Source organism: Piliocolobus tephrosceles, chromosome 13, assembly GCF_002776525.5.
Source record: "Piliocolobus tephrosceles isolate RC106 chromosome 13, ASM277652v3, whole genome shotgun sequence".
Taxonomy (NCBI): Eukaryota; Metazoa; Chordata; class Mammalia; order Primates; family Cercopithecidae; genus Piliocolobus; species Piliocolobus tephrosceles.
The window spans coordinates 61,248,979-61,321,067 of record NC_045446.1 but is presented as its reverse complement, the minus strand read 5'-3'; the positions used below and the strand labels follow the sequence as shown (position 1 = coordinate 61,321,067).

The 72,089-nt window shown below is 41.0% G+C and overlaps 4 protein-coding genes across 4 annotated transcripts; 2 read left to right on the top strand and 2 right to left on the bottom strand.

Moving 5' to 3' along the window:
* Window positions 1–9,919: 9,919 nt before the first annotated feature.
* LOC111540728 (putative olfactory receptor 52P1) lies at window positions 9,920–11,061 on the bottom strand. The gene has a single exon (XM_023209163.1). The coding sequence runs from the start codon at window positions 11,059–11,061 to the stop codon at window positions 10,114–10,116; it is 948 nt and encodes a 315-aa protein (XP_023064931.1). The 3' UTR covers window positions 9,920–10,113.
* A 17,379-nt stretch (window positions 11,062–28,440) lies between these two features.
* Window positions 28,441–29,381, top strand: LOC111540916 (olfactory receptor 52K2-like). The gene is given in 3 exon segments (XM_023209599.1): window positions 28,441–28,901; window positions 28,903–29,349; window positions 29,351–29,381. Coding segments are annotated over 3 exon segments (939 nt in total).
* Window positions 29,382–39,563: 10,182 nt separating this feature from the next.
* On the top strand, window positions 39,564–40,552 carry LOC111545091 (olfactory receptor 52I2). Its single transcript, XM_026447483.2, is given in 4 exon segments — window positions 39,564–39,609; window positions 39,612–39,841; window positions 39,843–40,359; window positions 40,362–40,552. Coding segments are annotated over 4 exon segments (969 nt in total). The 5' UTR covers window positions 39,564–39,578.
* Window positions 40,553–43,782: 3,230 nt separating this feature from the next.
* TRIM68 (tripartite motif containing 68) lies at window positions 43,783–53,374 on the bottom strand. The gene is made up of 7 exons (XM_023209600.1): window positions 53,142–53,374; window positions 50,193–50,675; window positions 48,363–48,458; window positions 47,272–47,532; window positions 46,785–46,807; window positions 46,140–46,240; window positions 43,783–45,952 (listed from the first exon to the last, which is right to left on the bottom strand). Exons 2-7 carry the CDS (start codon window positions 50,616–50,618, stop codon window positions 45,402–45,404), a joined length of 1,458 nt encoding a protein of 485 aa, XP_023065368.1. The 5' UTR covers window positions 50,619–50,675; window positions 53,142–53,374; the 3' UTR covers window positions 43,783–45,401.
* Between the last annotated feature and the right edge of the window lie 18,715 nt (window positions 53,375–72,089).

Sequence of the window (72,089 nt, the reverse complement as noted above, 5' to 3'; positions counted from 1 at the left end):
TGCTTAACATGGCCCTGAGAATGGTAAGCCATTTATGTGTTAAATGAATGAATAAATGAAAGATTGAATTCCTCACAAATGGTAAATGCAATTGATTGTATAATTTTTTATTGAGCTCAATAGATGGGAGCACTTATTAACGTAATTATTATATGTAATTATATAATTTGTATAAGGTAACTGATTTTGGGAGGAAAAAGTCAATTGTTTGTTGGCTGCAAATGCAAACATTTTATTCATGGTTACACTGCTCTATAGAAGCCATGGGTTTATTAATTCATAACTGAACCTCTCAAGGACTTTAGGTTCCAAAGGGGAGATCCAAATCTGGTCTAAGAAGTTCTGTGTATATAATTCCAGCTGCCAAGGCTTGTCCTGGGTTAACTGTACAGTATACTCTGAGTCTGCGACACTCTAGAGCTGAGTGGGGTCCTTGGTGACTGGGAATGAGTGACTGACTCACCTTGTATATTTTTAGATCAAGGAAAAGTTTTGCGTACACTTATGCTAGGCCTGGCTACTAACAATGGATTGGAGGGGAGGATGGTCCTAGACAGGAGGAGGAAGAGGAGAAGGCCTATAAAAATCAGGATGCATGTCCCAAGTTCTTCAAAGCCAAGTCTTCCCAAGAATGGCTTATGGAGATTGGCCATGGAGAAAATGATTTCCTAATAGTCCTCTGTAAAACAGAGAGCTATTTTGCCCTTTACAGAGAAAAAAAGGGAAGCCTACAGTGACTGAACCAATGAGCAATTGTTGTGAATTCACTCAGAGTGATGTGAAGTTATGATGAATGCAAATTTATTTATATTGGAATGCTTTGTGGATTAGAAGAATATAAGGAAAAATGCCCCTTAGAGAAAAGGGGCACCACCTCCTCCCATGGACCAGTATAAGAGAATACTTTTGAGGGAGATAGGACAGAAATCAGTTGAAATTTTAAATTTTAATTTATTTATTTTTAATTTTTGTGGGTATATAGGTGTTTATTATTTATGGGAAATAAAATGTTTTGATACAAGTATGCAATGTGAAATAAGCACTTCATGAAGAATGGGGTATCCATCCCCTCAGGCATTTATCCACTGAGTGGATATACTCAGTTATTATACTCTTAGTTATTTTAAAATGTGCAGTTTTTATTGACTATAGTCACCCTGTTGTGCTATCAAATAGTAGGTCTTATTCATGCTTTTTAACTCACCTATGACAAAATTCAAAAGAATTTTACTTATAACTTGGAAAGAAATAATTTTCTATACTTGCACCAATTCTTTCCTTGACTGTCTCTTCTGTTCATACCAATCAGGTGTTAGGCCCCATAACTCCAATGAAATGGCTTTTGTCAATGCTCCAATGAACTATATATTGCCAGTTCCATTTGTTAATACCTGTATTACTCTGTTCTCATGCTGTTATGAAGAAATACCTGAGACTGGGTGATTTATAAAGAGGTTTGATTGTCTCACAGTTCCACATGTCTGGGGAGGCCTCAGGGAACTTACAATCATGGTGGAAGGAGAAATAAACATGTCCTTCTTCACCTGATGGCAGGAGAGAAAAATGCCAAGTGAAGGGGGGAAAACGCCTTATAAAACCGTTAGATCTCATGAGAACTTACTGTCATAAGAACAGCATGGGGGAACCACCCCCATGATCTAATCACCTCCCACAAGGTCCCTCCCCCAGCACACGGTGATTATAATTTGGATTACAATTCAAGGTGAGATTTGGGTGGGGTCACAGAGTCAGAACACATCAATACCCCATCCATTGCTGTAACTGTAGCATTTGACACTGTTGATCACTCCCAACACCGCTGCTTCTTCCAGATTTTGCACTCTTGCTTTCCCCTGTTACCTCGCTTTTTTTTCATTCTCAAGCTCTTTAGCTGTTTCCTCATGGTACCAAACTCAGTTTGTGTTAACTTGGATCCATATACTTGCCTTGATGGCTACCTGGGCAGCCAGAGGCCCCTAGGTGTTGCTTGTGCTGCTGTTGAGATTGCAGAGACAAATTGCTCTTGTTGCTGCTTCTGTATTTGCCCCAGGCTGCAGGTCCAGTTGCAGTGGCTGCTCTCAGTCTGTCATATGGTTTCTGACACATCCTAACATTGCTGTATGATATGGTTTGTCTTTGTCCCCACCCAAATCTCATCTTGAATTGTAATCTCCATATGTTGAGGGAGAGGCCTGGTGGAAGGTGATTAGATCATGGAGGAAGTTTCCTCCATGCTATTCTCGTGATAGTAAGGGGGTTCTCATGAAATCTGATGGTTTTAAAAGTGTTTGGAAGTTCCCTCCTGCTGCCTTTGAAGAAGATACCTGCTTCCCCTTTGCCTTCCACCATGATTGTAAGTTTCCTGAGGCCTCTCCAGCCATGCAGAACTGTGAGTCAATTAAACTTCTTTCCTTTATAAATTACCCAGTCACTGGTAGTATCTTTATAGCATTGTGAGAATGAGTGAATACACTGTACCTCAGGCCTTTGCTGTTATTTTTGCATGTCTGCATTAGTCAGCTCAGGCTGCTGTAACAAAATACCATAGACTTTCTGACTTAAACAGTAGAAATTTGTGTTCTCAGTTCTGGAGGCTGGAAGTCTGAGTCTGTGATTTGCAAGAATGATTGGGTTCTAACAAGGGTTCTCTTCCTGGCTTGCAGATGGTCACCTTCTCACCTTGTCCTCATGTGGTGGGGGAGAAGGCACCAGCAAGCTCTCTGCTGTCTCTTCTTATAAGGACAGTAATCCCATCATGAGGTCTCTACTATCATGACCTCATCTGACCCTAATTATTTTGCTAAAGGCCCTGTCTTCAAATACAGTCACATACATTGGGAGAAAGGGCTTTCACACATGAATTTTGTGTGAAACTTTCAGTTTATAACACCTTGTAGCTTTAACAGGTTCCCTGTTGCTTCTGAGGAATGAAATATCATGGCTTTGCTTGGTCACTGACACATTTGTAACTTGGAAGTGCAATGGAATTAATTCACCATAGGTGTGGACTTTAACTAATGGGAGATAAGGAATCATTGGATAAATTACCTTTCTTTTCCCCCCATATGGTCTGTGTTGAGAGAGCCCATTGGAAGACATCTGGGGCACTGAGCAGTCAGCTTGTGGCTAAGTTGGTGGCAGCTCAGTAATGCATTCCTTCCCTGCCTCACTCCATTATTCTCTCACTCCTGGAAAGATAATACACTCTCTAGTACAATGCTTGCACATGTGGTTTTGTCTCAGGCTGTTTTCTAGAGAATCCAAGCTAAGAAGATCAATATAAGGAATGGTCCTTGAAAGCAAACTCTCAGGGTAGGATTTGTCATTTGACTGTCTACCAGTCTGAAAGCAACAGGGATCACACTGCTGATGGTAAATAGAGTAGTGAAAACATCTGTCACACAGTGATGTACATTTACTAAAGATTTCCTACTGTTAATTGGGATGAGGTAAAGGTGGAAGGAGAGGCAAGAATGCTTGATCAGACTGGGAATATGGTAATATTATGGATTGTGGTGTGGGGTGGCTGATTTTGATGGCATTTGGAGCATTGCAAAAAGAAAATAAGCTCACGCCATTCAACTCCCGTAACTTAAAACATGATGCTAAATGCAGTCCTCCACAGTAGCTTAAAAAGAGAGTAATTTCCTGAAGCCAGAGGACTGATGAAAAATCAGGCCTAGAATATGTTATTAAGGGCAACAGAAATATAAGGAAGACTGAACGTGCAGTCTCCAGAGGTCACCTATGTCAAAGCAAATTCCATAGTAGAGAAAGTATGGGAGTTTAAGAGCTGGAAATGAGACATTTGCCTATATAAGCCTAACACAATTGATTTTATATTTTCTCTGAACTTTCTAGGCTTGCAGAAGCACCATCTTCCCAATGACAAAAGAGAATAATTTCTCTTTGCTTGAGAATCGTGAAATGACCTCATCGAAGCAGGTGTCTTGCAAGAAGTTTCCTGTTATAAGATCTACTTTATCACTCTTCATTGCTTCTAGACCAGTGAGCTAACTTACCACCTTAAGAAAGTAGAAATAGAAGAACAAATTAAACGTAAACAGATGAGAGGAGATTTAGAAAAGGTAACAGCAGAAAGCAAAGAAAAATGGACACAAAAATTTTAAAAGTCATAATTTGGTTCTAAAAATTAACAAAATGGATACACCTTCCTGCACAAACCAGCATTACAGAACAGGACAAAGCACACACAAATAACCAAGAATTAAAAGACATGACAAGTCCTATAGAAATGAAAGGATAATAAGGGGATGTCATGAACATTTATACTAACATTGGTATATTATTTTGACAGTTATACTTAGAGGAAATTTTGGGGGAAATAAAAAAATTTTGAAAATACAAATCTTAAGTCTATATCTGTTAAAAATTGAACATGAAATAGAAAGAAAACCCCCTTCACACCCAGGTTTCTTTCATGCAGAATTCTATCAAATATTTAAAAAAATAAATATTACATGAATATTATCAGAAAATAGAGTATAATGGATTAGTTTCCAGTATATTTTGTGAGACAAGCAAAACACTGATATAAAAACCTGACGTGGAATAAAAACCTGTCATGAACATAAACATAACTATTTCATGAAAATATTAATAAACTGAATCCAGCAATATATAAATATGATAATGCATCATGACCAAGTGGGGTTTATTCCAGGAATGCAAGGTAGTTTAACATTTAAAAATAAGCAGTATTTTGCGGCACTTTGGGAGGCCGAGGGGAACAGTTTACCTGAGGTCAGGAGTTTGAGACCAGCTTGGCCAATGTGGTGAAACTCTGTCTCTACTAAAAATATAAAAATTAGCCGGGTGTGGTGGTGTAAGCCTGTAGTCCTAGCTACTTGGGAGGCTGAGGCAGGAGAATTGCTTGAACCCAGGAGATGGAGGTTGCAGTGAGCTGAGATTGTGCCACTGCACTCCAGCCCGGGCAACAGAGTGAGGCTCTGTCTCAAAACAAAACAAAACAAAACGAAACAGTAAAATTAAAATAAAAACAAGCAAGTATAGTACACTGCATCAGCAGCATAAGGAAGAAAAACCAGATGATTACCTAAGTATGTGAAGAAAAATAATTCAGCAAATTCACACGATTCTTGATGAAAACTTGCAACAAATTTCAATAGATGTGTACTTTTTCAACATGGTATCTGTGAGAAGTGTATAGTTAACATATTTCATGATGAAAGACTGAATACTATCCTCCTGAATTCAGAAACAAGCCCATGAATTCATGCATATATCCAAACTCAAACTGTCTACACAAAATAGGTGTAGGTTTTTGCATATCAATTATACCTCAATAAAGCTGTTAATATAACGGTGAGAGACCATAGCAGGCGTTAGTTAGGATGTGAACATACTGAAACTCTCCTATACTTCTGGCATGAGAAATGTAAAATGGTGCAACTGCTCTAGAATAACTTTGGCAGTTCCTCAAATGGTTAAATAGAGTTACCACATGACCAGTAACTCTACTTCTAGGTATATTCCCAAGAGAAATGAAAACATATGTCCACACAAACAGTTGTACACAATGTTATAGTCACATTATCTGTAATTGCCAAAAGGTGGAAACAACCTAAATATCCGTCAACTCATTAATGGATAAACAAAATGTGGTGTATGTTCATACAATGGAATATTATTCAGCCAGAAAAAGGAATGACATACTGATATGCTTCAGCATGGATGAACCTACAAAGCATTATGCTAAGTGAAAGAAGTCAGTCCCAAAGTACCATATATTATGTGTTCATTCACATGAAAGTCTGGAGTAGGGAAATCTAGAGATTCAGGAAGAAGCTGAATAGTGGTTGCTTAGGGCTGGTGAGGACAGGAGAATATGAGGGTGATAACTATAGGGTATGAGGTTTGGTTTTGAGGTGAGGAAAGTGTTCTAAAATTGACTGTGGTGATGGTTGCCTGTATCTGTGGATATGCTAGAAACCATTGAACTGTACACTTTAAATGGGCAAATTGTATAGTATTTGAATCATCTCAATAAAGGTGTTAACAAAAGAAAAAGATCAGAAACAAGACAAGGATGTCGGCTTTACTAGTTTTATTCAACAGTGTATTGGAGGTCCTAGTCAGTACAATAAAATTTAAAAAACTCAATATCAAACAATCAAAACTCTAGCAATTTTTTGTAGAAATGAACAAATTGATTTTGAAATATATATGGGAAACAAAGAACCCAGAATAATAAGAACCACTGTGAAAGTATAGTGTTAGAAGACTTACGCTACTTCATTTGAGACTTACTATAATACTATTATTAAGAAAGTGTAGTGTTGACACTTTCTTGATCTATTTGTCAAGGCAAGTCAATTTGGAAAAGAAAATCTTTAACAAATAATGCTGAAACAATGGAATATTCACGTGAAAAATAAATCTTGAACTCTAGGTTACGACATACACAATTTTTATTCATGTTGGATCATAGGCCTAAATTTAAAAGCTAAATCTATAAAACAAAGCACTAACCATGAATAAAATTGATTATTTGGACTTCATCATAACTAAAAATTTCTTGTAATCAAAAGATACTAGTAAGAAAATGAAGTTCAGGAGCTGTGGCTCATGCCTGTAATCCCAGCCTTGGAAGGCTGAGGTGGGTGGATCACTTGAGCCCAGGAGTTTGAGACCAGCCTGGGGAACATGACAAAACCCTGTCTATGAAAAAAAAAAAAAAAAAAAAAAGAAGAAGAAAAACTAGCTGGGTGTGGTGGCTCATGCTACCTGGGAAGCTGAGGTGGGAGGACTACTTGGAGCCTGGGAAGTTGAGGTTGTAGTGAGCCAAGTTTGCACAACTGCACTCCCATCAGGGTAACAGAGCGAGACCCTGTATCAAAAGAATTAAAAAAAAAAATCAAAAGGCAAGTCACAAAATTGAATAAAATATTTTCACTATGTATATCTGGCAAATGGCTTGTATCCAGAATATATAAATAGCTAGTACAAATCAACAAAATAAAAAATTAGAAGTGGGAAAAGACTTCAACAAACATTCTACAGAAGGCATATGCATGAACAGAAAACATGTGAGAAGTTGTTCAACATCAGAGAAATGCAAACTAAAATCACAAGAAGTTACTAGCTTACTTTTAGTCAAAGGACTGGCTAAAATGAAAAAAAGAATGACAATATTAAGGAATGACCAGGATGTAGGACAGCTGGGAACTGTTATACATCACTGGTGATATTAAAAAATGGTGCAATTACTTTGGAAAAGCAGGTTCTATTAATCTCTGACCCAGCCATTTCACTGCTAGGTTAAGAAATACTCACAGCAGTTTTATTCATAATAGTAAAATATGGGAAACTCAGGTATCCAGAAGTAAACTTTGATATGTTCATACAATGGAAAATTACTTAGCAATAAGAAGAAATTAACAGTTGATGCACATAACATGAATCTCAAAAATATTATGTTGAGCCAAAGAAGTCAGACAAAGTATACATATTGTATAATTCCATTTATGTGATTTTCTGGAATGGTAAATTAAATTTAATCCAAGGTGATCAAAAATTAAACAGTGGGACAATGGTTATCTCCATGGAGGGTCAAGAGTATTGCTGGGAAGGAGTACAAGGGAACCTTTTGTGATTGTGAATTTTTTTTTTTTTTTGAGACAAGATCTCACTCTGTCACCCAGGCTATAGAGCAGTGGTGCAATCACAGCTCACTGCAGCCTCAACCCAGCCAGGCTCAAGCAATCCTCCCACCTCTCAGCCTCCTGAGTAGCTGGGACTACAGGCTAATTTTTGTATTTTTTTGTAGATGAAGTCTTGCTATATTGTCCAGGCTGATCTCGAACCGTGGGGCTCAAGCAATCTGTCTGCCTGAATCTCCCAAAGTGCTAGGATTACAGGCATGAACCACTGTGCCCAGCCGATGCTTTGTATCTTGATTAAGATGGTGTTTATACTATTGTGTATTTGTCAGAGATGTATTTTATGTAAATTATGCCTCATTAAAAAAGAACTTTGGGAAAAATAATCCAGCATAGCCAATATAGTCCCAAATACGATGTAGCAAGTTTTCTTGACTTCCCCTAGTTTGAGTTAAGGACCCTGGACAATAGAATTTACTGGCTAATCTATGGCCTCTGATTGTCTGACAACCTGGAGTGTCTGTGGGCAAATTAAGACTACCAGACTCTTTTGTGGTGAGACCTGGGGTGAAGGAAGAATTATTTGGATGGCTTCAGGTTGAGTAATATGAGAGTCACAGAGTACATGGGGGAGATTTGCTGGGGTCCCATATTCAAGTTGTCAAAAATTGATCTTCCTGAATCACCATTATATGTCCAACACCTAGAACAGCGTTTGGCATATTGCATGCTCTCAGAAATGTCAGTGATGTTAGGAAAAAAATTAGCCTCTCACCCTTGGATCAGACTTTTACTAGATTCTTGGTCTTAGGGTCTAGATTCATAGGAACTCACCTGGTAAAGAGTAAAAGGCACAGAATTTCATATTAGAAACGTACTTTTTTTTTGGGCAAGCAACTGTCTTCCTAATCTTCTGCCTCTGCCCTGTAAGTTGGGGATAATTATCTCATCAGATAATTATGAGACTACAGTAATTGTATATTCTCTTGGTACACTGCAGAGTGTTAAACTAATGCACTGTGGCTACTGACTGCAGTTCTGGGGACCCAGGGAATCCTGAGCCCATTAGAGGCCTTCTCCTGTTTAAGCTCTTTCTAAGCTTATTAAAATGTTTTATCCAGGAACCAAATAGCTCTCTAGTGGCTGCCATCATTTTATAATTTTCATTCTTATAAACCTGCCTCAGAAAGTCAAATTGGACAGAGTTCCCTATTTTCTTCCCAAAGAAGGACCTGGTTCCTTCCCTGGACCTTTGATGCTTAGGGGAAGCGCACAAGGCCACTTCCAGGGCATAGAAGGAAAGACTTAGGATGTCATCTCACCTTAGGCTTTGCTCCTGCACCTTACACCTAGGCATGGCCTTACCTGCATACAGAGATGGGGTGAGATGAGATGTGGCCTGGGGCCTCATTTCTTCTGAGCCAGTTGGTGTTCTTTACCCATGGTCTCTGTGCTTACCCTAATCATATTACAGTTTGACCTTTGAACAACATGGGTTTGAAATATGCAGGTCCACTTACAGGCAGATTATTTTTAACCAAACACAGATAAAAAATATTGGAATTGCAGGATATAAAACCTGCAAATAAGGAGAGCCAACTTTTTGTATATTTCTGTTCTTAGGGCTCACTTGGCATATGCACAGATTTTGGTTTATATAGGATTCCTGGAACCAGTCCTCCCACATATAAGGAGGGACAACTGAAATAGTATGATTCACTTTGGCCACTGTCTCCTTATGTGTGTTTCCTCTAACAGTGAGCAGTCATCATGAGAGGAAGCCCTTTGACCTAATTTGCCCTAGATTTTAGCAAAATATTTGGCCCATAGTGCATGCTCAGTGAAAAGATAAAAACTATTCCAGAGAACCTTCCTAGATTTACATCATACCTTGTTACTTATTCTTGTGTACACTGGACAGTTTGCCAAGGATTCTCCTTCTTTTGTTGTTATCATCCCTATGGCTAATTGCTAAGTGCCTTGTGTCTGCCTCTCTGCCTGATTCTATGTATGAGTGTGGGTGTGTTTCTCCCCAGTCAGATGTAGAACTTGATGAGGGAGGTATATATGTATTCCTATCAGAGTAGGAATACCTGTCTGTGGATGGAGGTTATTTCTCCTTGTCATACCGGTAGCTATATCTTTCCCATTTTAACAATACCTTCTGGAAGGTAGAAACAATGTCAGATAGCAGAAATGGATTCCCTGGGAGGCCATTATCAGTTTGGTAGCCATATTTCCCATTAGACAGGGGCTTCTAACCATAGAAGCCTGAGCTTTGTAACCATATCTACATCGTAAGTAAGAAACACCTGACAGATCTTCCACCATCTGACTTTACTGTTGCCCATTATCAAAGTACGGGTACCATTGAGCGTGGGTTTCTGTGTCCCTATCATGTTGGGAGCCACCAGTCTCCCCTGAGGGCTGAGGGGAGAAGAAGATAAAGGTTTCAGGGTGGGGTTGAAGACTATGACTGAGCAGGGCTCCACTTCAGAAGCCGGAGGGCCCCATCCCAGATCTGCTTGGTCTTCATACCATAGATGATGGGGTTGAGCATGGGTGGCACAACCAGGTAGAGGTCAGCTAGGAGGATGTGGATATGTCGGGCCACGTGCTGGCCAAACCGCTGTGTGTAGAAGGAGAAGAGTCCTGGTGTGTAGAAGAGAAGGATGACACCCAGGTGGGAGCCACAAGTGCCAAAGGTCTTAGCCCTTGCCTCCTTGGAGGAGAGGCCTAACACAGCCCGGAGGATGAGTGCATAGGAGACAGCAATACAGATGGAGTCAGTGCCCACCACCAGTGTGGCAGCGGTGATGCCATAGATGTTGTTTGGCTGCGTTCCTCTGCAAGCCAGCTTCACCACAGCCATGTGTTCACAGTAGGAGTGGGCCACGACTCGACTGCAGTACCTCAGTCTTGCCAGCAAGCAGGTGAGTGGGGTCATGAGTCCCAAGCTACGAAGCACAGCTGCAGCCCCCAGCTTGCCTACAGACTCTGGGGAGAGCAACAACCCATAGTGCAGAGGCCGGCAGATGGCTAAGTAGCGGTCAAAGGCCATTGCTAACAGTATACCAGATTCTACAGCTGAGAAGCCATGGATAAAGAACATCTGGGCAGCACAGGCCCCAAAGGTGATCTCAGCATCCTTTGCCCAAAAAAGTGCAAGGAGCTTGGGCACAGTGGAGGTGCAGAGGACCAGGTCAATGGTAGAGAGCATGCAGAGGAACAGGTACATGGGCTGGTGCAATACAGGCTCTGAATGTACCACTAGCAGCACCACCATGTTTCCCAGCACTGCCAGGGCATACATGGAGCAGAAGGGAAAAGCAATCCAAAAGTGGGATGCCTCCAGGCCTGGAATTCCCATGAGCAGAAAGGAGGTTGGGTTCTGATGGCTATGGTTTATGAGTTTCATGGCCAGGTAAGGTGGGTACAGAAGATCTCACTGCCTTGCTCTGAGTCCTAGGAATCCCTGAGAGATGAAGCAACTGGGATTCATCTTTATGCTGTGGCTGAACAGCAGCAGGAAATATTTGCATTAGACTTCGTGGAAAGCATCCAGAATGGGAAGATAGTAGGGCACTGGGAAATAATGCAAGGCAGGAGGTGGGTTACTAGCATCAGGGTTCAAAGGAGCCCTTCACACTTCTCTCTGATTCAATGATGTCTAGGCTGTGGGCGCTGGGCAGGTGGCATGGCTGTAGAAACTTCTCTATGGTGACAGGCTGTAGCAGAGAATTTTGCAGCTTTCTTCTACCTGTGAGCCCTCTTTTGCCTATACTCTGAATTTTTTTCTTTGGATTCATCTGCCTGTGTGACAATATAAGAGTAATATTAATGATAAAAAGTCAGGCAGATTGGATGGAAGATTCAAATGTGGTTACTTTTCAAGACTGAAAGATCAGGTCTGAAGGGAATTGATAGGAAGGAGAAGAGATCTTGGGCGGATTTTTCAAGCCATTGAGCATGTAATAACCCATAGATGAGGCTCAGAACCTAGGTTCTGACCAGGAACAGCAAAACAGAGGTGAGAGGCTGAGTCTCTGGTAGTCTGATACCAGGCGTAAGATTGTCTGGCTTATGTTTAGTACAAGGATCCTGAACTTGCCTCAAGTGTCCTGTACGGATGCTGGTAGAAACAGCTGTGATCATGCTGCACTGGTCAGTGGTAGGGATCAGGCTAATTTGGCTATAAAAATAATCTGTTAAGGTCATTGAGAAATGATTGAATACAAAGCATTTTCTCTCATAAAAATCAAAAGTACATAAAAGAAAGAGGTAAGAAGTAAATTTTAGTAGTTGGGAATATAGAATCATTCCTTGAAAGCAAAAATGGAGACCCAGGTTTGACCAAATGATAGTACTGTACCTCCATACATCTCCCCATATCTCCTATTACCCTCAAACACCCTTCTGATCTTCCCTCACCTACATTTTGAAATATATTTTTATCTCATTTTTTTCTTATCTAACGAGGTAGTAATTGGGAATTGAGAGAAAGGAAAGATTAAACAAAAAAAGGCAGGAAGGGGACAGTAGAGGGAGAGGTGGTGAGATAAAAAAAGATGAGAACAAGAACCAGAAATAGACATAGGAGAGAGTAGAAAGAAAAGTATCTCTATCAAAAGAAAAGAACTTCTAATATAAATGTATGTGACTGTGTTCCAATTGCTAATTGAAACAGATAGTGGAACCAATTTTACCGTATAGTGATGCTCACCTGTATTCCTAATCTTAAAATGCAATGCTCCTTGCAATCTTTAGCATCAGCTACCCATACCCAGAGATCATAGGAAACTGCTTTGGGGAAAGAGGTAGGAGCAGGAAAGAAGAGGGTAAGGTCTTCTAATGTGATCTGCAGGAAAGAACTGTGGTCCAGGATGCCTCCTTTCCATCCCAATGTCAACTGTGGCTGTCACTCTCATACTGAGCAAATCATCTTGTTCCTTTCTGTCTTGTCATCCCTTCATGTATTTCCCGTTTTTCTCTTCTATGATATCTCCCTGAATTTCCACCATCCAGCCTGGGCCCAAGCAAGCCTAGAAGAGATTTTAGCCTTCATGGTAGCTGAAAGGTCTGAGATAGAGAAATCAGAGTGTGAAGGACCTTGTGAAATGATGCATGTAAAACTGTTCCATTTGATGGGACCACAGTGTTTGGCTGGGCATGTGATTTTGTGTATCTATATATGTTATTGTGCAAGATGTATGAGTAAGGCTGTACTCAGAAGACACAGGGACATACATTTATGTGAGACATTGTTTTTGCAGTGTCCATGCTTCATTACCCTTTGTGGAGAAAATTGAGAGCTGAATAATCCAGTCATGAATGAGATGGTCCTACTTTCTTTCCCTCCCTTCTTTTCTTCTTCCATCTCAGTCTTTTAATGATTGAATCATATTTTCTCAGGCCTTAAACTGCTACTCAAAAAACTTTTGCTCCACCCTTGATCTGGAACTACACAGCGTAATGACCACAAGTTTCCATAGTCTCACCCCATTTGCACAGAGGGGGAATATGAAGTTGGAAGAGCATATGTTGAGTATAATATTCCTGGATTTTAGGAAAGAGGTCAAGGTTGAAGTGAGAGCCTTGGGTGGTCCTCACTTCTTTACTCTCCTACTAATATTTGAGTTAGACCTCATGAAAAACACTCAGGATGAGATTTTAGGGCACTGGGAAAGTATGCAAGGCAGAAGATGGGTTATCATCACTGTGTTCAAAGGAGCCTTTGCCACTTTAGTCTGATTCAGTGATGTCTAGGATGGGAGTGGGTGTCGTGGCTGCAGAGCCCTCTCCATGGTGAATGGCTAGAAACTCTTAAAGCTTTCTACTCTCTGCCCATGAACCCTTTTCTGCCTATACTCTAGTGTTACTTTCCTCTGTTTCATCTGCTTACTGAGATCAGGCAAGGAAGCCTCCCTGCCCCCTCCAGATAGCTCTCCAGAATAACTCTCCTTAATGCCCCTCATTCCCCTGCTTTGTTCTGAATTATTTTAGCACTTGATATAAGAAAGGCCTTACCTAAAATATGTAAGAATAGGAGTTCGAATGCCAGGAGCAAGGTTGTCTCGTGAGGAACGGAGCAAGTTCTTTATCTTGGAGGTGCTCATGAGCATCTGGAAGTTTCCAATCCAGAATTTAGCACTCATTCATGGGTGCCCAAGGGCAGCCAGATTCAAATCTCAGCTTTACAGCTCACCAACTGTGTGATCTCGGTCAAGCCACCTAAACACTCTTAAACTGTTTCCCTATCTGTGTAACCTGGAGAGGTTGATTCCTACTTCATAGGCTACTACGGCGATTACTAGGGGAGACAGTTACCTGAAGAGCCAATTAAACTACATGGCCACAATGGTTGAACTAGTTTACAATCCCACCAACAGTGTAAAAGTGTTCCTATTTCTCCACATCCTCTCCAACACCTGTTGTTTCCTGATTTTTTAATGATTGCCATTCTAACTGGTGTGAGATGGTATCTCATTGTGGTTTTGATTTGCATTTCTCTGATGGCCAGTGATGATGAGCATTTTTTCATGTGTCTGTTGGCTGTATGAATTTCTTCTTTTGAGAAATTTCTGTTCATATCCTTTCCCCACTTTTTGATGGGGTTGTTTGTTTTTTTCTTGTATATTTGTTTGAGTTCTTTGTAGATTCTGGAAATTAGCCCTTTGTCAGATGAGTAGATTTCAAAAATTTTCTCCCACACACCAACATGGCACATGTATACATATGTAACAAACCTGCACGTTATGCACATGTACCCTAGAACTTAAAGTATAATAAAAAAATAAAAATAAATAAAAATAAACTACACGGCCACAAAACAGTGGTCAAAAGTGTGATTCATTTGTAAGTCCTTTTAATCTGAAGTAGAGACAACCTTAGTGAAAAAATTACCTTAGTGGCAGTCATGTCTTTGTTCAACTGGATAGTAGGCACACTAAGAAGACCAGAGAGACAGAGAGACAAACTTACCAGGTCTGAGGCAGGATGTGATAGTGGGATCTGGTCCTACAGCGGTTAGAGTGTAGGAAGCAAAAGAACTGGGGTATTTATCCTATTATTAGCACCCTACATGAGAATAGCAATTCCCTGGGGGATAAAGACGCTAAAAAGACCCCTGGGATGCTGGAAAGAGACAACAAATTGAAAGCTGGAAAAATACAGGCCCTGATGGGAGAGGGAAGGATAGGATAGCAGAGAAGATCTATCCTGAGAGTTCAATGTGGGTAGGTGGGGAAAGTGGAAAGGTCCTTGAGCATAGTCTTAAGGGTTTTTTTGGCATAGAAACATATTTTAGAATGTTTTACTAATTTTGTTTTTTCTCCTGGTCCCCTCCCTCCATCTAAAACAAGCTTGTCCAACCTGTAGACCAACGCAAATTTGTAAACTTTCTTAAAACATTATGAATTATTCTGTGACTTTTTTTTTAGTTCATTAGCTATCATTAGTGTTAGTATATTTTATGTGTGGCCTAAGACAACTTCCAGTATGGCCCAGCCAAAATATTAGACATCCCTGATAAAATGTTTGCTTCCTGGTGTTTATTTAGGAAACACTATTTTTTTTTTTTGAACACTAGTTCTTCGTATGTAAAGTAGGGAGGCAGTGAAGATTAAATTAGATGATATATACAAAACATTTATCACTTTTCCTGGTCTCTGCTAAGCCCTCAATACAAAGTATTTATCTTATTTCATCAAATGTAACAATCACTGAGCATCTATTATATGTGAAGGATTATGTTAGATTTTAAGGCATAGGGTTGAAGGATCATGCCCCTGTTCTCAAGGAGGTCACAGTCTGGATTGAAGGATATACAGACATTAAAATCATTTAAAATTCAATGGAACATATACAGACTTTAAAAAACAGAGGCTTTTTTGGCAGGGGAGGGATCCACTATCAAGAACTAGTCAAGGATTTAGGGTTTAGAAGGGTAAAGTGGGCTTGAAGGGAGGAATACACCAGGAAGAGGAAACAGCATGTATAAAACCTAGAAGGCAAGGGACATTGGGCATTTTCTGAGGACCACTGAAGCCTAATTCAAAGCCAATGTGTTCATGATTATTTTCTGATGCCCTGTGTGTGTCCTTTCTCTCTATTGCCCACACAGCATCTTATCAAATGCCATTTGTGGGATAGAGTTCACTTTAAATACTGTTGACATGACCTTAGGTAAGTTAAGTAACAGCTCTTAGCCTCTTGTTCTCCATTTTAAAAAATGGGGAAGGTTGATATGAGATAGCACATATACAATTTTTAGTAAAGTGCCTAGAACCTGGTAAATCATCAGTAGATTCCTACATGATAGACTTTGTGAAGGCAGAGACCAGGATGAATTTCTGTCTCTCTGTTGGCATTTAAAAGAAGATTGTGATGATGTTAGGTACTGGCGGATGACTGTCAAAAGAACAGACTGGATTCTAATCAAATGTTGTCTGGGCAGACATGAAACTTGATTTTGGACAATAAGTCAACAAAGACACATTGATGGCTTATGTATCTGCTATTGTCCTGGAGGTATAAAAGTTTGGAAATACTCCTGCTTTTAAGGAGCTTTAAATGCAGATGGTGAAGGGAAGACCTAGTGGGGGAAGACTAGAAGACCCAGATGATGAAGTGGAAGGAGCAGGCTTTATTCTCCAAACATATAGGTTCCTTGGGAGCTCACAGAGAAATGACACTTCAAATATGAAAAGTTTTGGGGATCCTGAGTTTTGGTCATTCTCCTATTTGGTTCTTCAGGGACTCAACTGATTCTAAAGTGGCAAAACAGATACATGAAATGATTCCAATTTTCTGCCAGCTCCACGATGATCAGAGCCAAACCTCAGCTCTACATTATTTTTATGGGTCTCAGGGACAGTCATAGATGTTTAGCATTAACTTAGGATACTATGGGGGCACAATTTTATTCAGTCAACAACAACTATTCTATACAATATTATTGAGCACCCACTATGTGTCAGTATTTCTCTAAGTACTACTAGGAATGCCATATTGAACAAGGAAGACAAAGTTCTTGTTTCATGGAACATCTATGCTAATAGGAGAGATTTGCATTACAAAATCAATACATGACAAATAGATATTGAAAAGTTCCATGAAATTAGAATGGCTATTATCAACATGATGAAAGATAAGTGCTGGAGAGAATGTGAAGAAAAGAGAATCCTTGCACACGGTTGGTAGGAATGTAAAGTAGTACAGCCTTCATGGCAAATAGTATAAAGTTTCCTCAAAGAGTTAAAAATAGAACTACCTGTATGATCCAGCAACTCCAGAACTGGTTATATGTCTAAAACAATGTTAAAGAGATACCTAAACTGATGTTCATTGCAGCATTAAATTGCTATGAAGTTAGAATGGCTATTACTAAAATGATGTAAGATAACAAGCATTGGAGATGGTATGGAGAAATTGCACATGGTTAGCAGGAATGTAAATTAGTATAGCTATTATGGGAAACGGTATGAAGTTTCCTCAAAAAGTTAAAAATAGAACTACCAAAACTTAAAAATAGAACTACCATATGCTCTAGCAATCCCAGTACTGGATATATATCCGAAGGAATGTGTTGAGATACCTATACTCCAATGTTCACTGCAGCAGTACTCATAATAGCCAAGATATGGAATCAGTCTAAGTGTCCATCAATGGATGAATGGATAAAGAAAGTGTGACACACACACACACACACACAATGGAATACTATTCTGCATTAAAAAAGGAGGAAATTCTGTCATTTGAGGACATATATAAATGTGGAGTTCATTATGTGAAGTCAGATAAGCCAGGCACAAAAAGACAAATATTGCATGATCTTACTTAAATGTGAAATCTAAAAAAGTTGAACATAGAAGTAGAGAAAATAGAATGGTAGTTCCCAGGGTGTGGGGGTGTCAGGATTGATGAAATGTTGATTGGAGGAGACAAAATTTCAGTTAAAAGAAATAAATTTAAGAGACCTATTGTATAAGATGGGAACTACAGTTAATAACAACATAGTATATTCTTGAAACTTATGAAGAGAGTAGATTTTAACTGTTCTCACCAAAAAAAAAAAAAAAAAAAAGGAAAGTATATGAGGTAATATATGCTAATTAGCTTGATTTAGCCATTCCACAATGTATACACATTTAAAAACTCCATGTTGTACATGATAAATATATACAATTTGTTAATGAAAAATAAATTTTAAAAGTGCTGTGGGTAAGAACAGGATAATAAGACAGAAAATGACATGGGGCACAATTTTAGACAAGGCAGTCATGATAGGCCTTTCTGAGAAGGTGACATTTGGTAGAAATCTTGATGAAACAAGTGAACAAGGCATGCAGCTATGTGGAAGACAGTGCTCCAGGCAAAAGAACAGACATACAGGTCTTGATGTCTGGAATGTGTTTGGTGAATTTGAGGGACAGTATCAGGCTAGTTGCTGGATGGGAGTGACTAAGAGGAGATGGTAGGAGAGGTAGCAAAAGTCCAGAGACCAAAGGGTATTTGTTAAACATGGTGAAGACTGAATTTTGTTTGATCTGTGGTGGAAAGCTATTAAAAGCTTTTGAACAGGGTTCTGTTGTACTGTGACTTAAACTTTAAAATACCTACTCTGGGTTCGATGTAAGGGACAAGGATAAAAGAGTTGTTATTGTTACAAAAGTTATTATTATAGCCAATACAGGAAATGATTGTGCCTTAGACCAGAGTGGCAGCAGGGAGGCAATGAGAAGTGATTACACTTGGGATATACTTTGAAGGTCCAGTCAATAGGATTTGTTGGTAGATTGATTCAACGTGGGGTTATGAGAATATGATGGGCTTCAAGGAAGGCTCCAGTCTGAGAAGCTGAGTAAAGAGAAGGGCTTCAATGCAACGGGAAACACGAAGAGAAAAGCAGGTTTACAGGGTTGGAGAGAGAGAGGAATCAGAGTTCTGTTTTGGACATGTAGTTGGACATGTATATTAGATAAGAATAGATGTTAGAAAAGAAAATAATTGCCATTGCTTTTGGTGTTTTAGTCATGAAGTCCTTGCCCATGCCTATGTCCTGAATGGTATTGTCTAGGTTTTCTTCTAGGCTTTTAATGGTTTTAGGTCTAACATTTAAGTCTCTAATCCATCTTGAATTAATCTTTGTATAAGGTGTAAGGAAGGGATCCAGTTTCGGCTTTCTACATATGGCTAGCCAGTTTTCCCAGCATCATTTATGAAATAGGGAATCGTTTCCCCATTTCTTGTTTTTGTCAGGTTTGTCAAAGATCAGATGGTTGTAGATGTGTGGTATTATTTCTGAGGGTTCTGTTCTGTTCCATTGGTCTATATCTCTGTTGGTACCAGTACCATGCTGCTTGGGTTACTGTAGCCTTGTAGTATAGCTTGAAGTCAGGTAGCGTGATGTCTCCAGCTTTGTTCTTTTGGCTTAGGATTGTCTTGGCAATGTGGGCTCTTTTTTGGTTCCATATGAAGTTTAAAGAATTTTTTTTCCAATTGTCTGAAGAAGTCACTGGTAGCTTGATGGCAATGGCATTGAATCTATAAATTACCTTGGGCAGTATGGCCATTTTTATGATATTGATTCTTCCTATCCATGAGTATGGAATGTTCTTCCATTTGTTTGTGTCCTCTTTTATTTCACTGAGCAGTGGTTTGTAGTTCTCCTTGAAGAGGTCCTTCATATCACTAGTAAGTTGGATTCCTAGGTATTTTATTCCCTTTGAAGCAATTGTGAATGGGAACTCACTCATAATTTGGCTGTTTGTCTGTCATTGGTGTATAGGACTGCTTGTGATGTTTCATATTGATTTTGTATCCTGAGACCTTGCTGAAGTTGCTTATCAGCTTCATGAGATTTTGGGCTGAGATGATGGGGTTTTCTAAATGTACAATCATGTCATCTGCAAACAGGGGAATCTAATTAAACTAAAGAGCTTCTGCACAGCAAAAGAAACTACCATCAGAGTGAACAGGCAACCTACAGAATAGGAGAAAAGTTTTTACAATCCACCCATCTGACAAAGGGCTATTATCCATAAGCTACAAAGAACTTAAACAAATTTACAAGAAAAAATCAAACAACCCCATCAAAAAGTAGGCAAAGGATATGAACAGACACTTTTCAAAATAAGACATTTATGCAGCCAACAGACACATGAAAAAATGCTCATCATCACTGCCAGAGAAATGCAAATCAATACCACAATGAGACACCATCTCACACCAGTTAGAATGGCAATCATTAAAAGGCAGGAAACAACAGGTGCTGGAGAGTATGTGGACAAATAGGAATGCTTTTACACTGTTGGTGGAACTATAAACTAGTTCAACCATTGTGGAAGACAGTGTGGCGATTCCTCAAGGATCTAGTACTAGAAATACTATTTGACCCAGCTATCCCATTACCGGGTATATACCCAAAGGATCATAAATTATACTGCTAGAAAGACACATGCACACATATGTTAATTGTGGCACTATTCACAATAGCAAAGACTTGCAACCAACCCCAGTGTCCATCAATGATAGACTGGATTAAGAAAATGTGGCATATATGCACCATGGAATACTGTGCAGCCATAAAAAAGGATGACTTCACGTCTTTTGGAAGGACATGCATGAAGCTGGAAACCATTCTGAACAAACAATCACAAGGACAGAAAACCAAACACTGCATGTTCTCACTCACAGGTGGGAATTGAACCATGAGAACACTTGGACACAGAGTGGGGAACCTCACACACTGGGGCCTGTCGTGGGGTTGGAGGAGGAGGGAGGGGTAGGATTAGAAGATATGCCTAATGTAAATGATAAGTTAATGGGTGCAGCACACCAACATGGCACATGTATACATATGTAACAAACCTGCACGTTGTGTACATGTATCCTAGAACTTAAAGCATATTTAAGAAAAAAAGAAAGAAAGCCTGGAGTGGGCCTGAGAGCCTGTGAATTCCTCCCAGGTAATGCTGCTGATGCAGGACCACACTTTCAGTGTTTTAAAGAAAAAATTAAATGCCATTCAAAAAAAAAAAAAGAAAAAAAGAAAATAATTTACCAGTTTGAAGTTCAAGGGAGATATCTGAGTTGAAGATACAGAGTTGGGAGTTATCAAAGAGTAGATAGTTAAAACCATGAAAAATGAAAATGCCTACAAGTTGGTGTACAAAGAGAAGAGATTCCAAGGAGAGGAAAAAAAGAACTAGCCAGCAGAAGACAACACCAATGAAGGAGAAAGAAAACCTACAAGATAATGTTGTTCAGGAAACCAGGGACGGGGAAGTGCTCAACTGCTGAACACTCTTTTGTAAAATGGGGTTGGGTAAAACGAGGATGCAAAGCCATAAGGATGATACAATGGACTTTGGGGACTTGGGGAGAAGAGTGGGAGGAGGCGAGGGATAAAAGACAACTAATATAGTGCAATGTAGACTGCTCGGGTGATGGGTACACCAGGTTCTCACAAATCTCCACTAAAGAACTTACGTAGCCAAATACCACCTGTACCCCAATAACTTGTGGAAAAAAACCAAAAGAATTCATTATTTGTGTTTTCAAACAAATAGTGCTGGGAAAACTGGATATCCACATGCAAAAGACTGAAATTGGACTTTTACCATATACAAAAATTAAATCAAATGGATCAAAGATGGAACATAAGATCTAAAATCATAAAACTCATACAAGAAAACGTAAGTGAAAAGCTTCGGGACTTTGGATTTGGCAATGTTTTCTTGGTTATAGCACCAAAAGTATAGGTCTCAAAAGAAAAATTAATTGGACTTCATCAAAACTAAAAGCTTCTGTTCAAGAAGGCACTATCGAGAGAGTAGAGAGACAACCTACAACATAGGAGAATGTGTGCAAAGCATACGTCTAATAAGGTATTACTATCCAGAATATATAATAGATATCCAGAATATATAATACCCCCTCCCCTACTAAATAATCCAATTCAAAAATGGGCAAAGGACTTGAATAACATTTTTTCTGAAGATATACAAATGGCCAATAAGAAAAGAGGTCTAACATCAGTAATCATTAGGGAAATACAAATTGAAACACACTGAGATAGCCATCCTACTGGGTGTGAAATACTATGATCAAAATCCAGAAAATAGTGTTAATGAGGAAGTGGTAAGGTTGGAACCATGTGTACTGGTGTTGGGAATGCAAAATAGTGTAGCCACTATGGAAAATGGTATATGGTTGTTTCTCAAAATAATTAACTATATAATTACTTCAATCTTTCCCTAACACAGCCTGGTATCTTCCACAATGACCGTTCTTAATATGAGCTTGTGAACTTCAAGTCCGGATCACCATCTCTATGTAGTCTGTGCCTGCTAAACTTAATTCAGACTTTCACAATGCAAGCCCTGTGTAGAAGTCCACCTCAACCCAATATATTCTGGACACTCCAGGTGTGAGAGGCAAGTCCTTGTCTCGGAGGGACAAGAGTTAGGATAACTGATGGAAGACTGGTGTGTCTCTGTGGGAAGAAAGGGAATGTGACCAGAATACAGGCTCAGTAGGAGCTATTGGGCTCCCATCTAGAGTTATTTCAGGTTAAAGGACTTAGAGGCTACTGCAAAAACCAACTTCCTTTCTCAGGACCATGGCAGAAGAATAGCAAGCTCTAAGACCAGTGATTAGAGGACGTATTTATATGTTGGTATTATTCATGGTTAATAATTGAGCAATAATAACATTGAGAGTTATTCCTCAATGATCTCATTGGATCACCCCACCCAGTGAGGTGGGAAGGACTGGGATTACTGTCCCCACAACAAGAAACAATACAAAGAACAGAGAGGTTAAGTGCCTTGTCAAGTTCACAAGCTGAGACAAACCTAGATCTGTCACCTATTACCTTAACTCATAGCTCTGTCTGCAAACAAAAACATCCAAACTCCAAATAAAACAAAGAATAGATAACCTTGACTTGAACTCCACTTTAGTTATGCTTGAACTCCACTTTTCTGAGTCACAGCTGGAAAGCACACCCATAAGACAGCTGCTTGTGAACTGCAGGGAAGGAAGGGGAGAGTGGAGAAGGGCACACTGATTACTGAAGTCATACTCCATCCTGCCTCGAGGGAGAGGCATGATCGAATACCACAGAATGGTGAGGCAGTAGGGCCTGTAGGAAGACCAGAGCCTGAAGCAGAGAAGACTCCTAGAGTTGGCCCCAGAGAAGAGACTAGGCTCATCATGGGGCCCTTTCAGGGTATTCCTCAGAGACAAGGCCTGTTTCCTTTTTCTTTTGGGAAGAGAGTAGCTGATTATGAGGATAGAGCCATACCCTCCCTTTCCAACTCTCTTTCCCAACCCTTCACTCTCTAAGAGAGGAAACCTGCACCAGTTTTTCCTAAAGCACATGGAAAATGAATTGAGCTTCCTGCTGAGGGGTGAGCACAAATTGGGGCAATGGTGGAAGGGGAAGGCCGGGCAGATAGAGGGCACTGTAAGACAGCTGACACAGATGGGACCAGGGGCAAGACGACTAGGGAGGGGTGCCTGTGCTGGAATCAAGTGGCTCCCGGGGCTGGAGCTAGGTACTTATGTGCACAGGTCAAGTCAAGGGCATATGAGCTGGGGGAGCAGCGAAAACAGGGAACAACCAGGATAATGGCAGAAATCAGACTGAAAATAATAATCACTACAGGGAAAATCCAAAGGCAGAGCAGAGACCTGATGGGAGAAGAGTGTTGAATATTTGAGGGGAATAGGCTAGGTCAGGAAGCTGAGCCATGGAGTGCACAGAGCAGAATCCAGCTCTCGCAGACATTTTATGCTCAGACAACCTATCTTCATCTCAGGCATTAGCTTATCTCCCGATTCTCTTCTCTAATTCTCATCCCTGTATATGTCTAACAGGAGAGCTCTCAATCCTCCTCAAAATACTGCTTCTGCAAACTCCAGATCCTCCATGTCATCATTATCAGAGGAAATACTTTCCTGCCTCTCAGGCATGCACTCCTTTTTATGTTGTACATTAGGGACCTCCTCCAGAAAACCTTAGCATTCAGCTAAGGCCCAGACCATGTTAGTCACTTCCCTCCTACTGCACTTTCTGGTCCAAACTAAGTCATAGCTGCTATAATAGTCCAGGATAAAAATGAAGAGGCTGAAATAAGGAGATGGGAAGGACAGGTCAGGTAACTTTACTTAAAGTTTTCAGCAACAACCAGTTATATCTTTGCAGCATAGTCTTATAGTAGTCTTATAGACCATGGGTCCCCAACCCCTGTGCCACAGACTGGTACTAGTCCATGGCCTCTTAGGAACTGGGATGCACAGCAGGAGGTGAGCGGTAGGTAAGGAGAGCATTATTGCCTGAGCTCTGCCTTCTGTCAGATCAGCTGGGGCATTAGATTCTCATAGGAGCAAAAACCTGCTGTGAACTACACATGCAAGGGATGTAGGTTGTGCACTCCTTATGAGAATCTGATGCATGGAGTAGGGGTGAGGAGATGTGAAATTTAGTACTAGATATGCTGCTTATTTCCTCCATGACCATTTGGGGACTCAGTTTCCCAAAATCATCATTCTAAGGTCCTCTCAGGATACAGGTGTGGCCTGCCACATAGATAACAGCCCTGATTGAATACTGTGTAGGTATGGAGCCCCCATGCACTTTTGGGGGAGACAAAGTCTTCCTTTTGTTGTTTGCTGACATCTTGGCTATGAAGGCAGGAAACAAACATAAAACGACGTGTAAGGACTGGGCAAAGCACTCATGCCAAGCAGGTTCAAGGGTGTTGGGCAGAAGACCAGATAAGCAGAGTCAGATGGTGAATGGAATTAGAGGTACATTTGAATGGACACTGGAAAGAGGGAAGGTTGATGGATTCTCAGGCATTTTAATACAGAATAGGCAAACTGTGGGATTGAGGACAAATAAACAGGAGGGCCAGGTGTGGGCAGCAGGATAGGCCACTCAGGCAGCAGAGAGCCCTGTTTGGAATTGCAGCATATTTGCTTACGGTAAGGGTGGCAGCACGTATAAGAGGACATTCTTTTATTTATCCAAGAAATAGCAAGTGCCTATATGGGGTATAGTTGTGGTAAAGACATAAAAGAGTCGTTTCATCATGGGGCTTCCATGCGTCCATCCCAAAGCTAAGTCCTGCAGAAAATGCACAGCTATATGTTAGACTTTGAGGCAGAGTTTCTAATAAGCTTTTATTCTGACCTAGGTAACAAAAAGTGATGGGAAATTTCATAGAATTTCCATCTGTGGAGGTAAATCTCAGTTTGGATCATAGGGTGGTATATTATGCAGTGGGAAGGAAGGAGTAAGTTTCTCCAGGAAGGGAATCATTCATGCATTCATTTAAAATAGCACTTTTCTTTTCCTAGTGCTGTTCTTTATGGACACAAAAGCGGGAACAACAGACACTGGGGCCTATCTGGAGGTGGAGGGTGGGAGGAGGGAGAAGAGCAGAAAAAATAACTATTGGGTATTAGGTTTAGTACCTGAGTGATGGAATAACCTGTATAACAAACCCCCATGACACACATTTACCTATATAACAAACCTACACATGTACCCTTGAACCTAAAATAAAAGTTTAAAAAGGTTAAAAACAAAAAGGCACTTATTGAGTATCAACCATGTTTAGTAAAGTCTGAATATAGAAATGAATAAAGTCACAGCCTTTGTACTCAAATAATTCATGGCCTGATGAATTGATAGATACATGCAAAGGTAACATAGATGGTACCCTCATTGTGGAATTTGATTCAACGCATTAGTGAATCTTCATTGAAATGAGTGGGAACATCTTCCTGGAAGAATCTGAAAAGACTTCACCAAGAAGGTGGCAGGATCTTGATTAGATATGAAAGGAGGCAGAGGAAAGAATTCCAGATAAATAGTATGAGCTACAAACATTACCCTTTCAGGAAATGGTGGATAACCCAGTGTGGTTTAAACTAGGATGAATATTTCGGGGACTAAAAGGAGTAAGGCCAAAAATTTAGGCAGGAATAGGTTTTTCAGAAGTGTTTAGTGATTTTTATTTTTCTTGTAGCAATGAGATCCTATAAGTGGTTTTCAGCAGGGAAGTGTTAGGTTGGCACAAAAGCAATTGTGTTTTCTGCATAAAAAGTAATGGCAAAAACCGCAATTACTTTTGCACCAAACCAATAAACTATGTGGTCTGTCACACGGTAGTGGATGAGGTGAGCAGGGGTAGAAAACTAAGGAAGTTTTTATACTGACAGGAAAGAGATGATGATATGTCAATTATGGAAGGCACAGGACACGGAGAGAACAGTATGAGACAATTCAGGGGCAGCATCAAGGGCCACTATCACTGACTGAGAAAGAACTCTGTGAGCTCCAGCATTTGTGGAAGGCCATATGCCTGGAGAATAATGAAGGGAGAAGTGGAAGAGATGAGGCTGAAAAGTGAGTAGTGACCAGACCATGCAGGATCTTGTAAGCCAGAGTTAGAATGTGCATTCCATCCTAAGTACAATGGTAGCCCATGAAGGCTTTAGTGAAGACCTCACATGATAGAACTTGCTTTCTTAAATGGCCTTTTTGGTTGCAGTACAGAGAATGAATTATTTTAGAGGGTACAAAATTCCATACCACTGAGAAGAGTTAGGAGACTTTTGTAGTCCAGATGAAAGATGATGGTGACCTAAATAAGAGTGCTTGGCAAGGCACACAAAAAAGAGTAGGGACTGGGATATATTATAGGTTGATCACACTTGCCTTTTGAAATTGGATATAAAGAATGAGGAAGGGGACTGAATCAAGGATTACCCCCTGGGTTTCTGACCTAGCTGTGGGATGGATGGTCATAATACATACTAAGATGGGCAAGGCATGGAGAGGGAAGAGTTTGTGGAGAGAGATTTCTGTTTTGGCCCTATTTCATTTGAGATGCCTGTGAGACCTCGAAGTGGAGCTATCCAGTGGGAAGTAGGATATGCTAGTCGGGAACTCAGAGTAGAAGTTATACATTTGAGCATTCCCTGAATATTGGTTTCTCTTGGCATTTTTACCACCGAAGAGAGCACCGAGAGAAGTATGAGAATAAAAGGGGAACAAAAAGAGAAGAAAAAAGAAGGGGGGGAATAAATAAGCAATAAGCAATGATAAGATCATATAAGGGGAGTAGAGGAGATGGGAGCTAGATTGGAAGGAATTTAAAATTAAGAGATGAGGAAGTAGAGAATTAATTACTCAACTTTTTCAACAAATGTTGCTGTGAGGGAAAACAGTTGAGGGGTGTTAGATGAAGGGAGATGTAAGGCCAAGGAATACAGGACTGTGCTCATGTCAAGAAAAACATTTTTAAAAAAGGGGCAGATCTGAGTGGGAGGGGGAATATTGTAATGACAAATAACATTTTACAATGCTTTACAGTTTACAGATACTCTTCTCATGATTTTATCTTTCCTCACAATGAAGCAGTAAAATTGTCATGGAAGGTATGGTTATGCCTTCATCTATAGGTGAGGAACCTAAATCTTCAAAAATTTCAGTGATTAATACTAGTTTCTATTGGTAGGCTGATGGTTCAATCATTACTTAAACCCAAGTCTTCAGATTCTAATTTTTTTCCTATATCATGGTAATGAGTTTGAGTTCTATTTCTGTTAATTTGAATATGCTGGATTTATACTTCTTAGGAAGCAATGAGGTAGAAGCAGAAGAGTGTAGTGATTTAAGACATTGGATTGGGAGGCAGCAAACCAGAGTTCTCAAAGCCCAAGTTTCATCTTTGACGTTTTCCAATTGTTCTAATTGTTAGTGACTTAATCTTTTGTTTTCTCAATTCATAAGTATCCACATTTACTGAGCACTCTGTTTCAGATTTGTTCTAAGTGTTTTAAAAGATCTCAAAATCCTCAAAGGAAAGTTTTTAGGCGGGAACTGAAAAAAAATGTGGCACAGATCAAAAATATTGGAAGGAAATGTTTAAACATTTTCAAGGGAAATGACAACAAAAGGTGGAAAAAGAATATAAGGACCCCAGATGGAAAAATAGTGTGAAGGGAATAGGTCAGTCTTGCAAAAAGGTGAGTGTGGGGCATCTCTTCTTCTGAATGTCGTGAAGGCCAGGAAGGAAGAAGCATGTAGAGATGAAGGTTAAACTGCAGTTAGGTGAAAGAGAACAACAAAAGGGCTTCTCGTGTTCTCAAGTTACCTGGAGGTAGGGCTTAGTTGGAGGGATATCTGAGTATCAAATAAGGACCTACGAAACCCCCGCTAGAAAAAAAATCTAAAGAACTTGTAGGGAAGTAAATTATTAGAAAGTGCTAAATACATTTATTTTTCATATGACCAAGATTGACATTTCACCAAGATTGACATTTCAGGGCAGAAACTCTTTCATAATTGGGAGTGTAGTTTGAGTTGGAAGACAATAGGAAGACAGTGATGGTAAATGTTTATGGGTATGATTTGAATTAAGCAGCAATCTATATTCTTTACAAAGTTGCTTTTGGCCACATGCAGACCACAAAAGGCTCTTCCTCCACTTGATTTCTCAATAAGGCTGCTTTGTAATACTAGCTTTATTGGAATTAAATGTCCTGAGCACCCAGTGATTTTATAGGCCCTTAAGGGCAAGGATCATGCATAATATTTCATGATACATACGATTATTTTCTAATTTCTTTTAATGTCTAAAAATGGGGATAAGAGCTAATCTTCTCACAAGAATGATCAGAGCTTGAATGTGAGCATTGTAATTCTGCTGATATTGAATATTCTCTGGAAGGGCCCTGTGGAAGCAGATAAGGAGGAAGAGAATTCCCAGGAGCCATGTCAGCCTCCAATATCACCTCAACACATCCAGCTGCCTTCTTGTTGATGGGGATTCCAGGCCTGGAGCACCTGCACATCTGGATCTCCATCCCCTTCTGCTCAGTATATACACTGGCCCTGCTTGGAAACTCCACCCTTCTTCTCATCACTCAGGCTGATGCAGCCCTCCATGAGTCCATGTACCACTTTCTGGCCATGTTGGCAGCCATCGACCTGGTTCTTTCCTCCTCAACACTCCCCAAAATGCTTGCCATATTCTGGTTCAGGGATCGGGAGATCAACTTCTTTGCCTGTCTGGCCCAGATGTTCTTTCTACACTCCTTCTCCATCATGGAGTCAGCAGTGCTGCTGGCCATGGCCTTTGACCGCTATGTGGCTATCTGCAAGCCACTGCACTACACCACGGTCCTGACTGGGTCCCTCATCACCAAGATTGGCATGGCTGCTGTGGTCCAGGCTGACACTAATGACTCCACTCCCCTTCCTGCTGAGACGCTTCTACTACTGCCAAGGCCCAGTGATTGCCCACTGTTACTGTGAACACATGGCTGTAGTGAGGCTGGTGTGTGGGGACACCAGCTTCAACAATATCTATGGCATTGCTGTGGCCATGTTTATTGGAGTGTTAGATCTATTCTTTACCATCCTATCTTATATTTTTATCCTTCAGGCAGTTCTACAACTCTCCTCTCAGGAGGTCTGCTATAAAGCATTTGGGACATGTGTCTCTCACATAGGTGCCATCCTAGCCTTCTACACACCTGTGGTCATCGCTTCAGTCATGCACCATGTGGCCTGCTGTGCTGCCTCACACATCCACATTCTCTTCGCCAATTTCTCTCTGCTCTTCCCACCCGTGGTCAATCCCATCATCTATGGTGTTAAGACCAAGCAGATCTGTGACAGTCTTGGGAGTATTCCCAAGAAAGGATATGTGAATAGAGAGTGAGGGATAAGTGGAAAAAGAATGGGGCACAGTGAATGCTGTAGTGGGCCAGGGCTGTGATGAGAATAGAAGGCTGCTAGACTCCATGTTTAGTTCTTTTCTTGTATTATGAAAGGATAAATGATGTCCTGAAGCTCAGTGCCAACAGTCTGTTTAGAATTTGTGGATCTTTGCCCTCTGGTAGCCTCTGGATTGAACTTGGTGACTGTGCTGTCTCCTCACAGAACCCTGACTCCTGTCAGTAAACTTGATAGTCTTGACCCTCTGGCCTCATGGTGACTTTGCTGAAGGACACAAAGATGCTCCCAAGTTCATTTGCTTAAGAGAGGCTGTGAAAAATCTGAATTTCTATCTCTGACTCATTGGAAATTTGGTGAATTATCCACTCAGATTCCTGAGTTAGGACCCCTACTCCATCCAGTGCAGGAATTCTGCTTTAACAGTCGATCCCTAGACTCTACCTAAACACTGTCAGTCCTGGTACACGTGCATCCTTTAAGCCTATTTATTCCAAGTGAGACAGCTCTGCTTGTTAGAAGGTTATTCCTTCAACTAAACCAGTCTGTATTCTTTGACTTCTCTTTTTTTTTTTATTTTTTACTTTTTTTAAAAAATTATACTTTAAGTTCTAGGGTACATATGCATAATGTGCAGGTTTGTTACATATGTATACCTGTGCCATGTTGGTGTGCTGCACCCATCAACTCGTCAGCACCCATCAATTCATCATTTATATCAGGTATAACTCCCCAATGCAATCCCTCCCCCCTACCCCCTTCCCATGATAGGCCCCAGTGTGTGATGTTCCCCTTCCCGAGCCCAAGAGAACTCATTGTTCAGTTCCCACCTATGAGTGAGAACATGCGGTGTTTGGTTTTCTCTTCTTGTGATAGTTTGCTAAGAATGATGGTTTCCAGCTGCATCCATGTCCCTACAAAGGATGCAAACTCATCCTTTCTTATGGCTGCATAGTATTCCATGGTGTATATGTGCCACATTTTCTTAATCCAGTCTGTCACAGATGGACATTTGGGTTGATTCCAAGTCTTTGCTATTGTGAATAGTGCCGCAATAAACATACGTGTGCATGTGTCTTTGTAGTAGAATAATTTATAATCCTTTGGGTATATACCCAGTAGTGGGATGGCTGGGTCATATGGTACATCTAGTTCTAGATCCTTGAGGAATTGCCATACTGTTTTCCATAATGGTTGAACTAGTTTACAATCCCACCAACAGTGTAAAAGTGTTCCTATTTCTCCACATCCTCTCCAACACCTGTTGTTTCCTGATTTTTTAATGATTGCCATTCTAACTGGTGTGAGATGGTATCTCATTGTGGTTTTGATTTGCATTTCTCTGATGGCGAGTGATGATGAGCATTTTTTCATGTGTCTGTTGGCTGTATGAATGTCTTCTTTTGAGAAATGTCTGTTCATATCCTTTCCCCACTTTTTGATGGGGTTGTTTTTTTCTCGTATATTTGTTTGAGTTCTTTGACGATTCTGGAAATGAGCCCTTTGTCAGATGAGTAGATTGCAAAAATTTTCTCCCATTCTGTAGGTTGCCTGTTCACTCTGATGGTAGTTTCTTTTGCTGTGCAGAAGCTCTTTAGTTTAATGAGATCCCATTTGTCAATTTTGGCTTTTGTTGCCGTTGCTTTTGGTGTTTTAGACATGAAGTCCTTGCCCATGCCTATGTCCTGAATGGTACTACCTAGATTTTCTTCTAGGGTTTTTATGGTATTAGGTCTAACATTTAAGTCTCTAATCCATCTTGAATTAATCTTCGTATAAGGAGTAAGGAAAGGATCCAGTTTCAGCTTTCTACTTATGGCTAGCCAATTTTCCCAGCACCATTTATTAAATAGGGAATCCTTTCCCCATTTCTTGTTTCTCTCAGGTTTGTCAAAGATCAGATGGCTGTAGATGTGTGGTATTATTTCTGAGGACTCTGTTCTGTTCCATTGGTCTATATCTCTGTTTTGGTACCAGTACCATGCTGTTTTGGTTACTGTAGCCTTGTAGTATAGTTTGAAGTCAGGTAGCGTGACGCCTCCAGCTTTGTTCTTTTGACTTAGGATTGTCTTGGCAATGCAGGCTCTTTTTTGGTTCCATATGAACTTTAAAGCAGTTTTTTCCAATTCTGTGAAGAAACTCATTGGTAGCTTGATGGGGATGGCACTGAATCTATAAATAACCTTGGGCAGTATGGCCATTTTCACGATATTGATTCTTCCTATCCATGAGCATGGTATGTTCTTCCATTTGTTTGTGTCCTCTTTGATTTCACTGAGCAGTGGTTTGTAGTTCTCCTTGAGGAGGTCCTTTACATCCCTTGTAAGTTGGATTCCTAGGTATTTTATTCTCTTTGAAGCAATTGTGAATGGAAGTTCATTCCTGATTTGGCTCTCTGCTTGTCTGTTACTGGTGTATAAGAATGCTTGTGATTTTTGCACATTAATTTTGTATCCTGAGACTTTGCTGAAGTTGCTTATCAGCTTAAGAAGGTTTTGGGCTGAGACGATGGCGTTTTCTAAGTATACAATCATGTCATCTGCAAACAGGGACAATTTGACTTCTTCTTTTCCTAACTGAATACCCTTGATTTCTTTCTCTTGCCTGATTGCCCTAGCCAGAACTTCCAACACTATGATGAATAGGAGTGGTGAGAGAGGGCATCCCTGTCTTGTGCCAGTTTTCAAAGGGAATTTTTCCAGTTTTTGCCCATTCAGTATGATATTAGCTGTGGGTTTGTCATAAATAGATAGCTCTTATTATTTTGAGGTACATTCCATCAATACCGAATTTGCTGAGCGCTTCTAGCATGAAGGGCTGTTGAATTTTGTCAAAAGCCTTTTCTGCATCTATTGAGATAATCATGTGGTTCTTGTCTTTGGTTCTGTTGATATGCTGGATTACGTTGATTGATTTGCGAATGTTGAACCAGCCTTGCATCCCAGGGATGAAGCCCACTTGATCATGGTGGATAAGCTTTTTGATGTGCTGCTGAATCCGGTTTGCCAGTATTTTATTGAGGATTTTTGCATCGATGTTCATCAGGGAGATTGGTCTAAAATTCTCTTTTTTTGTTGTGTCTCTGCCAGGCTTTGGTATCAGGATGATGCTGGCCTCATAAAATGAGTTAGGGAGGATTCCCTCTTTTTCTATTGATTGGAATAGTTTCAGAAGGAATGGTACCAGCTCCTCCTTGTACCTCTGGTAGAATTCAGCTGTGAATCCATCTGGTCCTGGGCTTTTTTTGGTGGGCAGGCTATTAATTGTTGCCTCAATTTCAGAGGCTGCTATTGGTCTATTCAGGGATTCAACTTCTTCCTGGTTTAGTCTTGGAAGAGTGTACGTGTCCAGGAAATTATCCATTTCTTCTAGATTTTCTAGTTGATTTGCGTAGAGGTGTTTATAGTATTCTCTGATGGTAGTTTGTATTTCTGTGGGGTCGGTGGTGATATCCCCTTTATCATTTTTTATTGCGTCTATTTGATTCTTCTCTCTTTTATTCTTTATTAGTCTTGCTAGTGGTCTGTCAATTTTGTTGATCTTTTCAAAAAACCAACTCCTGGATTCATTGATTTTTTGGAGGGTTTGTTGTGTCTCTATCTCCTTCAGTTCTGCTCTGATCTTAGTTATTTCTTGCCTTCTGCTAGCTTTTGAATGTGTTTGCTCTTGCTGCTCTAGTTCTTTTAATTGTGATGTTAGTGTGTCAACTTTAGATGTTTCCAGCTTTCTCTTGTGGGCATTTAGTGCTATAAATTTCCCTCTACACACTACTTTAAATGTGTCCCAGAGATTCTGGTATGTTGTATCTTTGTTCTCATTGGTTTCAAAGAACATCTTTATTTCTGCTTTCATTTTGTTATGTACCCAGTAGTCATTCAGGAGCAGGTTGTTCAGTTTCCATGTAGTTGAGCGGTTTTGATTGAGTTTCTTAGTCCTGAGTTCTAGTTTGATTGCATTGTGGTCTGAGAGACAGTTTGTTATAATTTCTGTTCTTGTACATTTGCTGAGGAGTGCTTTACTTCCAATTATGTGGTCAATTTTGGAATAAGTGTGATGTGGTGCTGAGAAGAATGTATATTCTGTTGACTTGGGGTGGAGAGTTCTATAGATGTCTATTAGGCATGCTTGGTGCAGAGATGAGTTCAATTCCTGGATATCCTTGTTAACTTTCTGTCTCATTGATCTGTCTAATGTTGACAATGGAGTGTTGAAGTCTCCCATTATTATTGTATGGGAGTCTAAGTCTCTTTGTAAGTCTCTAAGGACTTGCTTTATGAATCTGGGTGCTCCTGTATTGGGTGCATATATATTTAGGATAGTTAGCTCTTCCTGTTGAATTGATCCCTTTACCATTATGTAATGACCTTCTTTGTCTCTTTTGATCTTTGATGGTTTAAAGTCTGTTTTATCAGAGACTAGGATTGCAACCCCTGCTTTTTTTTGTTCTCCATTTGCTTGGTAGATCTTCCTCCATCCCTTTATTTTGAGCCTATATATGTCTCTGCATGTGAGATGGGTCTCCTGAATACAGCAGACTGATGGGTCTTGACTCTTTATCCAGTTTGCCAGTCTGTGTCTTTTAATTGGAGCATTTAGTCCATTTACATTTAAGGTTAATATTGTTATATGTGAACTTGATCCTGCCATTATGATATTAACTGGTTATTTTGCTCATTAGTTGATGCAGTTTCTTCCTAGCCTTGATGGTATTTACATTTTGGCATGTTTTTGCAATGGCTGGTACCGGTTGTTCCTTTCCATGTTTAGGGCTTCCTTCAGGGTCTCTTGTAAGGCAGGCCTGGTGGTGACAAAATCTCTAAGCATTTGCTTATCTGTAAAGGATTTTATTTCTCCTTCACTGATGAAACTTAGTTTGGCTGGATATGAAATTCTGGGTTTAAAATTATTTTCTTTAAGAACGTTGAATATTGGCCCCCACTCTCTTCTGGCTTGTAGAGTTTCTGCTGAGAGATCTGCTGTTAGTCTGATGGGCTTCCCTTTGTGGGTAACCCGACCTTTCTCTCTGGCTGCCCTTAAGATTTTTTCCTTCATTTCAACTTTGGTGAATCTGGCAATTATGTGTCTTGGAGTTGCTCTTCTGGAGGAGTATCTTTGTGGCGTTCTCTGTATTTCCTGAATTTGAATGTTGGCCTGCCCTACTAGGTTGGGGAATTTCTCCTGGATGATATCCTGAAGGGTGTTTTCCAACTTGTTTCCATTCTCCCCCTCACATTCAGGCACCCCAATCAGACGTAGATTTCGTCTTTTTACATAATCCCATACTTCTTGCAGGCTTTGTTCATTTCTTTTTCTTCTTTTTTCTTTTGGTTTCTCTTCTCGCTTCATTTCATTCATTTGATCCTCAATCGCTGATACTCTTTCTTCCAGTTGATCGAGTCGGTTACTGAAGCTTGTGCATTTGTCACGTATTTCTCGTGTCATGGTTTTCATCTCTGTCATTTCATTTATGACCTTCTCTGCATTAATGATTCTAGCTATCAATTCTTCCACTTTTTTTTCAAGATTTTAAGTTTCTTTGCGCTGGGTACATAATTCCTCCTTTAGCTCTGAGAAGTTTGATGGACTGAAGCCTTCTTCTCTCATCTCGTCAAAGTCATTCTCCGTCCAGCTTTGATCCGTTGCTGGCGATGGGCTGCGCTCCTTTGCAGGGGGAGATGCGCTCTTATTTTTTGAATTTCCAGCTTTTCTGCCCTGCTTTTTCCCCATCTTTGTGGTTTTATCTGCCTCTAGTCTTTGATGATGGTTACGTACTGATGGGGTTTTGGTGTAGGTGTCCTTCCTGTTTGATAGTTTTCCTTCTAACAGTCAGGACCTTCAGCTGTAGGTCTGTTGGAGACTGCTTGAGGTCCACTCCAGACCCTGTTTGCCTGGGTATCAGCAGCAGGGGCTGCAGAAGATAGAATATTGCTGAACAGCGAGTGTACCTGTCTGATTCTTACTTTGGAAGCTTCCTCTCAGGTGTGTACTCCACTGTGTGAGGTGTGGGGTGTCAGACTGCCCCTAGTGGGGGATGTCTCCCAGTTAGGCTACTCAGGGGTCAGGGACCCACTTGAGCAGGCAGTATCTGTCCCTTCTCGGATCTCAACCTCCGTGTTGGGAGATCTACTGCTCTCTTCAAAACTGTCAGACAGAGTCGTTCGCATCTGCACAGGCCTCTGCTGCTTCCCATGTTATCTTTTAGCTGTGCCCTGTCCCCAGAGGTGGAGTCTGCAGAGACAGGCAGGTTTCCTTGAGCTGCTGTGAGCTCCACCCAGTTCGAGCTTCCCAGCGGCTTTGTTTACGTACTTAAGCCTCAGCAATGGCAGGCGCCCCTCCCCCGGCCTTGCTGCTGCCTTGCAGTTATATTGCCGCAGACTGCTGTGTTAGGAAGGAGGGAGGCTCCGTGGACGTGGGACCCTCCCGGCCAGGTGTGGGGTATATTCTCCTGGTGTGCCTGTTTGCTTACAGCGCAGTATTGGGGTGGGAGTTACCTGATTTTCCAGGTGTTGTGCGTCTCAGTTCCCCTGGCTAGAAAAAGGGATTCCCTTCCCCCTTGCGCTTCCCAGGTGAGGCGATGCCTCGCCCTGCTTCAGCTCTCGCTGGTCGGGCTGCAGCAGCTGACCAGCACCGATTGTCCGGCACTCCCTAGTGAGATGACCCCCGTACCTCAGTTGAAAATGCAGAAATCACCGGTCTTCTGTGTCGCTTGCGCTGGGAGTTGGAGACTGGAGCTGTTCCTATTCGGCCATCTTGCTCCGCCCCCCAGTCATATAACCTGAATTTTTCTTTCACTCTTCACTACCATTCTACTTCAAAAGCTTTCCCTCATCTTCTCATGATCTATCATTGAAGATGTCTCACCCAGTAGCTACACAGCAAGGTTCTTACAATCTGATTGTGATGTGGATCTAATTTATTCAATCTGTACTGCGATATAGCATATCTTAAGCTCAGGGATTTTCTTTTTGGTTTGTTTCATACAGATCACAGTCTGTAATCATGTCCCCAAAACTTGATTTTTTAAATAAAACTCCTGAGGACTTTACCACAGCTGCTGGTAGTACCTAGCTATGGAACCCATCAGTGCTAGGCTCTGCAGGAGGTGAATTCAAGGGGCAAATGTATGTCCCAGGATTAGGACTGAGACCTTGATGAATGTTCATCTAATACTTGGCTAAGAGAGAAAATGTGTACCGCAGCAGATGGGATCAAGGCACAGAATTCCATTAATCTGATTTATTCCATTACTCAGAGAGGAGCCAGAACCCTGACAAGAAAAAGAGGTAGCTTGAGACAGTATCCAAGGGTAGGGATATGGTAACCTCTCATGATGAAAGTCCGTTTTTTCAGGAGAGGCACCGGAGGCGATAGTTAAAGCAGGCTAGTCTCGAGGCTTGGCAAATAGCACCTTTCATTTAAGATTGCCTGAACACCTAAGAAACAGTTTTTGAGTGATATATGACTACTATTATGTCAATACAAATCACACAGTTGCTGTGGTGATTCGTTAGGCTGAGCCCTCAAGATACAGTATTAGGGTGATGAGGGTTTTAGGAAGGAGATCAACTGTATTTAATATGGTCTGGTCTACACTTGAGATTCTAAGTCCAGGTCTGAAACACAGGCATATGTCCATGTCCTAAGGAAAGCAAATTATCTGAAAACAATAGAAAAAAGATTTGAAGCACTAATTTAGCCTGGAAAAATACTTTTCATACTCACCTCCACTGTATCCTTAATCTGAATTCAGTTTGGCAAGAGTTGTATGGTAGCAGAAATGTGAGCTATGCTAAGGCTTTCTTATTAGCGATGGGTTGTAGGAAAAACTAAGGAAAACTTTTTCACAAGTGTATGAAGAAAAAAAAAAATAGCAACAAAGCAAACAAAACAAAAAATCCTAAACTTGAGAATGGACCTAAAATGGAACAGACAGTGGGCTCCTATCATAGTCCAATGAGGAGAAACGTGCTGTGTACAGCCACTGGGTGAGGCATCTTCAGTGGTAGCTCATGGGAGGACAAGAGAAATTCTTCAGGCAATGAAGGATGAGCAGCTTTTTACTTTGTAAATGTGGTCTTCAAGTCACACACACCCATTTAAGGATGCTATTTGGAGCAATCTACAAGTATAGAATTCAGCAGGAAAAGCAGTGTTTTGTTTTCCTATATTATAGCTATATTTTATTTAACACCTATGTACCAAGCATCATGCTAAGCACTTTTACATAGCTTATCACTTAAATCTCAAAATATCTCTGTGAAGTAAGGATTATTAACTGTTTGATGGGTGAAGAAGTTGAGGCTTGGAGAGTTACATAATTTGACTGACGCAAAATGGCTAGCAAGCGATAGAGTAGGGTTTTCAGTCTAGGAGTGTGACTCTAGAACCAATGCTTTTTACCACTTTGCTATCCTGCCCCTTGATGATGTGGGACCAATAACATATTTTGACTAGGGTACATGAAAGTATGCAGGATTTGTATGCTATATTCTGATGAAATAGAATCTAGGGGTTCCATGAAGATCAACCAATGTCTCCCAAAGCGGGTGACATCACTAGAGGAAGAAGCCTCCCCTTTTAAGGAGTCTTCTCATATGGTGGGGAAAATGTGCACATGACCAAACACCATATGAAATCATGGAAACCAATCATCCTCAGGAGAGAGTAACTAAACAGCTATCACACAGGAATGGAATGGTTGTTAATGCTGACTCCTTTATATTCAGGTTTCTCCACTTAGATTGTTACATATTATATGATATGGTAACACCTGAATGAGGCAATAGATAGTGATTACATCAATAAACAGAGATCAACAAGTGGTGTACCTCAGCTGCTGGCTGTGCACAGCGGTAGCTATCTTTGTCTCATCAAACCTGGCCAAGTGAAGCCCCTAACCTTGTTTTATCCATAGTTGTCTTGTTGACTATCCATGTTGGGGTGGATGGACACCTGGGAGTCACAGCTTATACCTAAAACTTACCATAGTCACACACTGACTACATGATCTTGGCTAGAATATTTAATCTAAATTATGCAAACTGTGTTATATGAAATGGACATTTGTCTTTTTTTACAAATGGAAAAATATACATAGATTATGAATACTACACTGTTTTAACATAGTACTCGCATATACTATGTTCATAATAAAGTGCTTAACTTTCTTTTTTTTTTTTTTTTTTGAGACAGAGTCTCGCTCTGTCGCCCAGGCTGGAGTACAGTGGCCGGATCTCAGAAGTGCTTAACTTTCTAAAGGATAAAGCTTTCTTGTTTGGAATATCTTGGTTATCAGGAAGAGGGAGTTAGTTGCATTATAGAACCATAACTTATTGGGGAGGGGGGTCATCTATAAGGTAACCCTAAGATTTTCCTTGTAGTAGTTTAATCTATTAACAGAACCAAAGTGAATAGGATCCAGGGTAAATTTAGAGAAGGTAAGGATTATACATATTTATAGACAATTTATAATCTCCTGTAAAATGTGATGTTATTCTCTAATGGTTTTATTTTACTGAACTTATTAATGTATTTCATCAATCACAAGAATGCTGAATTTATGTTTTGTCTATGCAATTTACTGAGCATATAAAATGTGATGTTTGTTCTCAAGTTCTGGTTTCAACAGTAAATTAGCACACTGAGATAAAAAGATATTCTTTCCTCTGTTAATCATTCTTTCTGTGGAAATTGTTTACTGTATAAGTATATATATCTCCATTCAAGTGATATATCTTCATTCAAGTTGACTTGTGACCACAGCTATGGATCACAATCTTAATATAAGGCCATGAATAATAGACATGCACTTGAGTGCATACCACAAACTCATAGAGCACTGGAATTGTCGATTAAGTCCCTATTGGAGATTTCAGGAAGCTGCAAAAAGTGGTAATTAACTTAACGTGGGCATGAGGTTGAGTGAGGAAGAGAGCAGAACACAAATCCCAAAAGAAGGAACTCACAATCTGATCCTTCAACAATAAATAGAAACTTGTAAGGAGGATGAAAAGTAGCATAGTATTAGAAGTCATTTTTCTGATCCTACGATACCACCAAGCTGAGAATAACCCTAGGTTTTCTCAACATCACAAATGGGAACTAATCTTAAAGGACGGCATCGTTCTTTTACATCATCTATGCATTACCAGGGAAGAAGTCTCTCACCTGTGATGCTGGGTCCAGCCTAAAACCACACAATGGAAACCCTGCTTCCTTCCTCCTTGTGGGTATCCCAGGACTGCAATCTTCACATCTTTGGCTGGCTATCTCACTGACTGCCATGTACATCATAGCCCTGTTAGGAAACACCCTCATTGTGACTGCAATCTGGATGAATTCCACTCTGCATGAGCCCATGTGTTGCTTTGTGTGTGTTCTGGCTGCTGTGGACATTGTTATGGCCTCCTCGGTGGTACCCAAGATGGTGAGCAAGATGTCTCTGCTCAGTAGACAGTTCCATCAGCTCTAATGTTTGTTCCACTCAGATGTTTTTTGTCCACTTAGCCACAGCTGTGGAGACAGGGTTGCTGCTGACCATGGCTTTTGACCGCTATGTAGCCATCTGCAAGCCTCTACACAACAAGAGAATTCTCACACCTCAAGTGATGCTGGGAATGAGTCTGACCATCACCATTAGAGCTGTCACATTCATGACTCCACTGAGTTGGATGGTGAGTCATCTACCTTTCTTTGGCTCCAATGTGGTTCTCCACTCCTACCGTGAGCACATAGCTTTGGCCAGGTTAGCATGTGCTGACCCCATGCCCAGCAGTCTCTATAGTCTGATTGGTTCCTCTATTATGGCGGGCTCTGATGTGGTCTTCATTGCTGCCTCCTATATCTGAATTCTCAGGGCAGTATTTGGTCTCTCCTCAAAGACAGCTCAGTTGAAAGCATTAAGCACATGTGGCTCCCATGTGGGGGTAATGGCTTTGTACTATCTACCTGGGATGGCATCTATGCGGCCTGGCTGGGGCAGGATGTAGTGCCCTCGCACACCCAGGTGCTGCTAGCTGACCTGTATGTGATCACCCCCGCCACCTTAAATCCCATTATCTATGGCATGAGGACCAAACAATTGCGGGAGAGAATATGGAGTTATCTGATGCACTTCCTCTTTGACCACTCCAACCTGGGTTCATGAACACAATATCTGTTCAGATCTGGAGCATTCCAGCCACCTTCAAAGATGCCTTGGAGATTTGTGGAGCTGGATTGGTTTACCTGGTACTATAAGGAATTCTAAGATGAAGCTGTAAAGGATATCTTTGTGTCACTTTTAAATTTCTACCAAGAATATGAATGAAATGTTTCTAATTTTCTGACATTTTTAATGGGTTAATACAATAGTGTCTGAATTAGAGTAAGTTTGGTATAGAATACAGCTCTGGAATTTTTCCTTCTACAGCTTCTGACCCATATTTCCTACCTACTATCCTACCATCCCCTCTGCTGAAGAAACCAAGTGTTTGGTATCTCCCCTGAAACCTGACTGATATTCTCAGAACTGTTCTTTTCTCCAAGTGATTACATGGAAGAAGCTATTAATATATGACCCTGCCCTCTGGCCCAATAGTGATCTCACTCCATTTGGGTTCTATGTTCACACCTAGACCAGGGTCCTTCCCAAGTCATATGGTTTACTGTTTATCTAGGGAGATATAAACTTGGGATCAGAGATGGTCGTAATTCTACAACACATAAACTGGAAGGAGAAAATTGGGATTGGCCCATGCATCAAAGGCCAATCTCCAAGAACGGATGAAGAGAATAAGTCTTTGGTTCTCTGATTCCAAATCACTTTGGACACCCAGGTATATTGTTATGTTCTATAAAATACCACTTAACTTTTAAATGTATATCCTATTGTTAAGCTAGTTGGAGTTAGTATACCAATTACCAGCTTTTGGTTTTTAAGCAACAGAAGGTAAGTTAATACAAGTTTGGTTTTGGAAATCTTTCTTGTTGCTTCCTAGTCCCCATCTGTATAATTTAACCTTAAGGCATAGAAGAGAGGGATCAAATATACACAGGTCTTTCTTCTTGTGGGCACCTCTCAGGGGGTGTGCTCTGGGATGAAGAGGTTAATACAGAAAAATATAGATAAAGAAGTTGAAATGTAAGCACTCTTCTTCAGGTTACTGGATGCTTACATGATTTTCGGTTTTGTTTTTCCCTTTCAGAAACTCTTGAACTGAGTAATCAGTATATGTTAAAAGAAACAGATCTCATATATAAGAGATATGTACATTTAAAAATCTTAATAAAAAGATAATTTCCTACTAGTGTTAAAATTCACAGTGTGAGAAGAAACTGTTGACAGCAAGTTACTATATCTGAGTCTTAACACTTCCTGTCTATTGATAGAGAAAACAACATTAATTCAGAGTATTAAAAATTAAATAAATAACACATGGAAAGCAGATAACACTATCTCTGACATACTGTATGAACTTAAAAATATGCCCAATACATTTCTAATTCCATAATTTCAAGGGAGTAGTCCTATACAGACCAGTACTCATATGACAATTCTTTCAAATAGACAAGCTCCTTAGTAACTTAACATCCATACCTTTTGCTAATATTAGACTTGCTTACCTGCCAAGAATGTATTCAATTTTTGAATACCAGCAGAGTAGAAATCAACCTCTTAAAAATCTGATAATGATGTACTAAGGTCCCAAAGGGTAGTAAAGTGAAATTTTTTTCCCTCACAACCCCCTACCATAAAAACAAAACAAGATTATAAGGTTATAACATTAAAAAAAAAAAGATTATAAGATTATAAGGTTGTTAAACCCATTTGGTAAGATTTTCATTTTGAAATGTCACATTATTCTTTCTCCATAACTAACCTGAAAAATTGGCTAGGTCCATTAAATGAAAGCATATTGGATGCATTAAAGAATCTAATATAAAGCAACAAAGGTATAGTCCAGCCTGCACCCCAGGCACTAATTTCTTCCCAGCATTTCCATCAGGAAGCTTGCCCTACCAGGTCTGTGTTTCATTCTCATTGTTTTTTTCTAAAAGCAGATGGAACCCATTGCTAGTACTCAAGTATTTACTGAACCACATACTTCCCAAAGTGTGCTGATTCCTTTCCATGGCTACCCCGAATGGAAACACCTGTGCTTCTTACCATACATTCAGACACTGCCCCTGGCCCATCACATTAGGCAATGTGTGCTCTCTTAACCAGTGCCTGGGATGCACAGTAGACCCTTCATGTTTGGATTTTAAGAGATTACAACCAATCTTGATGGAAACAAATGAAGACTGCCTATCTGTAGGTAGTTGTGAACCTAAGGCTTTGCCCCTATGTCTCCTTTTCTTTCTTTTTTTGCAGTATCCTGGCATTTTACCCTCTTTGCAGCCTTCTCCCTTAAGGCTCAGGTATTGCCTCCCTCAGTTTCTCTGCAAAACAAGGGTAGGCAAAGCTCGTCCCTGCCTTGCAGTGAAGGCTTACACCAAACTGGGGATGCCACTCTAGGCATTGCAGGGAGCAGTGCAGGGACTCCACCTCCACGTGGCCACCTACCTCCTGCCCTACTAGACCACTTATGAATGGTACGGTAAAAGAAATTACCCATTAAATTCATATTTGAACAGAAGCATAATTAGGTATCCTCTAGTTTTCACTGCCCCTTTTAGATAAAAGCAGGTTATTTTTGTTTTGATTCCAGTCATATGAATGAAAGTTCCCTCACTTAAATATTTAATACACACAGACACGCACACACGCACATACACACAGTACTAGACTAGGGGTACAATGGTGAACAGACAAATAAGGTCCTTGTTTTCATATGGTTCTCAGGAGGGAAGTGTAAACAACTACTCTGTAGAAAATGGTTTTCAGGCACTTAGAGCTTCAATCTTCTTGTCTGGTCTTAAAAATCAGACAATCTGTAATAATGTGGATTGTTTAACCTTACAACTCTTCTAACAAGTAATCAGAGTACCCAAACAGGCTTATAAATGTAAAAAACAATCAAACTAACCTAACAGGGTACATTGCCAATGACGCCATTTCATTCCTTCCTTCATTCTAAGTTTGAATGAATTCATCACCTAACAATCCTCCGTTTCTAGGAACCTTCCAAGATTTGTCCTAATAGCGAAAGAACAACATTGATTTTTCCTTAACCCTTTTGTGCCAAGTGTCCACAGACATTAACTGAAGTCCTTCCTAGGGACCTACTTCTCAATTATCCCCAGGGAATCCCCCGACAAAGATGCTTCTCTAATGGTGGCAGGCTCAACCCTTTGCCAGCACCAGGGTCTGTGACTCACCAGCTCATTCCCCTCCAAGCAGATGATGGAAACTTCTCCCCTTCTACTGCTAATTCTCAAGATGCAGCCTGGAAGCATGGTGGGCAGAATGATTTTATTTCTCCAAGTTTGGCCTGTTTTAACTCCTACATACGTGAACAGCCAATATAATACAATTAAAGTAGAAACACAATTTTTAGTATTCCTTATCACAGCCATTTGAAGCACCTTTCTGCCTGAAAGGCTCTAGACTATCAGGAGAGGCCCTGAGACAAAGGCACTGCTATAAGATGCGGGCTGTATCGTGGCACAGTGGCAAGGTCACCACGTGCAAAATCTGTGGCTTGCCTGCCTCTGTGCCTCAGACCGAACAAATGCATGGGATGTATCTGGGATCTATACAACAGTTCCACGAGGCAGGACAATAATATGAGGTTTTATGCTGAATTACACCCATTTTCCCAATGAGGACACATAAAACCTTCCAAACATGTGAGAAGTTTCAGATCCAAATATAATGAATGATGTACAGGCATATGACCTGTGAAGTGAGTTTGTCAACCTTGTTTCATATGAGTGTGAAAAATGCTTTATAATTTTTATAATCTTATCTTCAGCAGCTTTGTAAGAAACAACTTGCTCCAGCGGCCAGGCGTGGTAGCTCATGCCTGTAATCCCAGCACTTTGGGAGGCTGAGGTGGGCAGATCACAAGGTCAGGAGATCGATACCATCCTGGCTAACATGGTAAAACCCCATCTCTACTAAAAATACAAAACAATGAGCCAGGTGTGGTGGTGGGTGCCTGCTGTAGTGCCAGCTACTTGGGAGTCTGAGGCAGGAGAATGGCGTGAACCCAGGACGTGGAGCTGGCAGTGAGCCGAGATTGTGCCACTGCACTCCAGCCTGGGTGACAGAGCGAGACTCCATCTCAAAAAAAAAAAAGAAATAACTTGCTCCATTAAGGTCATTTCAGTTTCCCCATTCATAAAGTGAAAATACAAACTAAGGCTCACAGGTCTTCTGATCCTGCCACTTAGAGAAAAAAAGCAGGACTAGGACACTGGTCTCCCAGGAGTCCAAGGGACAGTGATTTGCCCAGCTTGTGCTCAGAAAGGGAACGGCAGTGGGGTGGCTTGGGTGGGTCTGTGTCTCCCTGCTGCACTGAATTTCTCTTGCCAGGTGGTCAGAGAGTGAGGGTCACATAAAGGTTGCTTAGTTGTAGCAAACCTCAGGGGAAGCATCCTCTGACTGGCCTCAGCACAACAACCAGCTCTGGGTATGGGCAGCATTTTTTTTGCCTATTGGGAAAGCCTATCTAATGGTGTCCTGAAGATTGTGTCTACTTCATCATCCTCACTGACTTAACTGTGACACCGGACAGGAATCAGGGAAGAGGGGGGTTGGCTACTCCACGGACAAAGTTCTGATCCTTACCCCAACAAGTCACCTTAGAACTGCTCTGATCCTCACCATCAGCCCTGTCACACTTCCCTCATGGGGTGCAATGCTCATTTGACTGGGCCTCTGCTTTTTAAAATAAGTCATTTCATGACAGACTTTAGCCTGGTAGCAATGACCAAAGGATCAGACAGAGGAATCCTTGGATTCTGAGCTCACGTCAGTTTCAGGGGATACCTGTCAGTGGCTGGGTCCTCCAAGCCCCATGGGGGCCAGGCCCAATTCCAAGGACTCTCTGGTTAGGATGGTAGCTCTCTTAGTCCTCCCCATCCAGGGAGCAGATGGCCAGAGGAGCAGTATTGTTGGTTCCAATGCTGTAGCAAGGACTAAAATAGGGCAGAAGGCGCCCAGGGAAGGGATAGCGGGGGAAAGTGAAGATGTGGGAGCCATAGTCAGTCACATTGTAGAAGGAAATGTCATGGGCCTCATAATCCATGAAAATTCCCACCCGGCGAGGAGGGACGGGCAAGGACAGGAGGGGGTACTCATCGGTGCCTGCTCGGTACTCATTTCCCTTCCTCAGCCTTATCACCCAAAATCCATAGTGGGGGGATAAGTAGACCACCTCCTTCCGGTCTACATTTTGCTTACATACTCCCAGGCCCCACTCAGACCTGTCTCCCACCTCCACCTCCCAGTAGTGCCGGCCTGAGGAGATGCACTGGCTTCCCAGGACAATATTATAGCGGTAAAATCTCTCAGGATTGTCTGGCAGTTTCTGGTTGGTGTCTCCATAGTGCACACGTTTTCTGTCTTCAGACACGATGAGACGGGAGTAAGCAGTATCTGGATCCAGGCGCACATCAGCTAGAAAAAAAGGTCCTGGTTGGTAATAGTGATATCGGGCCACGGGGCATGGGTGAGGGCTGTCTGATAAATTCAGCCACAGATTTCTCAATAATGAGTGGGTGAGGCTGGATGGAGCACCCAGAGGGCACTGAACCATTGAGGGTCCCTCCGACTGTCCACTATAGTCTCCCCCAGGATTCATTACCTGCATAGGTCTTCAGGATCTCTCTTAGCCCCAGCACACGGCAATCTGTCTTCAGCTCCAGGGAGATTGGTTCTGGCCGCTGCAAGCTCCAAGATTTGCTCCTGGTAGAGGAGGGTGAACCTCAGGGCCAGGAGTCCCGGCTTTGCCACATGGGCCTTATCTTAGTACAGAGAAGAGGGGCTTGGCCAGGTATGTAGTAAAGTGCCCCACCCCAGCAAAGCCGAGACATGATGGTTATGGTTATTTGGCTGAGCCTCAGGCTGTTTGTGTGCAGAGGTGAGAACACCCGCATGCCCATGCTGTGGGAAGGGTTGGATGTATATTTGATTCTGGGAGAGGAAGAAGTGCACACATTTTCTGTTGGACATGAAGGAGTCATGGGCAGTCTTTTTTCCTCTTTGAGCAATCGACTTGAAACCACATATTTTATAGCTTCACTTGATATACATTTGATAAAGTACAAAGAAGAAAAAGGAAAGATCAACAAAGATTCCTTAGCCATTACCATGTAAGTGGGACGAGCCTGTGGACCAGCACCTGCTTTTCTGTGTGCATCGAGTCTGTGCTCTGTCCCTACTTCTGGCTCCAGCCAGGCCCCACTATCCCCTACAGGGCTGCTTACAGGCTCCAAGGGTGAGAACATACCTGTTTAACACTTCCTGAATATCCTAGGAGGAGAAAAAAAATGCAACACCTGAGTATGTGCTATTCCTCGGAGGGAACAGACATCAAACTGGCAGGGAGTTTCTCTACGGGAAGGGAGGCAGATACCAAGAATGGAGAGATGCCATGCAGAGGTAAGGAGAAGCCTATGGAAGGATGGAAGAGCAGGCTGAGCTTTGGCTGAACTGGCCAACTTCAGGCTCCATCTCAAGACTCGCAGGCTAGAGGAGAGGGCCTAGAATGATGCCAGAGCTGCCTGAGCACTGTCCCACCTATGACACTACAACAGACCAGGTCATCCACCAGCCAGGGAGAGGGAAACAGCAGGTATTCGCTGGGGAAACACAGGATCCATGATCAGCTGGCAGAGTGCTGGCAGTCCCTACTAAAGAGTAACAGATGCTCTTTTCTGGAGTCTCAGTCTATCTTCAGCTATCACTCAGGGTTACCAGGAAAACCTGCTACTCACCTGCAACATCCAGCGGACAGGCCTCTGTGACCTCTCTTTCAACTCCGCAATCATCCTCCACAGGACCCGGCTCTGCTGGATGAGCTCACTATGGTTCAACTCCAGTTTCTGCATGGTCTCCGCTGCCTCCTGCTGTAGGCTGGCCAGAGCTGCTGTTACCTCTGCCTCCAGCTGCCGATGTGGTGGCTGCTTTTTCTCCAGTAATCGCTGGTATTTCTCAAACTCCCATACAATACTCTGTTTTCGGGTTTCCACCTGTATCTGTGGAGCCAAGATGGAAATCAGCACTGATACTTTCAGTTATCCAGTATCGAGCATACTGACATATGCATACACACATACTCTGCAGCGGTACCAACCACGTGACAGGCTATGCAGGGGCAAAGATAAAGGATACTATTTTTCCTAGCTTCCTGTTCCAGCTCCACCACATGCTTCTAAGTCTCTATTGTCACTCTTACTGACTCCAGTAGGGTCCAGGATATTATCTAAATACTACAAGCTCTAGACTATTTTCCATTTTCAGAATAATGACAAGATGTGTTACATTTAAGTCTCTAAGGCAGTGTAACTTAACTACACTGTTAGGTGGTTCATTTTCATGTTGATATTATATCTGTTCAATGTGCTGTTTTAGATTGGTTCAGTGTTACTTTCTGCTGATCAAAAGTTCTAGTAGTTTGATACTTACTGGCCTCAAATTTATTTCAGAGGTGATTTTCCAATATTTTAATAACCAGACTCTTAGCAAATATGCTCTAACTTGGGAAAGTAAAAGAGAAACTCTGCTTTACTAAGCATGATATAAGCCACGCTGTTGTGAGCTGACACACGTGAGCACGTGCTTTCTCTTTCTCATATATGAGGATACAAGACCAGAGGTTATCCCTACATCACCAAGGAGAAATTGGAATTAAGAGGTGACATGGCCTACCTAAGGCCTGGGACAGAGAAAACAGGGATTAGAACCCCAGGCTCTGTGATTTCAAGCCTTACATTCTGCCTCACAGAGATAAGAATGCTACCCCAGGCCAGCTCCAGGACCGCACAGGACGACTGACACAAACTCTTTTCCCCACGAGGCAACCTGCCTTCCAGGTGGCAGTTCGTTTCCTTTCACCAACTTCCAGCTTCCAGGCCTCTTCTTGCTGTTTCTTCAGATGTTCGAGGGCCTCATGAAGTTCCCACTGCAAGAGACAAAACCCTCATGAGGCCACCTCCAGCAGCCTAGGCTTCCTAGCGTTGGGAGGCTATGGGAGAACCAGGGTCCTTCAGGCAACCAGCCACAGTGAAGGCTGTGGGGAAAGGGAGTGCGACAGAGGAAGTAGACTGCCCAGATGACATCCAAGGTAGCTCTCTGGGCTGAGAATAATTTCAACTCCCACAGTCTCTAAATGTCTGTAAACTGGAAGAAAAGGTCCATTTCCAGCCTCTCCAGAAAAGTACCTTGGACTTTCCTTTCCATGTCAATTTTTATCCTTATCTTATTTATTTTTATCTTGCTGTCTGCCAGAACCTTGTTACTCCAAATGTAGTTCAAGTGGATCAGCAGCATCCACATCACCTAGGAGCTTGTTAGAAATGCAGAATCTTGGCCTCCCCTTAGACCTACCAAATGAGAATCTCAATTTTAGCCAGATCTCCCAGATGGTTCATATGCATATTAAGGGTAAGAAGCACTTTCCTAGAATAGTAATGCAAGGGATTTCTACTGAAAAGCATAAAGTGTGCAGACACACCATTTAATTCTGCTATTTCAACAAAATAGCAATTATTTTGTTAAAATTTATCAAAAGCTAGGTATATTTTAAGCTCTAAATATGCATGTGATATTTACAATCCCCTGAGCCTGGTATTAACCTCATTTTATAGACAAGAAAACTGAGGCTTAGAGGGTGACCTACCCAAAGTCATTCAGGTAATAAATGGTTGGGCTGGGATTTAATCCAGCCCTTTACCCCTGTGTTATACTATCTCCCTTTTCTAATATTCTCAAAAACAGAATGAGTTAGTAAACACTTTTCATATTTTAGAAATCCCTCCCATATAGGAAAAAAGCTATTCAGGGTATTTGTCTTATACTCTCACCTTCCTATTTCAACTCCAAAAAACAGAATTAAGACCAATGCTGGATCACTGGATCACAGAATCACTGAGATAATGGTTCCAATAAAGGTGTCATTATGGGCATCTGAGGAAGAGTAAAGAGAAGCCCAGAAGCTGGAAGTTGATGAGGTAAGGAACAAAAAAGGAGTCCCAGGTTTGTCAGAGATGACTTGTCAAACAAACAAACTTGGGAGAGGAGAAAAAGCAAGAAGACTTGAGTCACAGCCTCTGATCTTCCTTTCGCTAACTGGACCTGAAGTCATAAAGGACCTGAGAAGATTATATTAGATGACCTCTCTCACTCCTGTGATTCATCCATAGTTCTTTCCACCTCTAAAATAAATTACCATGTTTTCAACTTTCTAAGCCTCACTTTCGTCTATAAAATGAAGGAGTAAGTGATCCATTCAATGCCAAACGACTACTTGCAGCATTGCCAGGAGTTTGCAGGTCAGGTGTAGCCTTGACCATCTATATAAAAGCCTCATGCCTAAACTCATCCAAGGCATTCAGATCTAGTTAAAACCCAAACTGACTTCCTTTACATTCTCAGTATTGAAATCAGCCTTGGGTTAGGCATTGAGCCATGTTAGGATCTGGGATGGGGTGTAGAGGAAGTGGGAGGGCAGGAAATCAAGGAAGGTCATGAATACAAGGAAAGGTATAGCTCCCTGTATCAGATTCCAGGGATCTGTGGGTGTCAGGAACCAAAGGAATCAGCTCTCAGTCTGTGATGCTGGTGGTCAAGCCCTTGATCTAGAAATAGCCAAGTTGGCGCCGGGGGAAGACTGGAGTGGCCAGTTTCCATCTCTCACCTTGTACTCCCAGGCAACATCCTCCATTGGCACAACACTGTGGGCCTCATGCTCTAGGGACCGGCTGCAGGCCTCGCACATTATCAGGACATCCTCTTTGCAGAACATCTTCAGCTTTTCCCCATGGCACTCACACAGATCACCCTTCAGCCCCATTCCTGGATGTAGCCTTAGCAGACGGACTTTTTCTACAACATTGGCCAGCTGCCAATTAGGCCGCAGGTTCCTTGGCTGGACAGGAGCTCGACAGAGGGGACAGGTGTAACCCCAGCTCTGGGATTCTCCTGGGATCTCCCAGAGTCCGGAGAGGCAGCTGTGGCAGAAGCTGTGGCCACAGTCAATGCTCACAGGCTCCCTCAGGAAGGTCATACAGATGGGACAGGCCACTTCTTCCACAATGGCTTCCACCAAGGCTGTGGGATCCATGGTTCCTTCTCACACCCGCCTCAGAACATGAATGAAACCAGGGAGAAGTAGTAAAGGCTGAGAAGAAGAAAAGAAAGACAAATAAGAGAAAGAGGTAACAGAGGAACAGAGAGATCAGTAACAGGAATAATTAATTTCTGGGGAAAAACCACCTTCCTTTTGACCCTTTACTGACGTTCTTTAATAAGCATTGGCCTTTCCAACTGAAGGGTGCATGGTCTGAATGGGTCACATTACTCACGTCATGAAGGGGATAATGGGGATGCCTAAGTGAGTGAATATTGGGAGTCCTCAGTCTTCATTCACTTGGCCAACTCTGATTCTCCTCTGGGTTCGTTCTACTAGACCATTACCATTCCAATCATGCTCTATAAATCAGCATTATTTCTCTTAAACTTGGGTAAGTTCACATAAAATGTGGTATTTCAGTATCTGAAGTAAGGCCATAAATACCTCCAGACTCACTCTCTGGTATCTTTATATTTACATTTATACAACTCAAAGTGTCAAAAGGTAGTATGCCAGAAGCGCATTGCCTACACGCTCAATTTATTTTCTTGTGTTACACACTAAAATGAAAAAACCGTAAAGGAAACAGCAGTTCTTTTCCCATGCCTTTTAAACCCCTGCCTACTAACGTACTTATTATTCACCAAGACACCAAGACATTCTTCTGAGCTTTTAGTGATATGTTATAAGCAGAGATGAAATAACATCCCTTGGAGATTAAAACAAAGATCATTTGATGATCATCACACCCATACTGATGAAATCACTACTCCAGCAAGAAATCTGAGATTTTTGCCAGGGCCACATATGGGCATGGAACTTGAATGGTTAATGGCAGGCTCTTGACTCAGTTGGCAATATTTATTCATTCACTTTGCTAGTTTGTGTTACCAGCTAGAGTCTATACAAGGAAGGGCCATGTTGGTCCTAGTTCCTGTTGCATCCTCAGCACCTAAACAGCACCTGCAATGCAGATATTGCTGAGTAAATATTTGTTGAATGAATAAACCAGCTAGACATAGAAAATAGTTCCTAAACCCAAAATCCTTTTAGAATTTGTGAGGTAAATTGAGAGCATACATGAATAATAACAGCAAGTACTCTTTGAGCACTTACGTGATGTGCCAAGCACTGTTCTGAGCACTTTACATGAATTAAGTTGGTTTATTTCACAACCCTAGGCAGAGACCATTATTGTTCTCATTTTACAGATGTTTGGCTTGAGGCTCTGCCGTCTATCTTGGACAAATTTCTTAACTTCTTTAGCTTTAAGGTATAATACAAATTCAAAAGGAAAGAGAAAAATCACTAAAGTTTAGGGCAGTCCAGTAGCAGGAAACAGGGCAGCAAATTTTGCAGGACTTTGATATGCCACTGGCAGGGTGTGCCTTCTCACTAGACTCCCTGCCTCCTGCTTTTCTTCCTCCCACTATCACTACCAAACTGTGGGATCCAGTATCCTAAAACCTCCTTTTGGTAAATCACTAACTTACTAAAGAATCTATCCTGGCTCCCGGTTAACAAGATCTCTCCTTGAAACAGCACCTGTGCCCAGTTAGGCAAAGGAATAAACTTCCGCACACTCCCGCAAACTCCTCATCCATTAAATCTACCTGACTTGGGTTCCTGCTATTCTCCCAGTTGAAAATGACTTCTACATGATCCTGCTTTTGACGTCATTTGCCATGTGTTTGTCTATTGTCTTACTTCCCATACTAGAACTTTTTCATGCAGATAGGGTCATTGTCTGTTTTGTTCATTTCTATTTCCCCAATGCCAAGAACAGTGCCTCAAATACCTGTTGAATACGTGAAAACTAAATGTAAATGTTGAGTTCCGACTGATAGATTAACTAAGTGGAGGATGTGTTAATATCCTTAGCTAAGTCAGTAGAGACATTAAGAGATACCATCTAAAGTCAATAGAACAATAAATGGAAATTGATGCCTATTATTTAAAGCTACAAATGGAAGACCTAAAATAGCGTAGAAAATTGACAAGATTGTGGCAGTAGGAAAGCAAGTCAAAGAAATATCAAAATGATAAATCCAGAATTACAGAGGAACGCACATTATTTTGATTTAGGGTGATAAAAACATCTAAATGGGGAAAAATTAAAAGTGGCAGCCTTCTGCAAAGATCTGGGGATGGGTAGGCATTGCTCTTCAAAATAAGACCTGCTTCAATGTTTGACTTTTTATTATACATGAATTACTTTGAGAAAATTCAAATAATTAAACGTTCGGTTGCTTTGACTGTGCCTTCCGTAGGGTACAGTGAGAGTCTGAGAAGGGCATTTGAGAAGGGGGCGGGGCCTGGAAGACTTCCAGGAAGGACCCCAGTGGGAAGGGGGCAGAGGGGCGGGCGGTAACCTCCGGAGTCAGGGAGCAGCTGGGGACAGTGAGCTCCTGGCCTGGCCACAGGGCGTTGGGCAGGTCCCCAGGGCAGCGGGCGGGTCGGGGTAAAGTGAGCTTGCAGGATCTGACTTCAGAAAAGGCAGAGTTCTCTACCCACCTCCCTCCTGGGCCCGGACTGGCGCTTCGCGGCGGAAACTCAAAGTGAAGAAGCCCGGTTCCGCAGCGTCCAGTGGCCCAGCGTCAGAAGCGGCCGCTCCCGGTAGCTCAGCACTTAGGGCCAGAGAGCGCCCGAGGCCCAGAGCCCAAAGCCCGGCAGTGCAGGCCCAGTAGCCCGCAGCTCCTAGGATACTACACCCGGCTCCGGGCCCCGGTCGCAGGACGGCAGCCAATGAGCGGCCGGCTGGGCCCAGGATGGCTTCGCCCAGGGGGCGGTGTGTTTGTGGGGACAGCCAATCACAGGCAGTGACCAGGGTAACCCTAGCCAATTGGTGATGAGACGGGGGTTCCGGCGCTTCTAGGCATGTCAATGCTTTTTCTCTACTTCCTGGGTTTTTCTTGTCCCTTCACCCACTCAGATTCCCTTAAAATGTAGAGGGTTCCAGAAGTTAGTTCCAGGATAGGTCAAAGGATTGAGGCTCCCGAATGATGCCGCTCAGGCTGTGCATTGAGAGACTCAGGTTCATTTGCCAGTTTGTCTTGTTAAACTCAGAAGCCTGCGATTGGCCACGTCTGGTTCTGTGACCCAGCTTAGCATAGGGTTGGGCACACATATGGTGTGGACTCTGCTGTTCCTGGGAATATTCGCGACCTCTCATGGTTCCAGGCTGCAAGTACTGGGTTCTTAAACAAACAAACCAAACCAAACCAAACAAAACCTCTCTTTTTTCCTGGCACACTCTTACTCTTCAATACTTAAGTAACCAGCTTGTCATCACTATTGCCACAATCCACTTTTAAAGGTAAAAACAGACAACAGAGACCGAGGGTTAATGGAGAAATTGAATCCCTGGTCAAAATTGTCGTTAAAACAAGAAGAAAAAAATTAAACAACTGGTATCCCTTCCTCACCCAAACACATAGACACATGCACGCACACACAAAAACTGTTACTTAAGACAGCGATTTGGGTTTTTCTTTGTACTCCCAGGGCCTTGGCCTTCTCTTGACGCTTAGGTTTTAATAAGCAAGTGAAGGCACCTCCTATCTACGTAGAAAATAATCAGGAAATCCTCCAATTGAAGCTCGGTTCCAAATTACATAATGTCTTAATTATTAGGACAGAGACTCCAGAATGCTCATGCCAGTGTCTGAGCTCAGGCCATGGTTAAAATTCTGAAGGGTGAGGCCCAGAAATTTCCTGCAACACACAGGGCTATGAGAAAAGACAAAAGTATCTTAGGTCTGAGCTGGACCGTCTGTCTCACCCAGTTTTGGAGAAATGGCTGCTCTAATAGAATAATGAATTAATTAATTGAAATAAGCCATTTTAAACATTTATTTAACATCAATTTTTTGACAATATTATACTGGGTGCTGGGATTACAACTATGGTACATATAGTCTCTGCCTTTAAGAAGTTGAAGGTCAAGTTGGTTGTACTGCTCTGGAATCTCTGTGAAGTTAAAACAGTTAATGAGAAGATCATTTTCGTGTGTAAGGTGCAATTTGTAACTGTGACCGATTGTCAAGAACCGTGGCAATCAGGGTAACTGGGGGCGGGGGCTTGTATTCATGCGGGGAAGGCTGGAGAGAGGGCTTTTGAAGACAGATCAGTTTACTTCCAAGGCATAGAAGCTTTCCTTTACAGATATCTTCAGAGTGTTTTGTTTGTTTATTTGTTTGCTGTGAGACAGGTGTGTCCAGGTGAGGCTCTGTCTTGGACAAATTCCACAGCTGTAGCTGCAGACCCCAACCCTCTTCCCTGAATCCAAGATAGACCAGGACAACGAGACGAGTGGCTGACTGTAGGATGGTGCCCATCTGTGCTGTAGGGGAGGAGTAGCATCACAGGAGAAGCAAGAACTGAGAACTGTTTGGGGAACAGGGAAAGAGATATAGGCACTAAAGAAATAGGACTAAGGAAGAGTTAGGGAGTTAGTACAAATCTGAGGTCTGATATTCTGGAAAGAGACCAGAGACTGACTATATTGCATGTCATACAACATGCTTGCTTAGCATTTTCTTTATTCTCTTTTATTTATTTTCTTTCTAATGTATTTTCTTCTCTTACTCTTTCCGAGGAAGTATGAGCCACACCCTCAATTAGTTCTGTACAATCTTAGGCTTGAAGAATATAATCTTAGGCTTGAAGGCTTTAAAGGGGAAGAAATAGCTGCCTGTGTTAGTGGCATGTCAGTCATCAGGAGAACCTGCTAGGGGTGGAAGGAGGAGGGTAGGAGTACAGCCCAGACCATGGATAGATACCCCACTCCACCTTGAAAGTCTCCTCCTGCACCTCTTATGAAGGAGTTAATACCTCCTGTTTCTGCTATTCCAAATTGTTTTCAGTTTCCAGAAGGCAAAACTGACATCTCCCAGGAGTCCAAGCAGGAGAAGTTAGGGCCTCCCTTCCCTGTCTGCTCAGTGCTAGCCTTGGCTAAGAGAGAGGAAATTCCTGCCTAGAGGGGCAAATCTGCAGGACTTTGTTACCACTTGCACTTTGGCAGAGGAAGGAGGTCAGGGATTGGAAGGGGTGATGAGTCTAGAAGTTAAAACACAGCATTCTGTCTGGAGGTGGTGGAGAGCCTTTCTAAAGTGCTTCTGGGTTGAGGCTGTCACCTAGATTGTATATTAGGGTTTAAGTGTTCCAAGAAATTGAGAAGCAGGAAGTAGAAAAGAGAGAATAATTTCAGAAGCAGATGAAAGGAACAGTAACAGGAAGATCTAGCAAGGATGTGGTGGGGCAGTTTCAGTGTGAGATGCCATGGACAGGAAAATGACAGCATATATGTATGTGTGTGTGTGTGTGTGTGTGCCTGAGACAGAGAGACATAAAACTAACTAAATAACAAGATATATATCAGAATATAGATGTATATTACAATAACAATTGTTAATAGTTACACACAACTAACAGCAAGACCTTTGTACGGTGGGAAGCAGAACAAGCCAAATACTGTTATTGGTTTTGATATCAGAGTTGTATTAGATTAAAACAAGAAGTAGCTTTATAAGTCCTTGTATTTGATGTCTAATTCAAGTTCTTTAAATGCCAAATCTGTTTCAGCAAGTTATGATTCTCAAAGTGTCAGTGTCTTCATGGTTATGAACAATTACGCAAATAATTATTTTTATTTTTATTTGTCTCTATTTCTGAGTTTTTTCCTTGATTCTAATCCCTGATATTTTATATTTACCACTATTTTATGTTTTTTTTTTTCTGAGCGACATATCTTTCTTTCCAAAGATCTGTCTAGTTGATTGTTCCTTTCAAAGAACCTGTTAATTTGTTATTTCATTTTTTTCTGATTTTATCTGTATTATTTTTTCTTGATTTATTTTACTTATATTTATTATCTTATTTTTCTTTCTTCTTGCATTGACTGAGGAGTGTAAAGTTTTCCCTAAATATGTCAGGTTATATACCATAAATCATCATGGTGCTTTAATTATCATTTGTTATTAAATAAATGTAAGCACAGTTTTAAATTTGGTTTTCTCCTGAAATTACTTAATTTAATTGAAATTCTATATATAAATATATATAATTTATTTAGGTTTGTTAGCATTTTATAACCACGATGCAATAAGAGTTTTAAAAATGCCATTATAACTTATCCTTTGGGAAACTGTTTTGTGGCCAGCTATATAATTGCATTATATGATTGTTCAGAAGGTGCTGGAAAAGAAGGCATATTCTCTATAGTGAAAAATACTAAATAATATAGTCTTCTTATCGAGTGTAAAATGTATTTGTAGGGATTTGGCCTAACTCATTGCCACGTGAGTAGCAGACAACCGAGGGAAGAGCCAGTCAATCAAAATGCCTACTAAAAACAAGAGTTGAAAACACCAGAAACCTATTTTAAGCACAAAAAGGACTTATTAAAGAATATTTGGTAGTCCATTGATGATGTATGATGTATGCAGGAACATCATCAAATTACCCCATAGGTCCACTCTGATGGAGCTATCACTACTGCCTCCATTGAGCATAGATAACTCAGATCTCACTTCTAAACCTGGGTGCAGAGACTGACACTAGAATCTCTGCCTCTGATACCTCTGGAGGATTTACTCTTCTGTCAGCACTCTTCAACAGAATGATTCAATGTGGCATATTCGCTTTTATTTTCCTAGCTTCTGAATTGTCTTCCTGCAGGTGTGCATGATTGACAGCACTTAGACAAAATGCCTTCTCCCATGGTGGGTGATTATTCCCATCTATTTTCTCCCTTTTTGTGAGGGGAGCATACAATCTCATCCATTGCCTCATGACCCACAGTGCTTCCCAATAGCTGGAAAATGCTTTCTAAGACATTATGAGACTTGGCTATATGACCATCTTGGGTTATTGAAATAGGAATGGAGGGAAGTGTTTCAGTTCCATACAGAAGCTCTAAGAGACATTGCATGTTTGTACTGGCTTTTGTTTTCTCATTGTCACAATAAAGGCATGTCACAAAGAGAGGCTCCTGCTTCAGCTTGAGTCCTGCATGAGAAGACATGTGGACTGGGATCCTAGCAGCCTATCTGCAGCCAAGGGCATGATGTGTGAGTGAAAACATTTGTTGTATGCCCCTGAGATTTTGGAGTTTTCGTCATGGTATAAAAGCTGATTAATTAGGTAGGAAGGTGATTTTTATGGCTTTTCTTGGGGAAGAAGTAGATGCCCCAAGAAAAGGAAAATTGGTCAAACATAGGAAGATCATTCAAGTGCCAGCTACAGTGAATGACAAATACCCACCACAAGCACAAGCTCCACATTCACAAAAATTTAGAAAATACAAGTAGGTCCTCAGAACAAAATGTGGCTACCATGTAGTATAATAGCTCATTCCCTAGTCAAAGAGAAGTTTAGATCCACATTGCCATCACTGGCCACAGTCCTTAAGGAGAATTATAATGCTCTCTGGGGAGAGACCAGAAAGGAAACACAAGGGGAGAAAACAGGATTGATGGTTTCAGGCTTTCAGAATTGTTTTATTTGTCAATTGGTGTCTATCATTTGGTGTCTAGAGCCCAGAAATTAACTCAGAGTATTTCCAATTAAGAAGTTAAGAGTGACACTATGATTTTCTTACAATGTGAGAAAAATCCACCTATTTAAATAATTTTTTATTTGAAGGAAGTGGTGTATGAAGCACTTCTGTTTTCTCAAATTAAAATTTGCAATATGCCATTCTTCCCTTAAGTAGTATGCATGTTACAAAACCTCCACTCTTTCTTTTCCATCTCTTCTTTGTCCATTTTGTTCCAAGCACCCCAGTGCAGCATTGAGAGTATCCTCTGGGGAGAAATAGCTACATTCTTTTGAGCACTGTCTTAGTCAGTTTATGCTCTTATGACAAAATACCTGAGACTGAATAATTGATAAAGAATAGAAATGTATTTCTCACAGTTCTGGAGACCGGGAAGCCCAAGATCAAGTCACTGGCAGGTTAGGTGTCTGATGAGGGCCTGGTCCCTGCTTCCAAGATGGGACCTTGAACTCTGTGCCCTACAGAGAGTATGAATGCTGTGTCCTCACATGGCAGAAAATGCAGAAGGGCAAGAGGGCTTAATGCATCCCTTCCAGCCCTTTTATAAGGTTGCTAATCATGTTCATGAGGGCAGAGCCCTCCTGGCTTAATCATTTCCTAAAGGCTCTATTACTTAATACTATCACATTAAGGTTTAAGTTCCAATATATAAAGTTTAGAGGGACAGATATATTCAAACCATGTCAAACGAGATGCATTCTATTGAGCAAAAATACATTTCAAAAAAAGTTTAAGTCCTGACATTTTCCACAGTTCTTATTACTCCTCTTTTCTTTGTATTTCATGGCATCTATCACAAATTTCCAAGGACTCTTTAGCTCTTCACCAAAGTGCCTTCTTTCTGCACTGGAATTCGTTAGGTCTGTGAGTCTGGCTGTCCACGGGAGGTTTACTATTGCTGGCCACTTTCATGAGAGCTATAAAATCATGATCATCTGGTTCCTGAACATAAGCTTCTGTTTTATTCCAGAGCCCAAGCCTTCAGAGACCCAGAGACCTATTCTTGGATATATACATCGTCTGAGATTATTTCTTCTCCTCACTTAGACTTTACATTCTCCAGAATTTCTATAAATGTTGTTACCTCTTTTACTAAGTAGTAAGCTATGACTTTAACTTCCTTTAATACTCTATTTCCCTCTTTTTTTCCTGTCAGTACAAGTAGATCCATCTTTTTTTATTTTTAAAAACGTATTATCTCCATTTTTCTCTACCACTTACTGGAGTCACATATTTGCTAGATCAGAATGTCTTGCCATACACCCTCATTTTCTTTTTCTACTCAACTCCTAAGGATTTTTTTCCTTCAATTGCTGATACACTCTTACTTTGTTTCCACTTCTAAAGCTAAAACTGTCTTGTAGATACCTCTGTATCTCTTCATCAAGGCACTCTGTCATTCTTTTATCTGATGACTAAAATGATGCATCTGACACTGCTATTTCCATGCCAATCTGATTAAGAAAGCAATGCCATTCTTGTTACAGGTTTCCTTTCATTATTTATTGGCCTTAGGATTTGTGATTATTTTATTCCCGCCTCCTGCCCCCCTGCCTCCCACATTGGTTGAAAATGAAACTTCTTCTTTATCTGCTTATGATGTTATTTGCTGTGCTTGGACCCATGTTCCAGAGCTCTGCAATCTACAACATTGATCAAGGTTTAACCAAGAAATGAATCAGAGGTAATTTGTGAAATGTAGTTGGTGCCCAGGGAAAGACTATAGATAAGACATGCAGTTTCGTGAAAGTTAGTCATCTCTCTATTATGATACAACTTAAAACAGAATTTTAAAAATCCAGAGAAACATATGTAATACAGTTTGCTAATTCATGGCTGTAACAACCCAAAGGCCTAAAATATTCTTTATAGATCTGTACTTACTTTGAATTTAATTTACTCCAGCCCAGGTAGAATTATTCCACTTTTACCATTTGACTGAAGGAAGAAAACTTTCCTGCCCTCTAAGGTGAATCCCTGGCTCTGCAAATCAAGATCTTGTTATTTTGTATGCAATACCATTTGCACTTGGATGCCTAAATAAGAGGGGATCCTTCCCCAATTCAGCATCTTCAGCTGCTCCTCATGGTACTTTGCTTCCCAATGACCGAACCTGGCCTTGTTTCTCCCTCATATGCTAACTATGCAACATACCATTGGTCATCTTAACAAGAATAACTCGACAAAATGGAAGTATATTATTTGGTTCAGAGTGGTTGTAAAAGGTCATAGAGATAAAGGCAGCAGATAGACAGGTATTTTTGCTAAGGGGACAGATTTAGTGAAGAACAAGAGGCTAAAGATACAAATGAGATGTATATTGATAGGATGGGTCCTAGAAGATAGGGGAGGGCGTGGTATTCAGAGAACAGGTGGAGAAGTTATCTTGGACAGGAGAGATACCTGACTCTATATACAGAAAAAGAGACAAGAATGGGTGTAGATATGTTTATAGATGGAAGGATCATCTATAAACCTAAGATTCTTGATGATTTCTCCATAAATAAGATGTATACCAGATGTTGTTGGTGCCATGTCTTACTGCAAGCCTGTGTCTCTTATCTGAAAGGTTTCCCTTGTGTGGCAAACCAGGAATGCCAGGGAGTTAATAGTCCTGGAGCATCTCCTAGCCAGTGAAAATGGAAGTTGGAGGATCATTACCCAACTTCGTTACTCTTTGGGTGGCATAATTGAGTGGTGGTTCTACTCCCTCCCAGAAATCTCTAACGGAACTGAGTTTTAGTTGCCCATAGTGGTAACCTACGTGAAGATGTTCGCTTTCTTACTCCTCATGTAGTACAACTCTCAGGTGTGTTTTACTTCCTCCAAGAGATCTTTAAAGGAATTGAGACCCAGTTGCCCATGGGGATAAACTGATCCCTTTATTGGTTCCCTTCCCTTCTGTTCCCCTCCCCTCCCCTCTCCTCCCTTCCCCTCCCTTCCCCTTCTTTCTTGTCCTTCTTCCTAATTCCTCATCTATTTCATCTTGCAATCATCTCCCAAATAAACTACTTGAACTAAAATCAACATTTCAGTTGTATTTCTGGGCTCCCAAACTATGATAACTCAGATTACCTGCTAAGTCAATTCTCAAACAACTTCTCCATCCACTTTACTCTCTTTCATACTATTGAGTTTTTAGACACCAGAAGGTCTCCTATTTTTTTTTTTTTTGTAATTGAGGGTTACTTGTTTTGAGGCCTTTGCCAATAGCTTAATAAATAGCTTAAATTGGTACTTCCCTGACACTATAACTGTAATTTGGGATTAAGGGTGGTTATGAAACACAGACCCAGATGACCAATGCACCTCTGGACATGGAAAATTATCACATACATCCAGGAACATAATTTGATTTTTTAAAAACATATAGAATAGCTAATCCTTGAATTATATGTAAACAACCCTCAAAAGATCACTATTATTATTGATTTTGTGCTAGTAAATTTATATGCATTTCAATTTTTATAACATCTCTATAAGGATTTGTCATATTCATCATACAGATGAAGATTCTAATTTATCTACCCAAGAGCCCAAGCTGAGATCTGAAACCTGGTGTGCACGAAAATCCTTTTTTCCTTCAGCTCTATCAATGTAGCATCCCTGAGTTTGGGAACATTTTATTTTTGAATATTGTGGCTGAGTGTCCTTCCCACAGAGCTATGAACCTTTAGCATGGCATATTAGTCCGTTCTTGCATTGCTATAAAGAAATACCTGAGACTGGGTAATTTATAAAGAAAAGAGGCTTCTGGGGAAGCTTCAGGAAACTTTGACTCATGGTGGGAGCAGGCATTTCACATGGCTGAAACAGGAGGACGTAGGGGGAAGGTTTTACACACTTTTAAACAACCAGATCTCATGTGAGAACTTACTCACTATCATGGGAGCAGCACCCCTGGGGAAATCTGACTCCATGATCCAATCAACTTCCACCAGGCCCCAAGTCCAACACTGGATTGGAGATGACAATTCAACATGAGATTTGGTTGGGGACGGAAATCCAAATCATATCACACCATATAACATGGGTAGTGATATTTTGGTTGAGAAGACACATACATATGCACACTCACACATACTCATATACACATGCGGGTACAGTATATTGTGTGTGCATATGTACATATATACATGGTACATTGCATATGCATAAATATATGTATATAAGTATACATTTAAAATATACCATGCTATTATTTACAACAACTTCATCCAATTTGTCTTTATCAATCCTTTGCTTATTCATAGGTTCATAGACTGGGCAACCCTGAGTAGTGGAGAGATCACCGGCCATGCTTCAGGTTGTACATAAGTTACCTGATTTCTCCCTTTAGGCCTGTTTCCTGTCTTTAAATTAGGTTTAATAATATTTATCTTGTAAAATTGGTGTTTCCACTAAATAATGATGTATCTACCACACCTACTAATGTATCTACCATGTCTAACAGTGTTTTGCAGTTACACATGGGAACTATAAAGGAAGGAAAAACTACTTGATGCTATGTGGTACAGGATTGAAAACAACTCCCCACACTGGAAATTCGGCAGTGGTTCAAAGTTTGTGATGACTACGCTTGTTCAGTTTAAATTTGATGGCCGGTATTGATCGTCACTGTGTCATCAGCACCAGGATTGTGCCTGACATGTATTAGATGCTGAATACACTTCTGCTGAGTGACTAGAACAAATTGCTGTGGAAGCTGAGTGGAGTATTAAAAAGACCTGCTAAGAAAGGGCTCACTGCCTGGAACTTATCCTACAATCTGATCTCACAGCAACAGAAAATGGAAATGCTGCCATAAGGAAGGGAAGAGAAGTGTTTGCTTCTACTTTGAATCTTCATAGAAGCCAGCCCAACCATAAATAATTATTGGGGGCCAGACCCTGGCACCCAAATGTGCTTTGAGGACTTTTCTGCCTATCCCTGGGAAAATGTTTTTGAGTAGTCAGTCGAAAACAGGAACAAGGATCATCCCAGCCATTTGGAGATGAGCAGAGACTCTTGTAGTCCCTCTGTACTGAGAAAAGAAGGAGGGGGCAGGGGGCAGTTTCTTTCTGAGCCTGAGTTTTTCCTGCAATTTCCTTGGCTTCCTGGAAAGGGACAGCCAAAAAGAAGTGGGTATTAAATGTTCTCTAAAGCTTCCCTCTGCCTACACACGATCTTTGGAGTTGCACGTGGGCTACTCTCTCCTACACCACCTTCCCCAGTCTGCAAAGATGTGAGATGAAGGGTACAATTGACACACTGTGTAAACAATAATAATGCAGTCCTAATTCCACAGAGAGATAGCCATAGTCAGATTTGATTAAAAAAAAAAAAAAACATTCCTGGTAGAATGTACATCAAATGCAAAGACACAGAGGCACAATAGAACATCACACAACAGGAAAGTCCCTGGAGAAGACAGCAGGAACTAGATCATGCAGGGCTATTCCTGTTGCTAAGCAGTATGAGTATGAACTTTATCCAAAGGATAAAGCCATTTGAATGTTTAAGATAGGGAATGACATGATGGGATCTGAATGTGTACTAGACAATAGGTACTTGCAAATTTTAACAAATTTATTGGCCACAAAGTTTATTATAAGATGATCACTCATCCGATAATAAGCTTGTATGATCCACTGTGGCTTGTATAGCATGAAATCAAGAAAATATTTTTGTCTGTTCAGTTCAGTTTATAATTCTTTTTCTTTTTCCATTAAAAATGCTGCTCCAAACATCATACGTTTTCACTGATGTATGGGAGCTAAGCTACGAGGATGTGAAGGCATAAGATTGATACAATGGACTGTGGGGACTTGTGGGAGGGGACCAAGGGATAAAAAGACTGCAAATAGGGTGCAGTGTATGCTGCTGAGGTGATGGGTGCACAAAGATCTCACAAATCACCACCAAAGAACTTATTCATGTAACCAAATACTACCTGTACCCCAATAACCTATGGAAAAATAAAAACAAAATAAACTACAACAACAACAAATGCTGCTCCTTACCTCACTGTGCCATTTGTCTCTGCAGTGATAGCAAAGCTTTTTATGAAGGCACTGTGGTCAGGCATTAACATCCCATTTCCACTAAAGTCGTTCAAGGTTCAACCTGCTAACTTTAGTTAAGTTTAGCCTAAAACTGCCTCCTTCCATATTTTAAGTTCAGTCTAAAAGTTTCTCTTTAGTAGTGAACTGTAACCTAAAGAAATGTGTCAAGACTAAAGAGTAGGTTTACTCTTGTATCAAGCAAAGTTGTAGCCAATCTGTGAAAAATACCCTTACCCATCCAAACCCAAAGAATGGACTCAGAGACCCGGAGAATAGCAGAAGCAAGACTTTTAATGGCAGTCTTGCAAGATTGGTGTCTGGCATGCAGGCACACCTGGGATGGTTACAACAAGCAATTTATTTCCTAGTGAGCAAGTCCCTCCTCAGTTCCTCACTGACTGAATACTATGAGGTTACAATCTTCCCGAACGTCCCCTATTGGTAGTTGGGTTAAGGCTTCAAGTGTGTTCTTTAGGATTTTCCTGCTGCTTTTTATTGCAGCCCACAACGCATTGTGACTATTTCAAGACTCTTTAAACATTTGACTTATGGCCCTAGTGGCTGTGCTTAGCTGATAAGAAAGGGTACAGTTATCTAGGTTGTAAACTAGCCTAAACCAAATTCTTTGGTGGGGTGGGAGAGGGGAGTTAAGAGGGGGCCCGACCGACAGGCGCCTAGCTGTTGGGTGAAAGGGGAAAGCAAGAAGAGGGGATGGCTTAGTACATCCTGCTTCTTTGTTTCTTTGTGGCCTGCTTAAACCTATTTTAAGGCCTTTAGAATTGAAAATGGACCACCACATGTATGTTATTTTCTACAAATATCAGGCAGTCAACTGTTCAAACCATGTTCAAGGAAGACAAATGCTCAACTGTAACTAATCTGGCTGTTTCTGAACCTCACTTCTATTTTTTTCTATGTCACTTTCCTTTTCCTCTTCATAAATATTAGATCATGTAGCAGCCCCGGAGTTGCTCTGAACCTGTTCTGGTTTTGAGTGCTGCACAATTCACAAATCATTCTTTCACCAGTTAAACTCTATTAAATTTGTCTTAAGTTTATCTTCTAACAGATGGTGTTAGAAGTGGGATTAAAACTAGAGCTTTCGGTGATCCCCAGGAGCATCGATTGACCCAGCGAGGTACCCGTCAGACCCGCTGTGTCCATTGCTCCCTCACAGTAAGTGGGGAAGCAGGGGTCATGGGTATGTTCTTGCTCCAATTCTAAAGCTCCATGGATTTGTGTTTTGAGTTATATGAGTTTGAGCACATTTTTTATCTGAATTGGGCTCAGAAGTTGTGACAGAAACTGGACTGGGTGAAGGATCAGACTGGGTCTGATAATCAACTGGATTGGATCTAGTTAGAAGCCTCGAATAGCTGACTGGATCAGACAGAAACTGGCATTAAATGGCAGTACTGAAGCAGCTACGTTGTCTGGCATATACACCCTGGGGTTCGTTGTCATGCACCAGGAAAATATAGAACAGAGACATACATGAGGAGTTTAAGAGCAGAGGTTTAATAGGTAGAAGAAAAGAAAAAGAGAAATAGCTTCCTCCATAGAGGAAGGGTTCTCTGAGCAGAAACGAGCAAGTGGAAAGGACCGAGCAGAAGAAAAGACCAGAAATATTCCAAGCAAAATTTCAAAAGTTTGCTTTAACTTTCTGAGTGCAGTCCATTTAGTTCTTGTTTTGCTTGACATTCATGAACATTTCAGTTCTTCATGAGTCCCATACATTCTTTCTGTATTCCAATGTTACAATCTTCAAAGCTATTAAAAACCTGGTTTGAGAACAACTGTTAAAGTCTTATAGCTTTACTATAGCCCACCTTTTCAGAAGGAAGAAAGCAAGACAACAATTGTCTGCAAATGACAACATTTTCATGGTAGTTACAGTTAAAACATGACTGACAAAGAAGTTTAGTTATCTCCATGGCTTATGATAACTTTACCCTTAATTATGACTGATAGCATATATTCAGACATTAGAATTTTAGAAATCTCATACAATTTTGGAACACACATTAGTATTATTCACCAAAATATGACTTAAAGAAGATTGGTCATCATTTTGGGAATCTCATGTGACTAAACATGTCAAATAATCTTGTTTACCTCTCCTCTGGATGTTTCAGGGGTCCTCGGAACCATCCAGAAAGCCAGGCAGCAGGAAAGACAATTTTGAAACTTGAGGTTTGATTTTGGGATGTCTGTTAAATGTTAGAGGTTTAAAACACTGGATGTTATGAAGTAGAATTCCAGAATGCTATAAATTATTTATTTTGCCAAAATGATAACTCAAAAGGCAAAAACATTTTAGTAGCATTTAGGATTACATTTAGGATGAAAATCCCGTTTAAAGCCATATTTTACCCTTGCATTAGTGTATTAATGTTAACCCAGTTTTATTTATTTTTTATTTTTTTGAGACAGAGTCTCACTCTGTTACCCAGGCTGAAGTGCAGAGGCACAATCTCAACTCACTGCAACCTCTGCCTCCTGGGTTCAAGTGATTCTCCTGCCTCAGCCTCCCGAGTAGCTGGGAGTACAGGTGTGCACCACCATGCCCAGCTAATTTTTGTATTTTTAGTAGAGATGGGGTTTCACCATGTTGGCCAGGCTGGCCTTGAACTCCTGACCTCAAGTGATCTGTCTGTGTTGGCCTACCAAAGTGCTGGGATCACAGGCATGAGCCACTGTGCCCGGCCCCAATTTGTTTAAATGAAACCTTATAGATGATTCCAACTAACCTTAACCAATTTGACCATGAGGTGAAATCTTTACAAACTTTGTATAACCCTTTTGCTAAAGGCCAGATAAGCATCTTAAGACAACCTTGCTGTGCTTTTATTTCAATGCTCAGTTTATGAAAAGATTATATATTCAAAAGATCATTTTGAATTAATGTTTACACAGTTTTGCAAGGTTAATTTTTACAATCTTTCTATAACTGGCTTAAACCTCTAGCTCTAGCTTATCAAATTTAATATAATCCTTCATCCCTGGGCAAAATTAACATTTCTATGCTTTCCTATAATCTTTTACTAAAAACACATTTTACTGTTTTTATATGCCTTTAATATAAAATGATTTAGTGATCTCAATACATGTTGCACTGTTAACTCTTAGCAACTTTTACTTTTGGTGAAAAATCTGGTTAGTAAGTGATTTTAATTATGTACCATGTGTGTAGCTTAGGACCCAGACAGAAGTGCAGATAAGGCTTGTCTCTTTCCAGCTTCTAACGCCACGGGTCTTACCTAACTGTAATAACCTTGAACTATTTAGCAAACCTAGTATGTAAGTTGAATGATTTAGACCACCTATTTTCATTTTGATGATACTTGCATTTTACCAATAATCCTTAAGACTATTTTTACTATTAAAGATTAAACTATCTGCTTTTAATTCCTGGGGTTTCATGAGGAAAACAGAGGTTTTTTCCCAAAACGGGGTCTGTGGTGCCTCGGAGTCCCATGCTACCAGAAATTATCTTAGGGCCTCTCATGCATGCATTAAGAGTGGCAAGACAAAAAGTGGAGAAAAATAATTCAGTCGACTGAGAAGGAAAAAAACCTTTTTCTAGAAAGACAAGATCCAAGAAGGGGAAACACATAAAGGCCTTTTAAACTATACCTATAACTTGAATATCCACTTTTAATTAAGCTGAGAGCTTCTTAAGAAAATCCTTTTAAATCTCTTGTTACTAGACTTTAGCCATGCCAAGCAATTAAGATTTTCAGGTTGTGAACTTTATAAAAGATAATCTCATAGGTGAAACTTACAAGCCTTAATTAGGTTATGACTTAACCTCAAGTGTACATGGTGTTTTCAAAGGGGCGATCAGCAGCTTTTGAAACTATCATTGCAAAATTGTGACTGAGACAGTGGAAGAGATCTGACCCAACCAACTCCATTTTGTTTCCAGCCCCCAAGCTGTCCTTGCCCATCCAACTTTGGGAGGAGCTGGGTTTATAGTTTACAGTCTAAAACAAAGATGGTAACAGCCCCTTCTTAAGATATGCTTACCTCTTGCCTGGGGAACAGACCAAGAAACTAGCCATAAGATTAGAAACCATGGCCTAGGAGTCAAGGAGCTGAGGCTACAAGATTCTGACCCTCCCTTAACTGCTCTCAAGATTAGTTCTTAAGATATTTTGTAAACCCTGCTCTTGATGGACCAGCTGGCACCACCTAGATCGACAGACTGGCTTATCTGATTATGTGGCCTCACCCAGGAGCTGACTTAACACAAGAAGACAGTCACCATTGTAAAATGGTGGAGACCAAAAAAAAGTATTGCCATGTGGTTACAGGTCATGTTCCCAAGGACATGAAACAAGATGGAGGTCTGTAGTCAAGTTTGTTACTATTTTGTTGGGCTGGCTTGAACAGCAGGCTTATGGGGTCCTGGGCCTGCATTCTAAGCTAAGGTACCTTTCTTTTGACAGAACCATACAGAAAGACACACAAAGCATACCAGATTGGCTATAGCTTAAGACTAACCTCACAAATTCTTTTTCATTAATTCGAACTTTACAGAGAATATAAAAAATAATCCTTAGTATCCCTTTTGCCAGTTTTCATAGGGGGAGAGAAGCCAAAGGATAAAAAATATTTTACCCTTTTGCTGGCATGTCAGGCTTCTAGGCTCCCTTCCTCCTAGCTGAACTCTAAGCCAAGCATTTTAAGGTTTGGGGAAATTAACTTTTCCCAGGTAGGAGGAACATTATAAAAGAGCCATTTTAAACTGTGAAAGAAGGAAAAACACCATAGAAAAGTCAAGGAGTTCAGATGAGGGTTGTCAAGAGGTACTGTCTCTCTTCCTATTGGGATTGTATTTCCCCTATTTCTTCACCTTTCCTATTTTCTCTTTTCCTTTTAGGCCTGCTATCGGAGACATATTGCTCATCTCAAAATTTCTCTGCTGCCTGCAGAATTGCCTGCTTCTCAGCTGTGGTTAGGGTTTGGCTTAGGAGCAGCATAACGTCCCTCCATGAGAGGTCAAATACCTAAGTGAAATTTTGGAAAGATTCTATGTACCTGTCAGCGTTGTTAGAAAATTGACCTAAGTCTCCCTTTATTTATTTGTCTAAGATCTTGTAATGAGAAGGGAACTTGAAGTGGCCCCAAATGGGATCCTCAGTTCCCCTGAAAGTTGCTTCTCTAATTTTGGGGAATTATTCTCCTTGGGCCTGCCTGATATGATTGCTAAAAGAGCTGGGTTGATTTTGCAATGCTTACAGAGGTCTAGTAAAAAGGCCATGCCCTTGGGCAAAATAAAATGAGTCACATTTTTGTTAAAGTTTCAGTCACAGGAGTCCTTGCGCTTCAGAATGCACTCCAGAGGAACTAAGTGATTGGGGCTAGTCACGCTCACCCAAGTGGCTCTAGTCCTCTGCCTTCGATTTCCTTTTGACTTCCTAGACTTGTGTGACCTACCTGGCTCCCTGAAAAATGGATCTCAAGAAAAACTATGTAATAGTTGGGCAAGGCACCTTTAATGGGGGTGGGGGGGGTGAGGGACGTGCTAGAATAAAGTCTGTATCTTGCTATTATGGCAAGTGCTGAAGCATTTACCTTTATGGAATGGTTTTGGCTAACTTCCGAACTTAAAATCCCCTTACTAGTAAGGTACCACTCTAATGGGAGGCAGAATAGGTGCCGTAAGAGAACATAGGGACTGAATGGCCATTTGTCTGCCGATGGGACAGTATTGAGACTAAAATTTGGCTACAGAGGACATTTTACTCCTAATCGTTGAGGGTAGAGCTTTCCCATTCACAGATGAGACTTTTCTAGCAGTGCGAAAAGCAAGAATTGGGAAACCGCAGTTGATGGCAAAGGACTCGCAATGTGCCTCATGAAGAGGATTTCTATTTCCACTAGGTGGCACTGTTGGCCTAGAAATACGATGTACTCAGCAGCCAAATGGCAAAGACGTTTATTGAGTTACTGCGTGTTTGCGGATCTTTCCTAACAGAACTGTTACCCTGAATTATAAAAATTCCTGCACATTGCATATACAGAGAGGATAGGAGACATAACGATCATGGATAGAAAAGAAAGGAAAATTTTGTGATGGGATAGCTGGAGATCCTTTACCAACACCTGGACGGACTGTGGGAGCCTGGGTTCAGTCCAGAAGCCTTTAAATAATGCCAGTGGTTCCTTGTCCCAGGCCAAGAAAATTTAGGACACAGACACACGTGGAGTTTAAGAGCAGAGGCTTAATAAGTAGAAGAGAAGAGAAAGAGAAACAGCTTCCTCCATAGAGGAAAGGTTCTCCCAGCAGAAAAGAACATGCGGAAAGGATGCGCAGAAAAAAACACCGGCTGGCAGCGAACGCATCCATTGTTTTAGTCTTCTATGAGGAAGAGGTGTCTGATTTTTGTAGGACTCACAGATTGGTTCAATTAGGTATGACATTTACATGGCACATGGGGAAGGCTGGTTGCCTTACCCTAATCTTATGCAAATAGGCTTTTCAGTTAATTGGCCTCATCTTGTCTGCTCCTTACAATACACGTGGCTGGCAGAGAAGGGAAAGTGGAGCCACCAGTTTGAAAATGTCTAGTCCTCAGCTTCTGCGGTATTCACCCATGCAAGCTCCCAGCTTGCAGGCTGCTCTTTGTTAGAAAATGATTTGGGGGTGCCGTTGCTATCTGCCTAAGTAATTACGTCGTAACTCCTGTATCAGTACTGCAGGGGATGTGAACTCTGGCTTTCTAAAATTTGCAGGGATTTGTATCTTCTGTGTCTTTTGTGCTCTTAGGTAGGGAAAAATCATTGGCTAAGTTGATCAAGGGGATCTGAGAATCAAGACAAGATTAAATGTGAAAATGGGATGCTTAATTACTGAAGAACTGAGTACTCCATCTTCTAGCAACACCTACCTATAGCATAGGGATGCCTATTGATGTGCTGATGCTTCTAAAAATATTTCATTATTTTTATTATCTAAGAAAGCTCTTTATAAAAGACAAAAAGCTTAAGCAACTAATTGATAAGAAAAATTAAGTCTTCTAACCTTTTAGTCTAGTTACTACCCTGCCCTGAAGGTGAAGAGAAAACTGGATAAAGTGTTTGTAAAAGGTAGACCCTCTGGTAAAGTAGGCTTCCTGTTTTTCTTTTCAGAGCTATCCATGAGTCTACACATAGAGAATGCTTTGTTTTCTCGCTTCCTTAATGGGCGTCACCCTAAATGCAGTGATTATAGGTAAAAAACAGAAGCTAAGTTAAAATGACCACCTATGGAACAAAATCAGTCTCCAAAATATACCTTTATGGCATTTGGGTGGCTATTTTGAAATGCTTTTGAAAAGAAATTTACATCTCTAAAGGAACTGTCCATTTGTGAGGGTGTCTGCCTCTGTACACCAAAGAGAGGAAGGACTGAGTCACTAGAAATTCTTACCATTATTCTTCGTTTACATAACAAGTCTTACTTTTGTTTAAGGTGCTTTTCCTGGCCATCTTGTCTTAAGTGGGCTTTTACCTACATGCTTTTCCTTTGGTCTGAGGAAATGATGGTAGGATATTTAGGTCTGAAGTCTCAGCTCCATACTTTTAAGATACAAATTTTCCACCTTGTTTCACCTAGAAGTTATCCCTTTAGAAGTGCAAATTTAGGACTGCCTAGGTAACAGTTGCTTAGGGCAACGAAACAGGCCATTGGAAGACTGATAGTCTGAATGGGGAAAATAAAAACTGTTTGGAAGTTGACAAATGAAAAATCTTAATGAAAGCTATAAGATGTGCCTCTGTCTGTTTATATGATATTTCTATGTGATTTAAGATAACATACAGTAAATAAAGCTAGTTTTAAAATTATTGCTAAAATTTTGTTAAAATTCCTAT

Bases quoted from the DNA above. Each gene is read 5' to 3' on its own strand.
- TRIM68 (XM_023209600.1), bottom strand. From the start codon at position 50,618: ATGGATCCCACAGCCTTGGTGGAAGCCATTGTGGAAGAAGTGGCCTGT. The intron at 48,459-50,192 runs GTGAGAGATGGA...TGTCTCTTGCAG, and splicing joins ATGTTGCCTGGGAGTACAAG to TGGGAACTTCATGAGGCCCT. The intron at 47,533-48,362 runs GCAGGTTGCCTC...TTGGCTCCACAG, and splicing joins AACGAACTGCCACCTGGAAG to ATACAGGTGGAAACCCGAAA.
- LOC111540728 (XM_023209163.1), bottom strand. From the start codon at position 11,061: ATGAAACTCATAAACCATAGCCATCAGAACCCAACCTCCTTTCTGCTC.